This window comes from Eubalaena glacialis, chromosome 18 (genome assembly GCF_028564815.1).
Source record: "Eubalaena glacialis isolate mEubGla1 chromosome 18, mEubGla1.1.hap2.+ XY, whole genome shotgun sequence".
Lineage (NCBI taxonomy): Eukaryota > Metazoa > Chordata > Mammalia > Artiodactyla > Balaenidae > Eubalaena > Eubalaena glacialis.
In genome coordinates this window covers 35,680,518-35,752,606 of record NC_083733.1, presented here as the reverse complement: position 1 = coordinate 35,752,606, position 72,089 = coordinate 35,680,518, and the positions used below count along the sequence as shown (strand labels likewise).

The following is a 72,089-nucleotide window of genomic DNA, read 5'->3' as shown; positions in this document are numbered from 1 at the left end:
ATAGAAAGAACTCTTAAATTCAAATGAAAGTGAACAATCCAATCAAAAAATGGGCAAAAGTTCTTAACAGACACCGCATCAAAAAAGATATACAGATGGCAAATAAGCATATGAAAAGGTACTGGACATCATAGTCATTAGGGAACAGCAAATTCAAACAATGAGACAAGCAATGAGATAACACTACACACCTATTAGAATGGCCAAAATCCAAAACACTGACAACACCAAATGCTTGGAGAAACAAGAATTCGCATTCATTGCTGGTGGGAATGCAAAATGGTACAGTCACTTTGGAAGACAGTTTGTCTTCCTACAAAATGAAACATGCTCTTACCATAAGATATAGGCATCACACTCCTTGGTATTTAACCAAATGAACTGAAAACTTATGTCCACACAAAAACCTGCATGTGGATGTCTATAGCAGCTTTATTCTTAGTTGTCAAAACTTGTAATCAACTAAGATGTCCTTCAGTAGGTGAGCGGATACATAAACTGTGGTGCATCCAGACAGTGGAATATTATTAAGCTCTTAAAGAAATGAGCTATCAAGCAATGCAAAGACATGGAGGGGACTTAAAGGCCTACTACTATGTCAAAGAAGCCAATCTGAAAATGATTCCAACTATAATGACATTCTGGAAAAATGGAGACAGTAAAAGGATCTGTGGTTGAGGAGAGGGAAGGATGAATAGACAGAGCACAGAGGATTTTTAGGGCAGTGAAACTATTCTGTGTGATATATGTCATTATACATTTATCCAAACCCACAGAATGTCCAACACCAAGAAAGAACCCCAATGTAAACTGTGAACTTTGGGTGATGCTGTAGGTTCACTGATTGTAACAGAAGTGCCTCTCTGGTGGGGGTGTGGGTAGTAGGGAGATTGTATGTATGTAGGAAAAGGGAGTATGTGGGAAATCTCTGTACTTCCTGCTCAATTTTGCTGTGAACTTAAGCTGCTCTAAGAAAGCTTATTAATTAAAAGAAGAAGGAGGAAAAGAAGAAGGAGGGAGTGGGGAGAGGGAGAGGGAGCAGGAGGAGAGAACAGGCAGTATTCCTCCCATCTCAGGGCACTAGCAGCAGCCACCCTGGCTCCCGGGACTATCTGGGGTCCCCTCATTCATCCAACCAACACTGAATGAGACTGAAGTGCCCGCCCAGGGACAGAGATAAGTATGGATCAGCTCCAGTGCGGTGTGGCGGCTCTCAGTCCTAGCTGTACACTCTAGTCGCATGAAGAGCTTTCAAGCTGCCGACGCCCACACTCCCGAACAATTGGGTCAGAATCTCTGGGGGTGGGACCCGAGCATCAGTATTTAAAGTTCCTCAGGTGTAATGATACAAATGAACTTATTTATAGAACAGAGACAGGATCACAGACTTGGAAAAAGGTTACCAAAAGGGGAAAGGTGGGGTGAGGGATAAATCAGGAGTTTGGGATTAACATATACACACGACTATATATAAAATAGATAACCAACAAGGACCTACTGTATAGCAGAGGGAACTCTACTCAGTATTCTGTAATAACCTATATAGGAAAAGAATCTGAAAAAGAATGGATATATGTATATGTATAACTGAATCGTTTTGCTGTACACCTGCAACTAACACAACAAACATTGTAAATCAACTATATTCCAATACAAAATAAAAAATTAAATTTAAAAAAATAGAAAAAGAAGTAACAGGGGCCTGGACAGGAGACCAGTTTCCAGATGTGAGGAATAGAAGTCAGGAACAGAGCTTCATGATGTGCACGGAATAAAGTGGGTCCCATTTCCCCACTGCCAGCTCTCCCAAGGGGCAGGAGGGCAGGGCACAGCATCAGAGGGAAGCAGAGCACACGGTGGAAAAGTCACCGGAAAGCCAGCCAGACCTGGTGGTTGTGGATTGTCTGGCTGACAGCTCTTCCTGGAGGCCTGTCCTGACCTACAGGGGGTGCTGCTTTCTCCAGAGGAGGCACCTGGCCACCACAGTAGCCCAGCTGGGGTGCAGAGGGCTATGACTCAGTTGAGGCTCAGGGGTGGGCGTGAAGTTAGGAAAGGGTGTGCATTAGAGAGACTGCATGGCCTTTGGGGTCAGACAGGCCTGAGTTAAATCCCGACTGTGTGTTCCTGGGTGAAACACTTAATCCCCTGTGCCCGGGTTTCCCCCTTGGTGAAACGGGGATTCATAAGACATATGTGGTCATCACTTTGTCGATCATAAGACACATGGTAGGCACCTGATAAGTGGGGGGCTGTTATCTGGTCCCAGGAGAGAGTCTGAGTGTGCTGGCATTGCCCTGAAAACAAGGAGCACTTACAAGGTCCCCCAGTGGAAAGACCCCAGGGGCCCCAGGCAGCAGCACTGGGTGGGGGGTGACTTTTGGTTGAGGGTGGAGTGGGAGTCACATAGAGGTGACAAGGATGAACGAAAGGTCAAGAGGAGAGAGGAGCCTAGGGCTCTAAATGCCGAGGCTGTTCAGAACCCCAGAGCATGCTCAGGGCCCCGGGAATCAGTCCTAGCAGCTGAGGCCCGGCTAGGGGTCCAGAGCAGAACTCTAGCTCAGGGCCTGCCGTGCTGAAGACAGACCCTGCCCTGGGAGGGAAGCCCCGGCTCCTGGCTCTAGACTGAGCTGCCCCCATCTTGGGCAGGGAAATGGGGCGGGCCCTGCTGCCAAACTTCACCCAACCTCAGTGATGCCATGTGCTGGCCAGACTCGCGCCAGCTCGGAGCCCTGACAGCGACATGGAGCACCCCTCCCCAGCTCCCCGCCCCAGAGCCGTCCTTGGCTCCCGGCTGCATTCAGGTCTGCTGGGATCACTGAGGACTCCAGGGAAGGCAGCTTCATCTGGCATCCATGCAGGTGACTCGCAGGGGCAGCCAGGTGGCTGGTAAGAGCGTGTTGGGTTTTGGTTTGGATCGCATGCGGGAAGGCAAGAAAAGGCAGCCTTTGTTTGGGAGGCGGGCTCTCCCTGGGCGGTGGCTATCTGCCGCTTTGGGAGCCTCCGGAGAGGCTGTCTGTCGGGCCCTGCCCAGCAGGCCTGGGGGAGGGGTGCCCTCTGATGCCACTGCTGCTGCAATTGGCTCTCTTCACCCAAAATCTCAGAACAGCAGGGCTGGAGGGGCCCTCCAAGATCCGTTGGGCCAACCCTTCCCTCCACCGTTGGGGAAAACGAGGCCTCACCACGTGTCACCTATGGGCAATGCAGCAGGATGATGTACTTAAACACGTAACCTGGGGTCTACCCTCCACTGCTGTCAACACTGCAGGATGTCCAAGCATCCCCAGAAGGCGGATGTCAGGCGTGTGACTCACCTGAGGCCCAGGGGAGGAAATGAGTGGCCCGTCAGTTTTCCAAGCAGAACTCCTCAGAGAGGCTTTGTGGATGACCAGGGGGCTCGTTGGCAGGGCTGCGCTGGATGGCTGAGGTGGGGAGGGGATGGGCTGTGGGCTTTGAAGGAGGAAGAGGGAGGGGCCCAACACTGGAAGCTGGACTCCCAGAAGATGGCATTTTCCCCACGGTGGAGACACGGCTCCGGGAAGCAGCTGGCCCTCGGGTGGCCGTGGTGTTGGGCTGTCCTGCCTTTGGCGGTCTCAACCACACCCCGTGGCAGACCTGGGTTTAGAGACATCTGTCTTCAACTGGGCCTCACCATCCTAAACCAGGGGCCCCAGCACGGGACACCCCAGCTGAGCAGTCAGACCTTGCCCCCGTGGATCCAGATGGCAACGTTCTGGAGTATTCGCACAACTTCAGGCAGGGGAAGAAGCCCCAAGACGTGGTGGGTATCGGGTCTCTGCAACCCTGGCAAGTGGGGGCTCCAAAAGGATTTCATTTTATTTAGAAAGACCAAGAAATGTCATTGAGAAGTGCCTAAAAATACAGCATTCCTTTTACCTGGGGTGCCTCGGGTGGATTTGTACCTGTCATAGAGATTTTACAAGGTTCGTCAGCAGGTCAAGGGGTTTCTCAGGGCAGCTCTTAGCTCACATTGCCTCGAATCTCCTTCCGGGACACCTCTCCCTCTTTGCCTGGCACCACCCTGCCAGTCCCACCCGCCTTCTCTGGGGGCCTTTTTCATGCCCCTGAATGGGATTAGTCTTCGCTCCTCTGCCCCCAGGCAGGTGGTTCTCAGACCCAGGGGACACTGATGCTTCTGTCTCCATTCATCCACTCTTACCCCATCCAACCCATCTCCACGCAGAAGAAGATGAAGCATTTAGAACATCTGTTTGGGACTTCCCTGGTGGTGCAGTGGTTAAAACTCCGTGCTCCCAATGCAGGGGGCCTGGGTTCGATCCCTGGCCAGGGAACTAGATCCCATATGCGTGCAGCAACTAAGAGTTCGCATGCCACAATTAAGAGGAGACTGCCTGCCGCAACTAAGACCTGGCTCCACCAAATAAATAAATATTAAAAAAAAAAAAAAAGAACATCTATTTGGTCAGGTCACTTCCAGCTTCACAGTGCCCTCGGGCTCAAAACCTAAACCCACCCATGGCCCCAGAGCCCGGGGCTCTCTGGTCCCCCACCACCTTTCCAGCCTCACTTTCTGTTCCTGCATACCCTCATTCTAGCAGCACAAGGCTTCTCTTCGGTGCTCACACACACCCGACTCCTTCCCACCGCAGAGTAGCCCCTATGATCTGCCCTCTGCCTGGAATGCTCCTGGAACCTGGCTAACTCCAGAGCATCCTGCAAGGCTTGCTTCTGGGACTGTATTCACTATTTTCCAAAGATGGCTGCACCTATATACATTATGTATGTGTGTGTGTATATATATATATATATATATATATATATATATATATATATGTATATCTCCCATCTCTCAGGCTCTTACAAGACAGCATTGATGCTCCTCTTCCAAGAGGGAGAGTCTCTGTTTCCTACACTTGGGCCTGGCTCCATCCTTATAACTGCCTTGACCAATAGAAAATGTAGAAGTGACACTGTATGACTTCTGAAGCCCTTACAAAGCAACATGGCTTCCTTCCGGCTCTTTCTCTCTTGGGCTGCTTGCTCTTAGAACGTAGGTACCGTGTTGTGAGGAAGCCCGGGCCTCAGATGGAGGCCGCATGAGTGTCCTAACCGCCAAGACAGGCTCACATGGGAGTGAGTGAGCTTTCAGATGGTTCCAGCGCCCAGACTTCAAGTCGTCCAGCTGAGTCCCCAGGCATCATAGAGACGGGCCACCCACACTGGGTCCTTTCTTTCTACAGTTCTGATCCACAGAAACCGTGAGAGATAGGAAGAGATTATTGTTGTTGAAGCCACTGCATTTGGGGGTAACTTGTTATGTAGCAACAGATCCCTTGACCAACCCCCTGCTCCTGCCCTCCCTCTTGCCTTATGCGCACAGCACCCTATACGTTTCTTCTTTGCATCTATCCCCACTGTCATGTCTATTTGCAAGTTTATGTGAGTACTGTTTCATTTCCCCACTGGGACGTGAGCTCCATGAAGGCCAGAACCCTGTCTTGCTGTGTCTGTTTTCTCCCAGCTGTGAGCACCGTGCCCAGTTCTGGGTTCAAAACATGAGGCTCAAACGAAGCTGGTGAGAGGCAGGGGCCAGCCACCTCCAGCAACCTCAGGGCTGAGGCTCCAGCAACCTCAGGGCAGAATTCCAATGCTTCCAGGAATCTCTTGGGCACCGGCAGGTGACAGGGAGTGAGGAGGTGCACCGGGATGGCTGGGGACCTTGTGGGTGGCAGCAGACAGCTCCTGATGGCCACTGGAGCTGATGAACTTCAGACCCTGGTCCACTTGGCAGCTCTTCCTCCTGGCTGAGGATCCTTTGGTCTCTTCCCAGGCCATTGGACACAACTTGCTAATTCCTGCTGGGGCCTTGGTGGCCCCCACCACCCGGAGTGCTCTGTCCCGCTGCATGCTCCCAAGGTCCAGGGCTGTTAGAGCCTGTCAGACCCATCCCCACATGTGTCTCCTCCAGGAAGCCTCCCAGGATGGAACCCTTTATATTTTGGATCACCCTTGTCACCTGACACAGGAAGGCTCAGTTACCCGGTGGCGCCTGGTCAGCGCTAGGGGGAGGCTATGTAAAGTCCCCAGACCACCTCAAATGAATATAAGTTGACAAAGGCTCATGGGGTACACAACAGAACAAGCAAACGCCCCCAGCATCTTCCCTTGAGACCTTTTCCCACTCTCCTCTGTTGGACCTTTCCTCTACCCATCACCATGGCGACCTGCATCTCATGACAAGCAACAGAGACATCGCAGGAGGCACGGGAGTCACAGGCCTTCGCCTCCACCCATCCTTGGAGGTTTTCGCCCTGTCTCTTACCTCTGAGGTCTTCTCTACACATCGTGAACTGGTTGGATGCCTGCTTGGCACCTTGTTTGGGGTCAGGGAGAGCCCGCTGGGTGACCCTTCTCCTGCATAGTCCCTGTTTTCTTTCTTCTACTTTTCTAGCTTGATGAAGATGTTGGCGCCTTTACGAGCCCACAGGAAGAAACAAACTACGATTTATAGTTTGTGATTCTTGAAACAGCTTTCGTGTCCTTGGGACACTCTAGGAGTCATGGTCCCCACCCCATCCTGCCGCCAGCCACTGCCTGTTGGGAGGCCAGCTAATCCGTGTACTGTGTCCTGCCAAGACGGTGCTTATGCAGACATGACTGAATTCTGCGGACCAGCCTGGGAGGGAGGACTGTGGAGTGCTCTGAGAGCCCTGGGGGCTCTGGGCACGAATGAAACGACACGGCAGGGGGTTGCTGGGGGCACTGCGTCAGGGACTGATTGGGGATTAGCCAAGGGAGCGTAGAACTCAGCCCCTCTTTCATCTGGGGCCCAGCACCCTCCACCTAACTCTGCTTTTGTAGGACCCCTTTGCTCCTCCCTCCACAAATGCTGACGCTTGCTCGGCTCACAAGCCACTCTGTTCAGCTACTTGAGAGTCTCCCCATCTCCTGGTCTCTGGCACACAGAAGTGCTGGTGAATTTACTCCTCCCGGAGGCCCCTTGGTGCCAGTTGTTAGTGGTGACTCAGGGCCGCGCTGCCCATTTCCCCGGAGCGTCTTCTTAGAAAGGGATGGGCCGGCACTTCCCAGGTAGCTTTCTGCACCACCCCCGCCCTGGCAACTTCTAACACCTGTCTTGGTGGAATGGCTTCCCAGCCTTCTCAGATGGGGCTTCCGGGCAGCTGCAGCTTGCCTGAGCTTGCAGCCCAGCAGCAGCGAGGGCGTGGGAGGCGCCGGAGGGCCACGGGATCCCTGGCTTGCGGTGTGTCCCTCTCCAGGGAACCTCAGAACGTGGGCACAAAAGAGACTTAGCGCCTTGGTGGGCAGCAGAGGCGTCGAGGCACGGAGATGTGCCTTTCTGATGTGTCAGTCACGGCATCTGTATCATCCAGTGTCCCTCCCGTGGCCCCAGTGGGAGGTGGCAGTGGCTGGCCGTGCTCAGGGGTGGAAACTGAACTAGGGTGGGCACTGAGCCAGGACTGTGCATCCATAGGTTGGTCAGCCAATGACGAAGGGGCCTGGCGCAAAGAACTCTGACCCAACTCTGGTTGGGGTGGCGTTAGCCAAACCAATCAGATTTGGACCAGATTAGAGAATACCGAAGGACTGGGCAGTTGGGAGCAAGAGGAGACCAGAGATGCCGCCAGTGAGATCCCAGGGTCAAAGCTGCTGCTGTTCCCATGCCACCTTGGGCAGCTCTGGACCTCGAGTCCTAATGGGTCACAACGGTGCTTCCCTCCATCACTGCCTCCGCCCTGCCCCATGGCTCCTACCTTGGCCACTGTCTGACCAAATACACCAGTGTTCAGTGTTTTTGTTTTTTTCTCTGAGTTTTATGGTTTCACACTGAGACCTGTGATCCATTTTGGGTTAACTTTTGTATATGATGTGAGATATAGGTAGAGGTTTTATTTTTTGGCTAATGGATTTTCTACGTTGCATCATAAATTATCACAAACTTAGCAGCTTAAAATGAAACACATTTATTATGTCACAGTTTCTGTGGGTCAGGAGTCTGAGCACAGCTTAGCTGGGTCATCTTAGGGTCTCACTGGGCTGCAATCAGGGTGCTGGCTGGGCTATCTTCTCATCTGGAGGCTTGACTGGAAAGAATCTGCTTCCACGCTCATCCAAATTGTTGGTGGAATTCGTTTCTTTGCAGCTGTAGGACTGAGGGCCTTGGCTTCTTGCTGGTGACTTTCAGCTCCTAGAGGCCACCCAGTTCCTAGAGGTCTCCTGCAGTTCCTTGTCATGTGGGCTTTCTAAACACAGCTACTTGCACCATCCAGCCAGCAGGGAGAGCCTGTGGAGCAAGTCGCCACAGGATGGTGTCTCATACAACATAATGTAATCAGGGGAATGACATCCCTTGTCACTTTGCCATATTCCATTGGTTAGAAGCAAGTCACAAGTCCCACCCACACTCAAGAGGATGGGTTTACACAAGGGTGTGAACACCAGGAGGCAAGGGTCATGCGGGGCCACCTAAGAGTCCGTCTGTCACACGGACGTACCAGTTAATGAAAAGAACATCATTTCTTCATCGACTTGTCTTTGCACTTTTGTGAAAAATCAATTGACTATTATTTGTGTGATTCTATTTTTGGACACTCTTCTGTTCATTGATCTATGTGTCTATCCTTTGCCAGAAACATAAGGTCCTGATTCTGTAGCTTTCTACTAAATCTGGAAATCCGGTAGTACGATTCCTCCAACTTTGTTGTTCTTTTTCCAAGATTGTTTTTGGATATTCTAGGTTCTTTAGCTTTTCAACATAGGTTTTAGAATCAGTTTGAAAATTTTTACCAAAGAATCCTGCTGGAATTTTGATTGGAACTGCTCTGAATCTATAGAAGTGATTTTAAAATTTGAAGGTTTGAAAAGTGATTTGAGTTTGCATTGAAAAACTCCAGATTTCTAGGTTTTCTTGAAAAAAAAAAAAGGAAAAAGGGACCACATCAGGCCTGCAGTTCTGCAGAGCAACAATCTCCTGCGCTTGTCTTTCTAGATGGGCCCTGTGCTCAGTGCCCCCATGCTGACCTGACTCTTGTGCCCACGCTCTGCCCCTTTACCGGCACTGCTGCCTGCCTGGTCCCTTCGGCCCTGAGGTTTGTGATTCCTGCGTTAGGTTCTGGCTTTGGGGGCAGGATGCTCTCTCTCACACTCTTCATCTGGTTAATATCTTGCAGTAGTTCAGCGCTCAGCTCTGAACTCAGCGTTCCAGAGCGGCTTTTCTGCACCCGAGCGAGGGAAGGACTCCAGGCTGGTGATCTGGGAGCTCCCTGGGCTTCCCCTTGGTCGTCGGTCCAGGGGTGAGGTGCTTGTCGGTGTGATTCACATTGTTCAATGTCTCTCTTGCCCAGAGAGCTCCATGAGGGCAGCGGCCACGTGTTTTGGCCGTTGCTGTATCTCCAGTGCCTGCCACAGTGTCTGGCACAGGGGAGATGCTCGATGAACGTCCAATCCAAGGACAGATGAGCCCTTCTCCCGGGCTGTAGCCGATGAAACTTTAAGCTGCTTCTCCTGTCCCCGCTCCTTCCTCTCCCCCACCCTCTTTGTCGGTCTCCTCGCTTGATGACGTTGTGCCTGTGAAAATGGCCAACTAGGACCCTGGTGTCCCATGCCTGCAAACCTCTAACTTCTAACAAGACCTACAAGCGCCTCAGAGTGACAGCAGGTCTTGCTGGACTCCCAGCCTGTAGCCTCCTTGCCTGGCCTGAGGGTTTGGGCTGTTTTCTTTCTTTTCTTTTTTAGTTTTAATTCATTTATTTTTAAAAAGTAAGGCATCATTTACATACATTAAAATGCACAGATCCTAACTGTTCAGTCAGCGTTCTGACAATTGTATACGCCCGTATACCTACCCCTCAAAACAAGATAGAAGACAAGTTCCATCGCCCCACACAGTTCCCTCTGGGCCTCCCCTCGCCACTGCTTTCTGATTGCTGTTCCCATAGGGTAGTTTTGCCTGTGCTGGAACTTCCCATACACGATTCATGCAGCGTGTACTTTTCGTCCGGCTTTTCTCACTCAGTGTAACGACTGTGGGACTCACCCATACTGCTGCGTGCATCATCTGTACAGCCGGAATAGTATTGTCTGAGTGTCTGCTGAGTAATATTCCACCATATGGATGTTCCATGTTAGTTTATCCTTTCACCTCTTGGACACTTGGGTTGCTTCCTGTTTCGGCGATTAGAATAAGGCTGCTATAGATGTTCTTGTACAAGTCTTTGTGTGGACATATGTTTTCATTTTCTTCAGTAAATACCTAGGAATGGAATTGCTAGGCCATAGGGTAGATACTCATCTAACTTTATAAGAAATTTCTGCTTGTTTTCTAAGGAAGCCTCAATTTGTTCTTCCTGGTCTTGACCTCCTTTTCTCTGGATGAGAAAAAGAGATTCCAAGAATCAGCAAAGATTGGAGCTGTACAAGTTTTCAGAGGTCAGCCCCCGACCCCTCATCCTGAGATGGGGATCCAGGCCTGGGGAGGGGTGCAGTTTGTTCAAGGAACTCCTGTGAGACCTGGAAGAGCCAGAACTGGGACTGGTGGCTCCCAATAAATTTGCTTCTGGCTTCAGCCAGGTTGAGAGGGTGTCGTCTGTTCTTGCAACCAAGTTTCTTGACAGAAACATACGAGAGGAGTGCAATCTCCAGCCCCTGTGTACTACCCACATACACTCGCCCCAGAAGGAATGGGAGATGCCAGCCGGGTAAGGGACCCAGGCCACGGCTCCCCGAGGGCAGAGGCTACGCCACCTCGTTCACAGCTGTGTGCTCCCTGTGCCGCAAGTAGAAGCTGCTGAATGAAGAGAGGGTACAAGCGGCCAGAGGCTGATGTGCTGAGGGGCAGGGGGCCTTGCTGGGAGACTTCCTGGAAGAGTGGCCTTGGAGCTGATGCCTGGAGAACTATCCCTGCCAAATCTCTCAGTGCTCTTACGTCCGTGGGTCTGTCTCACAGGGGGCCAGTCCAGTAGCAGTGTGGGCACTCACTGGTTTTACATACTGGGACACTGACACCCCGACAGGGGAAGGAACGGGCCTGAGGGAGTTCACAGCAGAGCTGGGACCAGAACTGGCAGGGGGCAGTCCTTGACCTGAGAGGAGATGGGCTTGGGGGCGGCAGAGGTGGGGACTTCTGCCTTCACAGCCACCCAGATAGCAGCCTGCATGGGCCTGGAAGCGTGAGTTTCCGCTCTGGACAGCTGGTTGCAATTACCAAGTGCAGGAGGACAGGCAGGCAAGGGGGGCGCTGCCTCCAGAGAGGCGCTAGGGAAGGCAGGGCACTGAAAAAAGGCCCTGGAATGCAGGCCAGCTGGACGGCTCTTCCTCGAATGTTCCAGCTTTAAAAAAATGAAACTTCGCTACTTTTCTCTGGTCCGCCAATTGGGCATGTGATTCTGAAGACCTCATACAATTTTTAAAGATAAGAAAAAAGTGCTCTGTTTCTTGGAAAGTGATGGACAAGTGCTCCTCTGTAGATTTGCTCTCCGGAGGTGTCTCCTGGGTTCCCCTGGGCAGGGCTGGCTGGTAAAGCCCCGGGGCACACAGGGTCCCACCCAGCTCCAGGGCTCAGGTTGCACAGGAGTCCTGGAAGCCGGCCTTTCTGCTCTCTCTTTCTCTCCCCCACTCCCTTTTTGGAAGGGTCCTGGTCTGCTCTGTACAGAAGCAGGAGGGTGAAGCCTTCTTAAAGCCCACGGGAAGTCAAGGTCGTGGTTACCTTGGTGGGGTGGGGAGGGCACAGGGGGCTCCCGGAAGCTCATGTGTTGCATTTCTTTGTCTGGATACTGGTGACATGGTATGATGGGTTTGGGAACACTCAGTGAGCCGCCTATTTATGATGTGTGTGCTCTTCTATATGTCAACCACACTTCAAAAAAGTGGAAAAAAGGACAAAGGAACTAAGCCCGCTTAATTAATAAGGGGCAGACAGCAGGCATTATCTTGCCAAACGGGGGTGACCGAGCGTATGATAGGGGAAACTGAGGCCCAGAGGAGTTAAGGAGTTCATACGTTGTCATGATTAGGAACGAATCTCTGCCCCTAGAAAAGCCAACTCGCCCCTTTCCCAAAGAGGAGCCAGTGGGTCTCCCTGATACCAGGGAAAGCCCTGGAACTCTGCGGTCACAGGCGGCAGGACGGAATCACTCCTTGGTCCTGGCTCTTCAGGGAGGGGACAGATGGAGGGCCAGAGGTGTTGCTGCAGAGGAGACCCAGCTCAGTCTTGGGGAAGATCTAGTCGTGACCATTTGGTGACAGACCACTACATGCTGCTGACAGGTGGGCCTCCCAGGAGACACCCTGGGGAGCCCAGCAGGGATTCCTCAGGCAGTGCCCTCCCCCGCCACTCCCTCCACCCACTGCAGGAATGGAGCTGGGTTAGCTAGAAACTTAGGCCACGTTCCCATTCCAAGAGCCAGGGAGGGCGGGAGCGAGGGTTGTCTGCAAGGCGCAGGAACAGGCTTGGGAAGGGCTTTTCCAAAGAGCAGGGCGTGCACCCCGGCTGGCCCCCCGCGGGCCCCCAGTTCAGGGAAAGAAGGCAGAACACATCCCTTGGGATGCAGCAAACCCTCTTCCCTGACCTCTCCAGCCTCCGCTGTGGCCTTCCTCTCCATCTGCTGTTCCTCTGCCAGGAACGCTCTTCCATTCACAGCCCCACCCTCTCTTCGTGGCTGATCCCATTTACCCCATTTGCACTTCTGTCTCTGGTCTCCTCGCCCAAATAGGCTGTCAGTCCCCCACCGTTGCCCATCCCAGCAGAAACGCAGTTCTCAGAAGGGACTAGAGGTTGACATCAATGAATGGATGCACGGACACCCAGCTGTGGCTTCCTGAGTCATTCAGTGGAAGGACGGAGTGTGGACACCTGGGTTCAAGTCTTCACATCTGTAGGGTGGGGGAATCATTCTTGCCTGTCCCACTGGGCAGCTGTAGAGACTCATCCAAGGAGGAAGATGGTGGGCAGCTGTGGCTGGGACAGTGACGGACGCCTGGAAAGACCAATCAGATGAGGTCGGGGTTCAGTCTGGAGGGGGCTGTGGAGAAGGGAGGGGGTCAAGGCTCGTGTCGTCAAGTCACTTCCTGTTGCAAGGGTTCTCAGGGCCAGCCCCAGGCCGCAGACTTTCCTGGGGCTCACCACGACCGTGACGGGGGATGCAGAGCCCCAAGGGTGGGTTAGGTTGGGACAATCATTCCGATAAGCCTCAGATGGCAGCAGCAGATGGCTCCAAGCTGGTGGCAGGGGGCGGGGGGGCGTTGGGACATCTGAGGTAGGCAGCCCCTCTGCTGCCGCCAGCTCTGTGGCAGACGAGGGCCTCCTCCCACCAGCTGTGCCAGTACCATCTCAGCCAGTCACCCTCCAGTGTCCCCACTCAGCACGACCTCCATCTGCGTGCGATGCTCAGGATGGTCCTCAATGCCCACGTTCCTGGTCCGGGGCGAGAAAGCTGGAGGTGTCAGACGGCTGGAAACACTCTGAGAGGAGACACCGCATCTCCCAGGGAGGCAGTGTATGAGATCTGGACGCAAGGCTTGCCTCACCTAATGGCTGATGGTCGCTGGAGCCCAAGCCAGCCGGCCTCTGCCCTCTGAAATAGGAGGTCTCCGCGAGGCGGACTCCTCCACTCCTCAACGGCGTGCGCCGATCCTGCTGGGCTCCCAGGCCCCACCAGTGCCATGCAGGGCAGTGACTGGGGTCTGCAGGGCAAGCGACGGGCTGTGGGAAGACCCTGGTTTGGGGGTAAGAGGCCCGTGTGCTTGGTGGGCGGCAGGCGCTCCCTTCCCTCTGTCCTTGTTCAGAAATGTCCCAGGTAATTAGAGCCAGCTTCTGCCCAGAAGTGAGGACGCACAGCTGGGCTGGGGGTGGGGAGACCAAGCCACTTGTCCCAGGAGGGAGGGGCCCCCTGGCTGCCCAGCTCTGCACTCCTCCGCATCTGTGGGGCTTGGGATTTGGAAAACACTGAAGGTCAGATGAAGCCTTGAGGAAGAGCCCTTCCTGGAGCCACGTGTGGGACTGAAGGGGGGTGTCAGGAAAGGGAGGGACTCGCAGGTGCCAGGCCCTTGTCTTAGGATTTTACCCTGGTGGCAACAACTCTTCATAGGGTGTCAGTGTGTTGAGGGCACACCGGGATCCCTGGGGGTTCCAGACGCTGATCTCCCCAGTCTGGGGTGTGGCCTGGGCACGAGCATGTTTACAGCCCTTCCTCCAGATGACTCTGATGTGCGTCAGGATTGAAAGCCGCCAGCTGTGAGGGCAACATCCTCACTTCATTCACAGATGAGGGGACCAGCCTCGTCTGAGAGGTTGCGTAACTTCCTCTAGGTCACACAGCAGGAAGTGCCAGAGAAGGGCCCATGCCCTCATCGCCAGGGCGGGAGGAGCATGGGGCGCTTTGGAAAGGTCCCTTATGGCTGTTTCTCCCCTCCCCCAGCACTGTCCCAGGCACACAGCGGCGGCTTGGGGACAGGGGAGAGGGAGGCATCACAGAGGGGCTGGCAAGAGAGCACGCAGAGGATGCGGGTGCTGGGGCTCCAGCTCTACCCCTGCCACTCACCACTGGGCCTCAGTTTCCTTAGCCTTAAAATGGGAAGAAGCACCAGTGCCCTGCCCACCTTGGTGGGGAGGGGGCACGTGTTGTGCCCTCGGGAGGGTCTGGCAAGGGGAGAGGGACCCGCTGCCGTTGAGAGACCCTCTAGTCTGGGGAGGTCATGTGAGCAAAGCAGCTTCTGCAGCTCCTCGAGGCCAGCTGCGGGAGGCCCTCTCCTTCCTGCAGCCTTTTTTGGTGGCTGAAACCCTAGACTGATCCCGGAGCCAGACAGGCGGGCAGACAAGCGCATTCTTTTCAGGGGAGGCCCCCTCCCTCCTCTCTCTGGAAGCTGGGAGCGGGGAGGGCAGGGCCTGCCCAGGCCTGACCCCAGACTGGGTTTCAGGCTGTGGGGCGAGTAGGGCTCCCTGGGGACTTGTGGGGCAAGCGGTGGGAGGGAAAGCCCCAAAGGCTGGGAGTCGTGTGGGAGGAGGTGGCAGGGGGCTGATTCCAGCAGCTCCTGGGCTGCAGCTCCAGCACTGGCTGTGGGCACTTATGCCCAGTTTCTGGGCAAATCCCTGCGTGCCCAGCCTCAGTTTCCCCAATGACTGTCACCAGCCCTGGAACTACAGATGTCACAAGACTGGAACCTGAGCTGTAAAAAAGGCTGCTTTCGGTTTTCAAAAACCATCAAAGGTCACTTTACTGTTGTGCGTCCCCCTAAATGAAGAGGAAGGCGGGTATGACGTGCACACAGGCATACTCTGGACGGCGCTTCTGCAGTGCTGGTCAACTTAAAAAAAATAACGTGTTCCTGGCGTCCTCCCACAGGAACAGGGCTGGACACGGGCCCCACTACTCAGGAAGGTGGGAGGTGGGAGGCAGCTTCCTTCCACAGCCTCCCTCTGCCCAGCAGGCTGACAACCTTGACCCGGGTCACGAGCCCTCCATTCTGTTCCCTGGGTGGGGGAGGGGGTCCATCTCGGCCGCCATTCTGGCTGCTAAGTCGCCCTGGCAGAGCCTGCCTCTTGGGGAGGTGGAATGGCCTGCGGGAATTCAAATCCTGCATCCTGGACGCACGGGCTTTGAGAAGTGCAAGTCTCAGCATCCCCGGGCCTTGTCTCTTGGCCTGCAAGATGGAGACCTCAAAGGAGCGGCGTGAGGAGCAGGTGAGGCAGGGCCCGGGCTGGCGGGTGCCGTGTCAGCCAGGGGTCAGCTTTCCCGCGCATCCTGTGGCCAAGCAGCGGCTCCGCTGGTGTCCCTCTGGTTCCCTCTCTGCTGCGACACCAGCGGGCTCTCCAGGGAGCCGAGCCTGTGAAGAGGAGCGATGTCCTCTCCAGGTCACAGCAGGACCTCTCTGCGGCCCTGCCGAGGCTCTGGACCACACTCTGGGTGAGTCAGCAGGGACAGAGGAGAACATTCAGAATCCAGAAGACGAGATTGCTGAGCTTTTGGAGACAAGATCTCTACCTCTGGGATGATCTGTAAGGGTGTGAACAGTTCCGTAAGTGCCCACAGCGCTGCTGGGCAGAGCCGGTCACTGGGCGGGCTCTGTGCCAGGCAGCTCCTGGCCCGTTTCTTCCTCATGACAGCCCTGGGCTAGGAAGGAGGATCCCATCACCGCTGTCTTACCGGTGAGGACACGGAAGGGTACGGAAGGTCTGACTCTGAAGAAGCAGGCCTGGTCTCTGCCCAGCTAGGGAACGGAGCAAGGAAATTCACATCAGGGCATTTGTTAAGACACAACCTCAAGGGGATGGAGGGTTCCAGGGAGGAACCACCCTGCGTGAGGGTGTGGGTGGAGCCTCCTGAGGTTACTTGGAAACTGACTGGGGGGACACTCCTGCAGTGTTGATGCTCTGGTCTTTGGGATCTTCCTAACGATACGATGAGCTTCCCTCATTTAATCTGCCAAGTGTAAGGACAGTGATATGTATTTCACTCAAGACTCTTGATTTCAAAGGACGTAAACCCAACTTAAGGAAAAAGTGAAGTGTGTCAGGAAACAGGCACCTCGACATCTGAGGAAGGGCATGAGAGCCCTCAGGTTTCCATGACAACAGGAACCTGGAACTCAAGCCACCAGGAATCATGCTGTCATGCTTCTGCTTCTCTCCCACTATAGACCAGCTCCTCCCCCCACCCAGGGCAGGAAGCAGCCTCCAACAGACCTGGGTGTGACACTCCGTAGCCTCCCCTCCCACGACCAGAGGGGACAATTCCAAGGAGTGGTCCTGACTGGCCTTAGCTTGGCCAGGTGTCTGTCCCGGCCACCTGTGGGCAGGACATCAGAGCACACTGCTTGGCTCAGCCTGGGGTAGGTGCCCATCCCTGGACCAGGTGGTGTTAGAGCCTTGACGTGAAGGGAGAATGGAGAGTAGTGGGTTCCAGGGAGTGACTGCTGAGAATCTGATTTCCGAAGGCCTTGCTGGCTGCTAGATGCCGCCGTCAAGAAGGCACCATCCTCCAGTTCAATTGAGCAGACTTTATTCAGCACCTATTAAGTGCAAGGCACTGTGCTAGGTGCTGTGGGAAATACAGAGAGTGAACACAGACAGCCCTGCCCACGAGGAGCTCACAGTCTAGAAAAGGAGGTAAGACACGGTACACAATCAGCTGCGGTGACACCAGCCAGAGTGGCAAGCGCCGAAAGCAAGACACAAGTGCTATGGGGTCACAGAACACCATGAGGCTGCTTCTGTCAGAAGCTTTAGGCGAGGGTACAGAGGACGCAGGGCTGGGCCTTTGAGCGGGGAAGCCGTTTGGGAGAAAGGGCATTTCTAGCAGAGAAGAGATGCACTCAGAGGTGGGAGCCCACAGGTAACGGAGGAAATTGGGTGGCTGCAGTGAGTGGGCAGGTGGGCTATACAAAGTGGGCAGTCAGGTACAACTGGGAGGTGGACAGCCAAGGATACTAAGCTCAGGGAGGTCTGAACTTGACACTCTGGTCAAGAGAGCCACTGATCACTGAACAAGAAGAGGGGTGTGCAGAGATGTGTTCTTAGAAGATAAATCTAGCGGTTGTGGAGTCTGGGAGGGAGAGGGGAAAGCTGAGAGGCGGGCTAACTTGTCAGAGGCTGACGCCCACAGGGAGGCCATGAGAGCATGACTGGGGGGCAGTGGCCAAAAAGGGACAAGGGTGGACAAGGAGATCTTGTGGCGGGGGGGCAGGAAAGGAGAGCAAGGAACAGACGCAGGCCCAGGGTCTGGGGGGCAGTGGATGTGAGGATGTCCCAGGGCTTCTAGGTAGAGCTAGACATGAACTCGTGAAGGGCAGGGCTGGAGCTGGGACTGGAAGCCATTGCAAAGAGGGGCGGTGGGAGTCAGGGAAGTGTGCTGGCCCCTAAGGGTGAGGGCTTCTCAAAATGTGGTCCCTGGGCCACCTGCATGGGAACCATCCAGGGAGCTTGCTGAAGTTGCAGATTCCCAGGCTTTACTCCAGAGCTACTGCATAAACATCTCTGGGGGTAGTGCCCGGCAATCTGCATTTTTACTAATAGCTGCCCTCCCCACCATGAGTCCCATAGCTGGTCCAAGGTTTGAGAACCACCTGTTGAACTGGCCTTTAGGTAAAAGAAGGAAGAGGAATGAAGACTGTTTAGGAGTGAGGGAAATCTCAGAAAATAGGGAAATAAGGTCAACGATGTCATGCTACGATCACTGAATGCGGACACGGAGATTAAGGATTGGGAAAAGGCCTCTGAATTTGGCAATTGGGCGGTCGCCGATGACTTTCCCAGACTATTCCCACGTGGTGGGGTGGAGGCCAAGTTTGCAGACAGGGGAGTGAAGAGTGGCAAGGGTGGGGGGGGAAGTAGCAACAAACAGTTCCTTAGGGAAATCAGGTTATTTTAATCTCAAGGATCTGGAGTACGTGGGGAATAATGGAGAGGTAGATAATGCAGAAATGGAGTCTGAGTAACTAACCAAACAAACTACCGTTGGGAGATGAGAGGAGATGGGCCCAGGGACGGACGGACGGACGGAAGGAAGTACAGGTGGGGACGCGGAAGGGCTGGTGGGGAGGCGGAACTGGGGAGGGACCTCCAAAGGACGCAGCGTCTCAGGTGTGTGGGAGGCAGGCTGGGCCTGAGAGGGGGTGGTGCCGGGGCCCAGTGCCTGGGGGGAGGGGCACGGACCTGGCAGTGGCGGGGTACGCTCAGAGCCTCATGGGCTTCTATGCATGGATCATATTCCACACGTGCCACAATAAGCCTGGGCAATAAAGCAAAACCATCCCTCCTCTCACTGACACCAAAAGCTGCAACAGGCCCACAGAGTCCCTGGAGACACAGCCATGGCCCGCTACGCCTGCCAGAACAATGCTGACCCTTCATCCAGGATGGCTGAGAGGCCTTCTTACTGTTTTTCTAGCTGGCAGCCTACAGGGTCTCAAACACCGGCTACTTGACAGAAAGGTCAAACCAGTCTTTCTTCTCCCAGAGGCGGCAGCCTGGGGCCTGGGGAAGAATGCAGGCTCAGGAATCACTCAGCATCACCACCTACTTATTCTTTAACCCTGGACAACCTCTCTGAGCATCAGACACCAGTCTACTGAATGAGGGTGGCATCCTCTGCCCTGCCACCTACTTTATTCATTCCATGGAATGCCATGGAATACGGGATGCAGAGCCACCGCACACGACAGCCCCCTACAGCCCCAAGGAGTTACAGGAAGCACTGCCGCTGACACTCCCAAGGTAGTTTAGAACTCTTCCATGGGAGGTAGACCATCAAGAAATATTTTATAGCATCAACACTGAGCCTAGTATTAAGAGGAGCCTGAGAACAAGTAATGACTTTTTTTAATAATGGTTTGAAAATTGAATTTTAAAATATTAAATTTAACTAAACTTGATAGATTTCAGAAAGAACCATGAATTGTTTCATTTACCAAGGTAAGTAAGTAATGCTTTTCTGACACTCCTCCCACTCGGTCTTCTACGTTCTTCCTTCCTGCAGCCGAGAAAGTGGAAAGGGGCAGGTAGAGCTCTCAGAAACAATACGAAGACCACAGAGGCTTACACAATTCATAGGTCAAAGGTCAAGTCACTTCTACAGCCCAGAAAACTCCTGACCTCTAGGCCTAGCCAGCTCTACCTGGCATCAGTGGAGGCTCAGCCCCCTTCCAGGAAGACCTGTGGCTAAGTCCTGGCAATCAAGGTATGCCCTCTAGGTCCTTCTCTGAAACAGGAGAAGTGCTGGATTGGCAAGGCTGCTGGACAAAACCCTGACCCCAAAGGTCAGAGTCACTGCAAGACCCAGCCCTCACACCTCTGCTGTTGGTTTTAAAAACCATCAGTTGTGAAGGTGAGGCACAGGGGCTGGGACTAATGTCGCCTTCCGGCCTGCCTCGAGTCTTCTACCTCCACGTGCATAGCTGGGTGACTCGGGCAACCTGCCCCCTTGCTGACAAGCAGCTCCACAGTAGGAAGCATCTTAAAGGCATCCAAGAGAAAACATGATTGAAGTACGAGTTTGGCCACCTGGAGGACTCTGGACTCACCCCTCGAGGGATGCGGGGGTCAGACACACCTGGAGGGAGCATCGGGGGAGACACCTAGGTCTGCTCATGGCCAACTAAGTCCCTTCACCATGAAGAACAAACCGGCACCGAGTCCTCGGCAGCTGTTTCTGGGGACCGGGAGAGATGTGATCTACAAGGCAGACGTGAAACTGACCATGAGCAGTCTAGGGAGAGAACAGGTGTAAAATACGAAGCCCTTTGAAGGTCCAGAGAACAATAAAGATGTTAGGAATTAATTATCCAGAAAAAGAATTTCACTGACACAGAATTTAGGCAACACTGAAAACACAACACTAAGATATCAGTTCTGAGAAAGACTCACAGACAGGAAGGGCAGCTTAGGAGGACACTAGAGAGACAAACACAGGAAAAATAAATATGGGGCTCTGGGTCCCCACAGAAGCTACTAATGCTATTTACTGGCTTGGGTCATTCTTGAGAATAGAAAACCATTTTTTTGGCAAAGCTGCACAAACTTCACATGGGGGGGGGGTCTCCCAAGGTTGTGGACACGAAATTACTATAATGATGGGGCTCTTCACTAAACTTCCTCACATCCCACTAGTATCTTCAGAAGCTAATATGTGACTTCTAGAGTCAGTCAGGGTCTGGCTGGTGAGCATGTCTGAGCCCAGGACGAGGAATCCGGTCCACGGCTGTGGACTTGGGCGCCTCCAGACAGAGGGCACTCCGACCCTCAGTTCCCTCTTCTGCAGGGCGGGAGGGGAGGAAGGGCTGGACTGCGTGAGCTCTCAAGTTTCTTCCGGCCTGGATGTTCTGTGCATGTAACTTTGCCCTGGTCATTAACAACGGCTAGGCACAAGGTGCCATCTAGTGGCACCACTTGTTCACTCTCACAAATGGCTCCAATGAAAGACCCCAGAGGAGCAAAATTAACTCCTAGGTACTCTAATTCCAGGGGTGAGGGCAGAGGAGGCTGGGAGGGGTGAGCACACTTCACGTTAGCGGATGTGACATAGTCATCTCAAGAAAATATAAGAGGTCTTGCTTTCCCTAAGAAAGCAACTCTTTTTTTATTTAGAAAGGCTAATCATATCCATTTGTCAATATTTTCAGCGTTAAGGAAAATAGTTTAAAAAACATAAAAATGTTAAGTACACTCAAGAGTAACTGCTATTAAACAGTTCTGAACAGGCAGAAAATGTAGACTTTCCTTTTACAGAAAATGTTAAATCTGTAATAGCAGCATAGTTTATATATAGAAAAAAGCTGGTTTTGAAAACCCAGGTTTTTTTATACACAAAACATCTGTTTTTTTTCTATACACTACAACAGCATTTCCACTGGGAAACTGGCTTCTTCACATTATGTCACTTCCTGCTGCCATGTGCAGATACTAGCTTGAGTGCATCTTCAGCCCAGAGCCCCAGTTCCCGACGGCCTTCAGTCCAACACCATGGCGGAAAGCGCGTTCAGGTCTTTCATGTACGGATGAGCTGCCAAGATCTGGTCGATTTTCAGTCTTTGCTCTGAGTCAGGGAAGATCTTCAGAAGGGCTTCCCTTAGCTCGTTGGTTTCCGCAGAAGATCTCTGTGCTGGCATGGGCAGATTCTGCTGGATGCTGGGAAGGTTTGGCAAAAGTGGGAAGCGGGGCTGCTGAGGAAGCCAGTGGCTGGGTGGGGTGCCCTGAATCCGGGCTGGAGGCTGGTGGCTGGTGCTGGCTGCCTGGGTGCCAGGGACTCTGAAGCTGGGGTCAAACATGCCCACATTTGGCAGGGCACTGAGTAGGGGCTGCATATCTCTGTGAATGGAAGCAAGTCCTGGTGAGCTGGGTTATGAGATAAACAAGAAATCTGTCTAAACATCTGCTGCTGACATTAAGGCTCAAGGAGCTGCTCTCTGGCCTCTGAAGGCAAGATAGAAGACTGCAGCCAAGGCAGGGATGGCAGCTGTCCACAGAGGGGCCTGTGGGGATGCCAGTGACACCAATTCCCGACCAGTCATGACAGGGAATGCTAGCTCTTCATGAGCGACTCCACCTCCCTGGCCTGCTGCTGTGAGGACTGACCCTATCCAGCTGCTTGGCTCTAAACCAGGGTGTACCAGAATCACCTGGAAGCTTTCAAAAGAACTGGAAACAGGGCCCTACTCTCCTGCAGATTCTGATTCTCTGTGGAGCCTGGTTGATGGGGCTGAGAAAAAGGAACCCACTTTGGGCAGAGAGGCTGCCTCCCCAGCCCCCCTAGTCTGAGCGAGACGTTGGTGCCCACAACTTGAATGCACGTGAGTGTGTATACAGCGTCCGTACTGTTAAAAAGCCTCCCACTTGACTCTGCCTTGCAGCTGAGAAATGGGGCTGACTGAACACTTTTCCCAACTTCAAAAGCTCAGTCCCTCTGTGGGGGGAGCTATTACTAACTTCTTATTCAATTAGTTAACACTTTTGTGAAGAGCCATTAGGTGAGCAGGCAGGACTGACCCTGCTGCCAGGCTGCTGAGGCTGTAGAAGGAGCCTGAACTCTCCTTCCATTGTTTGACCCATGGGCCTTGATGCTTGCACACAGGCCTCAGGTCTTAAAGCCTAGCAGAGGATTTCCAAGTTCAGACTTCTGGAAGAAAAATGAGACATACGGACATCCAACAGGTGTTAAAAATGGCTGCCGTTCTCTTGGTGTCGGTAGAGAAGCAGGACCTTTGGGAACTAAGTCCTCATCTGTGTAATGAAACCCAAAGGCTCAAAAGAGAAATGATTCACAAGACCTGGGAGCTGAAATCATGCTGGTCTTGTGTGCAGAAGACAGCTCTGTGTGAACCACCCGTCCCCCCAAAGGATCCTGTTATAAATGGAAAGGATCAGCTATAGTCTCACTGCCTTAAAAAGCTGGGGGAGCTGTGCGTCTGATTCCTTTCAGTTTAGACCTCCATAGCATCCCTGTGCAAACATCTGCTGAGAAATACACAGAAATGTAGCCTGTTTTACTTTAAAAAAGGGAAAAGGTCTATCACTGGGGAATATGATCTGCCACTTAGGCACACAGGACACTTTAGTTAACAGCGTCCATTACTTGAGAATTTTGAAAACAGAAACAACCACTAGCAACATGTCTTTAAACACAAACAAACAAAAAACCCTAATCCACAACAAAGAAAACCTAAGCTATCAAATCAATTTCGGATAAATAAAGAATACTGGCTTCTCTATTAAGTGAGGTAGAAAGTAACACTTCCCCAGGCAGTGATTCCTGAATAGTAAATAAATTAATATAAGCATAAAATATTCAAAGCAAATGACTTGGGAAAATGAACTTAAAAAAGATATTCAGACACACACAATGAACCGAAGCAGCATTCACTAATAAGTGACCACTAGCAAAATCTGCTTTGTCTTCTTAGACCTACAGGAAATTTGGCTCCCCATCCTCTGCTGGGATTAAAACCAAAAGGACCACAAATGAAGATTTGGTCTTTGGGAGACATTCCACATATATTTCACCAGCACTAAATCTAAGGCTATTTTAAAAAATAAAATGCCATTTTTAATCTTTAGAGAGAGAGCACTGGCGCTGAAGCACAAAGAACTGAAACAAACTTGTAAATGCGAGACAATCTGGAAAAGGAAATACCTAAGGAAGACTTCCTTCCGAAGAAATTCTTCTAATCGAGGTCCACTTCTTCCCAGAGGATCATCAGGAACCATAAATATGTCCCCCACAAAGGTATACTGGAGCAATCTACAACATGGAGAACAATTACAATGCTGGAGAAAAAAATTAAAAGACTGCTTAACTGCCTAAAGCAAAAAACAAATACACCCCAGTTAAACCATTTTAATTTCTCTTTTGGATACCAATATTGGTCAATACAATAGAGTAAGAAACTTTTACCCTATTGGCTCTCACATTTCTTAGCAAGACTTTCAGATTTTTATCTGGGCCTGGGAAGCAGTTTCTTCTCCTGACTTTCAATGTAACTTTGAAAAATAAGACTGAAAGACTGTCTGAGGATACAACAGGTGCTGAGGATACAACAGGTGCTCAACCAAGGTTTAATTTTTGAATAAATGAGTCCATAAGCAAACCCACTGATGTTCTTTTAAAAAAGGGAAACAGTATATGAAGAAAGAATATTGAAGGTCAGTTGAGCATGATTTATCAAGTCTACAAAAATGTTTAAAAAAGAAAAAAGTCCAAATGACTGGTTTGCTGCTTGGACTTTGGTTTCTGCCTTGTTTTATGAATTCTGAAGGCAATGGGTTGGTGTGTGACTGAGTCTTGACTGCATTTAAACCTTCCATGCATACACAGATGAGTGTCCAATAAATACTGACAATGAGCCCAGGGCACAGATTCAACAGAAACACATACTAGAAGATTAATGGCTTGTTAACTGTACCCAGGTCAAAGACCAATTCTGAGTTCAGCTATCAACAACAGTTTTTTAACAGTCAAAATGCGTACAGTAATTAACTTTCACCTGGGCATCATTTTCTAAAATGATGAACCAAAGAATCATTTTCTAAAATCCTCCAATGATTCAACAAAATATAAATATCAGACAAGGGGCAACTGTGAAACCCCTAAAGAGGTAAGTATGTAGTTACACTAGTTATATACTAGTCATACTAGATATACAAGGCCTTGAGTTATGTTTTTTACATTTGTGGCATTTATGACTCATCCCTGGCACTACCATAAGACTATTGCTTTTTGTTAAGTAACTTGTCAGACGATGCTTGTTAATGGAAAGTCCTGGAAGCTTGTGTTCACTGATCTTAATGCAGTTGAACACATTCAGAGTGTCATTACAAACAAAAAACTTACAGTAGTGATTGCAAACTCCTGACTCTGTTATTTTGGATGATATTCAACATGTTTTCAATACAGATGACTAAACTTGGTAAAATGATGGTAAAATGCTCAAGAAAAGCATCAGATAGTAAAAAGTAGAAACACTCTCTCCTCTCCCAAAAGTGAAAACCCAATCAGCATATTGATTTTGGTCCTACCCTCTTGATGAACTCATAGTTGTCATTAAACCCCAACCTTCATATTTCATAATTGAGTAAAGTCAGGAGGCCCAATGCCTTGCTCAAGTATCCCTCGGCATCAGGGCAAGGTGAAGTTAGGTGGCCATTTCTGCTCCATCACAGTTAACAGAGAGTTAACTGTGCCACAAAGATGTGCCTCTTGCCTCCTGCCAGGGAAAACTGATCTCTAGGAGACACCTGTGGGCACCAGAGCGTGCTCACACATCACCTGCTGGAGCCACTGCTTTGTGCTGAGTCCTCCCACTTACTGAGATGGGCCAGCCATCCTGGGGACTGGGAGCGTAGTCTTACGATACTTTAGGTCCCCTACACTGCTTCCAAGGTGGACGCAAAACAAATCATAAACAACAGAAGACATCTCTGACCAAAGACAAAGAAGAAAATATTACCTTTTTGTAATTATTTCTCTCCAAGAGGCTGACTCAGTCACAAATTCTCTGAAGTTATCATTTGTTACAATTATGCCACCAGTTTTGTCCGCTAAGTGTAGTAGAAACCTATGGTAATATAAGAGTGGTTAAAACGGGCAAGCAGGCAGGCATCCCTGGCTCAGAGAAGCTGTGTTATAAGAAAACAAAAGGATTTCCTCTTCACAGGAAAATCACCAAAGAATTTAACCAAGGCTGGGAAGCAGAAAAGTTAAGCCCTTGTCAACTGAAGATCAATCTGAAATACTGAACATCTGAAATTACTAGAATAATTATAAATGAAGATCTGGTTTTCATACAATCTAACTCTTCTTCAAAATAATCTCAACCATAATTTATACATCTTTCTAGAGAAGTTGTATTATCAATAAAGGGTGGTAATAAGATAATGCATGAGGACTAGAGCAGAGAATGAATAAGAGCTGACAAGCCTGTGAAATCACTGTTAGGTTTTTAGTTGCTAAGCTACGGTACTTTGGTTCTAAGATTAGCTGCTTGACACAGTCAGCCTTGCAATTTTTTTTTAATGCCTAAATTCACATTTTCTGCTCTGACTTAAGAAGAGATGTCCAGAACTGCCATTCAGTTTAGTCCAAGTTATAGATCCACTCAAATGCAAATTATGAAAAGATACATGGTAATCAAAAAGTTTAAGAATTAAATATTAAGGAGAATTCTATTTCATTGTTGGAAATTATTCATGTTCAAGCCCTCTTAATGAGAGATTTGTGAGGATAATATGAGTTTTATCTCCTAGTCAGGATGACCGCATTTGCCTGAGGCAATGTAGACAAAGATAATGAAACAATAAAATAAGAGAATCACTACTAGAATTAAAGGTGCAAACAACTGCTTTTATTAATAGTAGTGAGTACTTAAAAGAAGATTAAAAAACAAGCCTCATCAGTTTCAGAAATTTTAGGAAACCTTGGTAAGTAAATATGATTTAGCATTTTGGATTTATTAATAAATATCTTAAATTATTTCTAACTGGCATGAACTGTAAGTGGTAATGTCTGCCCAGACGTATTAACAAAAATAGGTAGTAAGGGCTTCTGTGCATGTACTGTGAATCAGGACACATACTCACATCTGCTAAAAACCCAGAGAGCCATATAAATTAAGCAAAAGCCTAGCCTACACACTTGCATATGCATTCAATTTCTGCTGGTGTGAGAATGAAGCTGCAGCATTAGAGCATCTGAAGGTTCTTCACGAGCCTGGCGGTCCAACCTGCCTTTTCACCTGAGCACTCCAGGGTCCCTACCCAGTATCTTAGAGCTGGAGCAAGGGTGGGCCCTCCATCCCACTCTTCCAGTACCTTCTCACCTACGCCCCGGCCCAAAGGTGCCTCCTCCCACACTCTTCTTCAGGCCACCTCTGACTCTCCCCATCAGATCTGGTCTCTCATACCAGCCTGGTGAAGGGTAAGGGGCTGTCAGTGAGAAGGCCCTTTGGACGTTCTGCTGAATGTCCGCTGTCACCCCAAGTCCCCTTCCCCTGCTAAGCCCCTCTTTTCATCTCACCCATCTGACCATCACTCACTACCTTGGGTTACAAGCTAAGCACTGTCTTCAATGTGGGGGAGTACTGTGGTAGAAAGCCGAGGCTAAACCATTAGGGGGCTTAAGTGCTAGAGGCCAGAGTGAAAGAAAGAGGGTGAGGGCAGGAGAGGAAAGAACAGGCAGCCACTGTTTAGGTTCCCAGACACTTGTCACCTCAGCACCTGCTCTCTGAGCAATGTAACAACCTAAGAAATGCAGCTTATTCCTATAACACAAGGGGCAGCTGAGACCATGTTCTATTACGTGGAAGAAATACTGAGGGCTCAGGCATCACAATGACAGACTAAGTCACTGGCCAAGTATAACCAGGAGACAGAGAAATGTTTGAAAACCACTCTTGAGGCTGCCAGACTAAGACAAGACAAACATTACTTTCAGGAAGTATCAAAAAAGACTACAAACTCAGTATCTGCTTTTACTTATAGATTCTCAGTCATGTTTTATTAAAAATTCTAACTCAACAGCTTCTTTGGTAATCTCCCTAAACCATACAGCAAAGACCACTGAACGTATAACCTTAATGACCATAAACGTTAAAATTCTCAAACCCGAGTCAAGTGTGCCCACCGTCCGGTGGAGCAGGCGGTTGGCTCCTCACCACCCCACACCCGCTTTAGAAGGGAAACCAGCCTTTCATACCTGTCATCATGAGAAGCAATTCTTTCTCCAAAGACCATCCGTGCAGGAGTTAAAGATAATATTCCGAGCTCCTGGAGCTGGGTTAAGAAGTGCTGTTCTGTTCATGGAATAAGTTGAATACACATTCAGAAAAAGGCTATCTTCCCAGATATTTAAATAAATGAAAGCACTCCCAAATGTTTCACCTGGAGAGTTGTGGGAAACCTTTTTTCTATTGACTCAAGAAGACTCAATTTTACTAACTTACTGGGAAGGGGAAAAAAAAAAAAAAAAATCAAGCAAGACATATACTAAGACAAATGTAACATAAAAACTGACTTTAGCTATTTTTTAAACTTAAAACTGTTCAACTCATTTGCTTCTTAAATTAAGAAGAGTAAACCATAAACCTATATTTAATGGATCTTAAAAACTTTTTCACAGCCACATTACAAGCAGTAGAGGACAAAGAGAGTAAGGGCGAGAGTCCCTGGGAGGGAGGGCAGGGGTGGGAACAGGAAGAGTGATGGCAGTCGAAGCAGACAAACTGCTCTGTCCCGATCCCAAGAAAGGCCTGCTTGGTCCATATTCCGAGAGTTTGTCAAATCTCCCTCTGGTTGGCATCCTATCTAACCTCTCTCTGTTATCTGTACAAATATTTACTGATCTTCATGGGAGTGGGTTGTGACAGAGGATAAAGGAGGGCCAAAGCCACAAACGAGTAATGGGCAAAAAAGAAGCTAAAAGCTCAGAATCTAAGATCCCCACACCGACATTCCCTACAATGGTACTCACCACTGACTTAAGCTGAAATGCCCAAACATGGTGTCTTTATGATTCTAGAAATGCACAGCACATAAGGCTTACAAGACTCTTACAGGGATCTTACTGCAAAAATAACTGAAATGAGTGGATCTGCCTCATTTCTCAAGTACCTTCTGTTAGGACCAATACATTCCCCTGAGTGGGGCAAGCTGGGATACTTGGGAAATGTGGTTTTACCATTTCCACCTCAACAGTGACTAAGTTCTACTTCCTGTTGTAAATGTGTTGGGTGAGTCCTGTTCTCACGCTTCCTCCTCCCAATCTACCTTTTATTTCCAGGTAATCTGATGTGTTAAGCTGCCTGGCATAGCCCTTTCACTGGTCTTCCTATTACGACCCAAGAAACAAAAAAACTTTAAGCTTCTATGGAATATTTAAGGATCTATAATAAGTTCAAATCTTTTGTGTGTGGCCTGCAGGTCAGCCACGCAGTACCATACAATTAACATAAATGACTTATATTAAGCTATTAAACAGACTGTTAAAAAGACATTCTCTTTGAGGGTTCCGAATTTATCAAATGGCCATTTTCAAAAATACTGTTTAAAGAGGAAGAAACCCAGCCTACCAGAAAGACATATTTAATCAACTTTTTAGAAAGTCAAAGAAAATTTTTGTGATATATAATCAAGTCTAATATAACTTTCTATATAAACAGCTATTTAACTTTCCATCCTTCCCCCAAGTATTTCTTATGCTGTAACACTCTTCAACTGATTTTTTTTTACTGGGTGCAACGAATTTACAGTTTTGTTTTTCAAGCTGTGGCACATGACTCTATTCTAAGTAGTGTGTGTTGCAATTACAAGCCAACTCATTAAATACCTAATTAGTAATCTGGAAAAATCAGTTTGCCTCACCTGTGACATTAGGATCACGCCTTGTTCTCCACTGCGGGACAAATACAGTGATGTTTCTGTTGCCAAGCTTCCAAAAATATTCAACCGCAATCGCAATTCCACGACAAGAAAAGAACTTTTTCAGACCATGGCTATATGAGAAAAAGTAAAATTTATTTCAGTTTAAAGCATGTTTAAAGTATGTTAAGTTTCACCATGATAACTTTAATTTAATAATTAATTATTTAATTTAATAATTTCCTCTAATAGTCTGCTGCTCTGCAAAGCCAAGAGAGAACCCATGATAGGAGGTAGCACACATTGAGTGTGCTTTTGTGGTAGAAGGCAGTTTTAGCTTCAGGGCAATACTTGTTTATTACACCTTTTATTTTTGTTTTCAGAAAAAGAGCCCATTCTAGAGAGCCCTAGTCCACGGGCCTCTAAGAATGTTTTATGAATTTTATGAAGGAATTTGTTGCTGAAGCAGAAGCAGCTGTGATCAGAACTATTCCATGACATGGTCCTCACCACCACAACTTCCAAAGGCTTCGTGAATGCCTGTGGCTCCGGGAGGGCTGCATCCCCTTTCTGGAGAACTGTGAAAGTGACTCAGTTTATAGCTTCCAGGAAACAAGTTGAGGGCAAGGCTCAAATGAAACTACCTGGGGGCCATGGCCGTGATTTTGTTGAAGGAAGCAGAAAGCAGGCGGAAAATAAACACGGGACAGTACTGAACATGACTGAGTACACTTTTTCTGCAAAAGGCCAGGCACTGTCTGCTGCGCCACGGAACTGTCAACCGTTAGTAAAGGGGTGTAGCTAAATTCCATGTTTATAAAAACAGGTGGTGGCCAGATTTGGCCCCTAACTTGTAACCTCTGGTATAGAGGATTAAAAACTGTTCCCCACCTCAAAACCTGATAACAAATTTCAAAAGAAAAGAAGAAAAATATTTAAAATTTATTCTCCAGCAGTTAAGTAAAAGTAAAGGTTTTATTTAAAAAGTGTTTTTAAAAGTTTGACATTTTGCAGGTAGTAATCCGTTTGTCTACCCATGAGTATTAGAAAAAGGGAGAAATCCCTCTGATGTTACAGTTGAGATTAGCATAGTCTGTCCTCACTGCTTCAATGATCGCCTATGATGCAATGACAGTAAATTCTGCATTTTCAGTCCTGTCTTCTCACATCTCAAAACCACTTGGCAGGGCTTCCCTGGTGGCGCAGTGGTTGAGAGTCTGCCTGCCAATGCAGGGGACACGGGTTCAAGCCCTGGTCTGGGAGGATCCCACATGCCGCGGAGCAACTAGGCCCGTGAGCCACAACTACGGAGCCTGCGCGTCTGGAGCTTGTGCTCCGCAACAAGAGAGGCCGCGACAGTGAGAGGCCCGCGCACCGTGATGAAGAGTGGCCCCTGCTCGCCGCAACTAGAGAAAGCCCTCCCACAGAAACAAAGACCCAACACAGCCCAAAAAAATAAATAATAAATAAATAAAAATTAAAAAAAAACCACCTGGCAGGTACTTCCTTCACTTGGAGCTCTGCCTCCTCAGGCACAAAGTGTCCCACGTCACCCCCAGGCTCTGCTAATTCTAACCCACCTGCACTGACTCCAGTTAGACTGACCCTGAAATACAGCCACACAGTCTCTGATTCTGCTCAGGGCCTTCTACAGCACCATTCTTCTACACAAATCCAGTGCCTGGCTTCGAGGGCGCCTCCACACCTGACTAGTCAGATGGGATCTGGCCAAAGCATACCTTCTGCTTCCACCACCATCCGTCATCACACTCTGGATTTTGGCCAGGTGGTCTTGCCATTTGACTCTTCCTCGGTTCTGAGCTTTTTCTTATCTCTTAAACCTCCTCCCCGAATGCCCTCAGGACCCAAGGCCAGTCTCTCTTCTTCTATGAAGCTGTCTCCAGACACAGGCCCTCAACCATCCCTCTTCTTTTCTCTGACTTGCTATCTTGTACTGTGCACCAGAACCACAGAACTTAGGAATGCATTTAAAGTCATGTTAGAGATAAAAAGAATGAAACACCTCTTGAGAGACAGAGCCACTTGCCCAGCTTGCACCGTCAGAGGGTGGATGAGCCGGGATTAGACTGACGTTTCCTCACTCCTGGGCCAGTGCCCTTTCAACTACTCCCCAGTGGTACTGTCCCCAACTAGATCTACATTCTCATGGAGCAGGAATGGGCTGGACCTGTAAGAAACATCTAACGTCCAGAAGAGTGGCTCAGAAATGCCTCCTTTTAGAGGCTAAAGCCCACTCTCTTCTCAGTGAACCATAAGTAAGAGGCTGCACAGGCATCAGCTATACCCCAGAAAACGTATGCAAGTAAACAAACCCATTCTTGATGAAATAACTTAGCAGTGGTTTATTTATATAAAAGCATTTAAATATGTCAAGAATGTAGCAATATGACATTTATTACTGGGGCGGGGGGGGTAGTTTTTGTACAGGGGGTCTTACCCTTGAGATAAATGCACTAAAAAAGCTTATAAAGTGCCTTCTTAGTTTATTCATCAGACACAAATGTGTATGAACTCTTTTTCTCCTCTTTTCCTTAAATGCTTCTGTTGATGGAAACAGTAGAAACTGGGTGGAAATAAAGTTCCCAGTCCATTACCTTGGGTCACTAAGGAAAAGGAGGGAAATGACAGTAGATAAAATTATGCTGCCCTGGACCCCTCACAAGCTTAGAGGGGGAAAGTGAAGTTTCTAGAAACATTAGCACTAAAACAAATTTCCGAAGGGTTAGTAATCCTCAGTGATAAGACCAAATCATTTTTAATACCCTGAAAAATCTCTAGGGCTGTTTTAGGAATAAATAGCAGTTCAAAATTCTGGTAGAGAACAAATGGACTAATCCATAAAACAACAGAAACAAAATCAAGTGGAGCCAAATTACTGACCTTAAAATAATACGAAGTGTCCTTGACCTTGCCTACTTTTACTCTCACACCCTGGCCAGGCAAAAAATGTGCTGTCTCCTAGCCTCCCTGCAATCAAACCAGAGCAACTTGCTGACAGGTAAACTCAGACCAGTGGTCTTTTCTGACTCAGAGACAAAGGGTATACATACAGTAACACCTCTCTACGTCTGTGAAGGCCAAAGCTCTGGGGTTCCCAGATCCAAACATAGAATTAACAGATATTAAGCCTGAGAAGCCAGATGTGCAGGCTCTCAAGGGAGATTTAAACTCCTGTTTCCATAAACTTGGGAACAACTTATAATATCTGGTTGTTTTCCATATTGCAGCAGACAGTCAACTAGAAAGAAGGTCCAAAGCAGAGAGGAGATGGGTGATAAATACCTGATAAACACTCATGGCCGTCACAGAACCAAGACAGGGCAGTGTGGGAAAAGAGTGAGAAACCCTTTGAGTTACCCAGGAAAGAATAATCCCTTTCTATAGCTTCCACTTAATAAAAATAGCCATGGAACCCTGATATAGCAAGACTAGCATGAAAAATGTTTAAAATGTAGAGGGAAGTGAAGGGACAAACCTCATCTACATGGAAAATTATCTACACAGATAAGTCAGGTGCTCTTATGCTGAAGTTTCAGACTGACAGAGACCGAGTGTTATCTGGCCTCCATGGTGATGCCTAGCCATACACCACAAACAATTTCCATTTACTCATCGTTTGACTCACTCATGGTGACAAATGGGAAAAACCAAGTAGAGATATGCATAATCAGCAGCATTAAGTAGGGTATTTTGGAACTTCTCACGGTGTGTTATAAACTGCAGACACCACGCTGGACAGACAAATAAACAAGGCTTTGCAGAAACCCAGGGATGGGTGGGCCTGAATGGCTCTAAGGTGGGGTTCAAACCTATTGCTTAAGAACTCAAATTTCCTTTTTAACTACTTCCTCAACTAGCTGGGTCAAATTAGTGAGGTTTACTCAGCAGTGCCTGAGCAACTCAAGACTTATGTATCCAATGTTGCCAAGGCCTAAAAATTCAACCTCACCTTCTGTGGGAAGAGGCAGGGTGTGTGATGGCTCTAGAGAGTAATACCATGGGCCCAAATCTCATATCTGCATAATCTTGGACAAGATTTTTAGGCCATATCATATTATATACATTATAGATTAATTTTTACTTCACGAAACGGGTGTGAAGACAATATTTTAAAAGATAAAGTAGAACACCTGACACACAACAAGTGTTTGTTTTAAGATTCCAAATATTTGGGGGCTTCCCTGGTGGTGCAGTGGTTAAGAATCCACCTGCCAATGCAGGCGACACGGGTTCGAGCCCTGATCCGGGAAGATCCCACATACTGCGGAGCAACTAAGCCCATGCGGCACAACTACTGAGCCTGCACTCTAGAGCCCGCAAGCCACAACTACTGAGCCCGCGCGCCTGGAACCTGTGCTCCGCAACAAGAGAAGGCACCGCAATGAGAAGCCCGCGCACTGCAACTAAGAGTAGCTCCGGCTCGCCGCAACTAGAGAAAGCCCGTGCGCAGCAACAAAGACCCAACACAGCCAAAAATAAATAAAAATAAAATAAATAAATTTATAAAAAAAAAAAGACTCCAAGTATTTGTTGAAATGTAATCCAAATTGATTACTAGAATAGCAATTGGAATAGCAATATAAATGGGTGGTGAAAAATCATTTAAACAATCCTAATCTTTCTTAGTCTTTAATTCATTGATTCATTCAACCCATCGTCACTTAGTGGCTACTACGCGCCAGGCACCATGGACCTTGGGGGTAGTTCAGGGAACAGAACAGACACGCATCGCTTCTTTTATGGAATTTATAGTCTATAATTCACATATAATATTGAAGCAGTTGATTTAGAATAATGATTTTTTTCTGACTTAAAAAAATTAAGGTGAAATTCACATAACATAAAATAATCATTTTAAAGTGAACAATTCAATGGCATTTAGTACATTCACAATGTTGTGCAACCACCATTTATATCTTATTCCAAAACATTTCCATCACTCCAAAATAAAACCCTGTACCCATTAAACAGTTTCTTCCCAGAATAAGAGTTAATTTTAATTACTGATATTTTCAGATCAATCTACATCAAATTAAGTATAAGTCTTCTTAGGATAATACATCCTTTGTAAAAGAGTTGCTTTTAAGTTGAGACACCTGTGAATTCAAAGAAACTCGAAATCCTCTCTCAAATAATCAGCTTGTGGTTTCCCTTAGTGCACTAATTCGGCGGTTTTCAAAAGAAATGGTACTGTACTGAAGAGTGTTAGGAAATATGTGACACTGTTTTGGGGTGTCACAATGGCCGGGGGGCAGTACGGGCAAAGTAGGAGGGACTAGATAGATATGCAAAACACCCTGTCCTGGATAGCTAGTGCCACTCTAAATTCCAATAGCGACCCCTTTGAGAAATATACTAGTTACCACAAAAAGGTTTTTTAAAAGTGTCATTATCACTGCTCATTCTACCTTAATTTGCATTTCTTAGTCTTTGAACACCAATTTGGGAAATCTCTCCATACACAGAAAAATGAGAAAGGATTAATATTACTCATAATCGTGACCTAAATTTTATATCATCACTTGGCTCAAGAAATTGTAACAAGGAGGAACTACTGTGGGGCTTGGACTGTGAGTGACTGAAATTGCACTTTACATTTTTACTTAGATAATGCTGTGCAGCTGTGGGTCATTTGCTGGGTTTCCCCCAAAAGAACTGCCAAAAAACAAAGTGAAATGACAATAAACAGTATTATCTGGAAATGAAGACAAGTATATTATACATTTTTACTGCCTATATTCAAACTTTAACATATGAAATGCTGGCATTTTCTTCTTTTTTTGACAGCAAAGTACAGCACCATTCAAAAAAATAAAAATCAAAAGAATCCCTGTATTTTAAAAAATAGATACTAAAATATTTATAGATGGAAATGAAATATCTGAGAATTCCTTCAAAATGGGTGAAAGGCAGCAGGTGGGGGTATAGGTGAAACAATGTTTGAAATGATGAAACAAGACGGGCCATGTACGTGATGGGCACATTGGAATCCCAAATGAAACCAACACAGAATTCATCCTATTATCTTCTTGTGAATTTCTTTGAAAATTCTAACAAAAAAAATCAAAAAACAAAAAATAATGAATACATAATAAATGTGTATTTTAATAATAAAATTCACTTTATTTTTCAATTTTATCAAGTATTCCTGAAAAATCAGGGGATTAACTGATCTTTTAGAACTCCTAGGAAAGAGGTCACATAAATATTCAGCAATTCAGAAAAGTACAGCTGACCCTTGAACAACACAAGGTTTGAACTTCAAGGTCCACTTAAACGTGGATTATTTTTTCCAGTAGTAAATACTACAGTACTGTATGATCCGAGGACGCAGAACAGCTTTATGGAGGGCTGAATGGTAAAGTTATTTTGCCTGGGCAGAGGGCCGGTGCCCCCTAACCCCACATCATTAAAGGGCCAATTGTATTTCAACTACTTCATTCCATGTCCATCGTTAAAGGGCCAACTGTATTTCAACGACTTCATTCCATGTCCAGGTGCCCCTTTTCTTGAACTGCAGCTACTTAAATGTTAAACCTTGAAGACTTCTTCAAAATCAGTGGAATGACTGGTTTTGAAAACCGGAGGGAGACCACCTAGCAGTTGTTGAAATGGCGCGATAAAGATGTCCTTTAGGACAGGGCCAAAGGCTGTAGCAAGTGAAACTCAGGAGGCCGAAACCCGCCTGATGTCAAACAGCTGGTCCACAGTGAGGTGGAGACTCTCTGACCCCCAAACTCTCCTTAGTCACTATATCAAACCCCCCCTTACAGAACAAATCCAATCCCACACTGGAAGTATAAAATCAGAATGCTAAGAGGGTTCCAAGACAGGCTAAATAGAAACGATCATTTAACTCCTTTTACTAAAAACAAATATATAAACTTTTAGTAGGAGCAGAGGCCCATAAAGAAGCTCAAACTGAAGAATTTCCTTAGAAAGGAAATTGCTATCACTCTATCAACAAAAGTATAACAGAAGTACATCACACCTATTATCCCTGCACATCCATGGCTAAAGACCTGGCATGCTGTACATAAAAAGAAAAAATCTTTTCTGTCTTAAGCTTCATCCTCGTATTCAAAACCTAACGGTGTTCATGGCATTAAGAACCTAAGGATTTAAAAGTCTCTTTACTGCTTATCACTGGGAAATGCAATGTGAAAAGGCAAGTTTTCTATCATTCCTTGCTCTCAGAAATACAGGTTCAGCAGAGTGAAGAAAGTTTATACGATGCCAGAGGATGGAATAACAAAACTTTCCCAATCAGCTGTTTTCTTCTTTCTTTTTGTCAGGTAAGGCTATAGGTCAACTACACAGATGCACAGGATAGTTCCTACAAACACACGCAATTCTGAGACATGGCTAAGAGGCCTATTGAAAACTATAATTTGAAGAGAATGGACTTACGTAATTGCAACATTGCTCCCATCTATAACAATGTGCTTCAAATCCGTCCTCCCTGGTTCATTTTTTAATTCCAGCTTGTAGGGCACTTTCAGAGTATCTCGAAATCTTTGAACCCCAGTAACTGAGGAATCGATATGCTCAGAAGGTCCTGCTAACCTTGCATCAGTAACTGAAGGTAACAGCTGGGGCAGCGGCACTGGTGGAGAAAGGGGTGGACAATTTGGCTTAGACTGAGGAGAGGTACAACACCTCGAGCGGTTTTCAGAGGCAGACTTCATATTATTTGGAAGCAAGGGTTCTGCTTGCTGCTGCACACCATTTTCAGGAAAAACTGGAATTCTGGGCTGGTGACTTGAAGCTCCTCTTGAAACAAAATTGACAATTTCTTTGGGACTTGAAGGGGCTAGAGAGGGTAAAAGGCCATCAGTTTCAAGGTCTATATTACAAATGTAGTTCTGATTTGAACTCCAGATTTCTTGTTTCTGTTCTATTGGCACTGTTCTGAAAGTATTAATTTTGCAATTTGAGGTACATGGTTTCGATTCTACTTTGAATGGTAACTGAGAAAAATTTTCTACCATACTTTGCTGTGTGTGAGTCTGTGTTTTCTTTGGAGTGGAATCTGCTGTAAGCTCATTTATGCTGCTACAAACACCTTTATTTTTGGTTCTGTTGGTCTCTGGATACACAGTACCAGGTGGAAATTCTCTGTCTTCTTGGAATCTTTTATTTTCCTTTTCAATTTCCTCCAAGAGTAATAATGGTTCAGTAGATGGCCCATACTCCCTAATGACCTTTTCTACAATTTCTTGGGAATAGCCCATGGTTTTAAAAAAGTTTACAAGGATGTTGTATTCCATTTCCTCAGTAGTGTCTTTTACATCTGGACTTAAATTTTCGGCATCAGTAGAAGAATCAGATAGGTCAATGATTACACTTCCAGCTAATGTCTTACCATCATGTAAAAGCTCTTCCTCTTGAACATTTTCCAAAGAAAACTGTTTCTTGGTACGCCTTTCTTCAGAATCAGAAAACCTCCTTTTGTGACAAACTCTGTCTTTGGAAAGCGCCTCTTCATCTGGCGTTACACCATTTATTGGAACAAAAAGTACATCTTGTGAACTAGAAAAGACTGTGTCCATTTGTTTTGTAAGCTCAGAAACAGGAGTCCCAGCTTTATTTCTCGCCTCTTCCTGCAGAACAATTTCATCTCTGGAAATATTCAGCCCTGTGGCAGCATTCTGTGTAAACTCTGTTTGTTTAGAATCTCTAATTTCAATTACATCATCATCTCCTGTTTCAAATAGATTCTCCTCACCTTGGGTGAGTGCCAAAAGTTCTTTTTTCAAGGAAGTGGGTAAAATCAACAAGTCCATTGTGTAACTGTCTGCACGAGCTTCAACAAATTGTTTAAATTCCCTTTTTACCTCTGATTCTTTTTGGCTGTTGGGTAGGTTCTCATTATTCTCGAAGAGCTTTACAAACTGCTGAATGTGACTCCTAGCCATGACCACAGCTTCGGCACTTCCTCTGATGCCAAGAAGACCAATGTCGAGAATGCAGAGATCGGCACAGGTGTCCTGAATCAAGCTCTTCAGAAACAGGCTCTGTGCCCCAACAAAAATGCAGTGCATGGCCTTGGGGTAACATTCTCTTTCTTCTAGTTCGGGTTCACAGATTCCTTTAATATATTCCTGTAAAGAGAAAATAAGAAATTAGATCAATTTACAAAAGCTCCTTACAGCACATTACTATGTTACACATGAAATTACAAATATCAAGCTGCACAAAAGTCAAAAGCATGTTAATATCCTTGGAAAAAATACCACGTTTTAACTGAAATATTTAAAATAACACATATAAGTCACTTAATTGTTTTCAGAGGAACTAAAACTTTGCATCTAAGTCTAAAAAGTAGGTATTTGTAACATTTTCAGTAGTGTGTCTTGCAATGTGATCTCAGGAGTTTGCCCAGCTGCACAGTGGATAATGACAAGACTGGATTTATTTATGTCTATAAAGAACAAACATCTTTGCTTGCTACTAGTCATTTATTACTACTATGACATAATTAAGAGAGAAGATAATCAAATCAAATGATTTACTCCAGAACAAACCTTGACTTTTGTTTTGCTACTATTGTTTCCAGATGAAACAGACTGATTTTTTTGAAGGCATTTAAAAACAAGATCAGTTTAACAAAAAAGTTCTTCTAGCTGGCTGGAACAATGTATATACCCTATATACTTTTATGTCTGTTTTCCAAGAAAGACCAGACTATTTAAATGTAGATCTAAATATAAAGAACCATAGAATGCTGAATAGTACTGCCTTTCTCAGATATAAAGCTACGGTTTCCAGTGAAATTTGGTGTTGAAAGAGGCCTGAAGGAGGTAAAAAAGGGAACTGGGTTCTTAAGCAATTAGGCTGCCACTGGAGGCTGAAGTGTGAATCAAGTAAACGTGCAAAAAGCACTCACACCAACAGTGGAGCATACTTGTTAATAACCTGGGCACTGGAGCCAGTTCCTAGGCTCAAATTCCAGCCATGCAACTGGTGACCTTGCTCAAGTTACCTAACCCTTCTGAGCCCAGTTTCTGCAACAGTGAAAGAGAGAGAGGCTAGTGCAATCTCAGGTGTTTTGAGGAAATTCAAAGAAATAATAAATGTAAAGTTCTGACAATAGTGTCTCACACATGCTTACTAAATAATAAACACAGTTACTTCAAATTATCAGTGAGAGCTTTCTGGACAGACATCTGTAAGAAATGAGCCTGGCGATATCTGATCTATACGTTACACTAAAATCAGAATGGCGGATAGTAAGGATGATCCAAAGTCTTGGAAATAGAATAGACAAAATGCAAGAAACATTTAACAAGGACGTAGAAGAACTAAAGAGGAACCAAGAAACGATGACAAGCACAATAAATGAAATTAAAAATACTCTAGATGGGATCAATAGCAGAATAACTGAGGCAGAAGAACGGATAAGTGACCTGGAAGATAAAATGGTGGAAATAACTACTGCAGACCAGAATAAAGAAAAAAGAATGAAAAGAACTGAGGACAGTCTCAGAGACCTCTGGGACAACATTAAACGCACCAACATTCGAATTATAGGGGTCCCAGAAGAAGAAGAGAAAAAGAAAGGGACTGAGAAAATATTTGAAGAGATTATAGTTGAAAACTTCCCTAATATGGGAAAGGAAATAGTTAATCAAGTCCTGGAAGCACAGAGAGTCCCATACAGGATAAATCCAAGGAGAAACACACCAAGACACATATTAATCAAACTATCAAAAATTAAATATAAAGAAAACATATTAAAAGCAGCAAGGGAAAAACAACAGATAACACACAAGGGCATCCCCATAAGGTTAACAGCTGATCTTTCAGCAGAAACGCTGCAAGCCAGAAGGGAGTGGCAGGATATACTTAAAGTGATGAAGGAGAAAAACCTACAACCAAGATTACTCTACCCAGCAAGGATCTCATTCAGATTTGATGGAGAAATTAAAACCTTTACAGACAAGCAAAAGCTGAGAGAGTTCAGCACCACCAAACCAGCTTTACAACAAATGCTAAAGGAACTTCTCTAGGCAAGAAACACAAGAGAAGGAAAACACCTACAATAACAAACCCAAAACATTTAAGAAAATGGGAATAGGAACATACATATCGATAATTACCTTAAATGTAAATGGATTAAATGCTCCCACCAAAAGACACAGACTGGCTGAATGGATACAAAAACAAGACCCATATATATGCTGTCTACAAGAGACCCACTTCAGACCTAGAGACACATACAGACTGAAAGTGAGGGGATGGAAAAAGATATTCCATGCAAATGGAAATCAAAAGAAAGCTGGAGTAGCAATTCTCATATCAGACAAAATAGACTTTAAAATAAAGACAATTACAAGAGACAAAGACGGACACTATATAATGATCAAGGGATCGATCCAAGAGGAAGGTATAACAATTGTAAATATTTATGCACCCAACATAGGAGCACCTCAATACATAAGGCAAATACTAACAGCCATAAAAGGGGAAATCGACAGTAACACAATCATAGTAGGGGACTTTAACACCCCACTTTCACCAATGGACAGATCATCCAAAATGAAAATAAATAAGGAAACACAAGCTTTAAATGATACATTAAACAAGATGGACTTAATTGATATTTATAGGACATTCCACCCAAAAACAACAGAATACACATTTTTCTCAAGTGCTCATGGAACATTCTCCAGGATAGATCATATCTTGGGTCACAAATCAAGCCTTGGTAAATTTAAAAAAATTGAAATCGTATCAAGTATCTTTTCCGACCACAACGCTATGAGACTAGATATCAATTACAGGAAAAGATCTGTAAAAAATACAAACACATGGAGGCTACACAATACACTACTTAATAACGAAGTGATCACTGAAGAAATCAAAGGGGAAATCAAAAAATACCTAGAAACAAATGACAATGGAGACACGACGATCCAAAACCTATGGGATGCAGCAAAAGCAGTTCTAAGAGGGAAGTTTATAGCAATACAAGCCTACATCAAGAAACAGGAAACATCTCGAATAAACAACCTAACCTTGCACCTAAAGCAATTAGAGAAAGAAGAACAAAAAAACCCCAAAGCTAGCAGAAGGAAAGAAATCATAAAGATCAGATCAGAAATAAATGAAAAAGAAATGAAGGAAACAATAGCAAAAATCAATGAAACTAAAAGCTGGTTCTTTGAGAAGATAAACAAAATTGATAAACCATTAGCCAGACTCATCAAGAGAAAAAAGGAGAAGACTCAAATTAATAGAATTAGAAATGAAAAAGGAGAAGTAACCACTGACACTGCAGAAATACAAACGATCATAAGAGATTACTACAAGCAACTCTATGCTAATAAAATGGACAACCTGGAAGAAATGGACAGATTCTTAGAAATGCACAACCTGCCGAGACTGAACCAGGAAGAAATAGAAAATATGAACAGACCAATCACAAGCACTGAAATTGAAACTGTGATTAAAAATCTTCCAACACACAAAAGCCCAGGACCAGATGGCTTCACAGGCGAATTCTATCAAACATTTAGAGAAGAGCTAACACCTATCCTTCTCAAACTCTTCCAAAATATTGCAGAGGGAGGAACACTCCCCAACTCATTCTACGAGGCCACCATCACCCTGATACCAAAACCAGGCAAAGATGTCACAAAGAAAGAAAACTACAGGCCAATATCACTGATGAACATAGATGCAAAAATCCTCAACAAAATACTAGCAAACAGAATCCAACAGCACATTAAAAGGATCATACACCATGATCAAGTGGGGTTTATTCCAGGAATGCAAGGATTCTTCAATATACGCAAATCAATCAACGTGATACATCATATTAACAAATTGAAGGAGAAAAACCATATGATCATCTCAATAGATGCAGAGAAAGCTTTCGACAAAATTCAACACCCATTTATGATAAAAGTCCTGCAGAAAGTAGGCATAGAGGGAACTTTCCTCAACATAATAAAGGCCGTATATGACAAACCCACAGCCAACATTGTCCTCAATGGTGAAAAACTGAAACCATTTCCACTAAGATCAGGAACAAGACAAGGTTGCCCACTCTCACCACTATTATTCAACATAGTTTTGGAAGTGTTAGCCACAGCAATCAGAGACGAAAAAGAAATAAAAGGAATCCAAATCGGAAAAGAAGAAGTAAAGCTGTCACTGTTTGCAGATGACATGATACTATACATAGAGAATCCAAAAGATGCTACCAGAAAACTACTAGAGCTAATCAATGAATTTGGTAAAGTAGCAGGATACAAAATTAATGCACAGAAATCTCTTGCATTCCTGTATACTAATGATGAAAAATCTGAAAGTGAAATTAAGAAAACACTCCCGTTTACCATTGCAACAAAAAGAATAAAATACCTAGGAATAAACCTACCTAAGGAGACAAAAGACCTGTATGCAGAAAATTATAGGACACTGATGAAAGAAATTAAAGATGATACAAATAGATGGAGAGATATACCATGTTCTTGGATTGGAAGAATAAACATTGTGAAAATGACTCTGCTACCCAAAGCAATCTACAGATTCAATGCAATCCCTATCAAACTACCACTGGCATTTTTCACAGAACTAGAACAAAAAATTTCACAATTTGTATGGAAACACAAAAGACCCCGAATAGCCAAAGCAATCTTGAGAACGAAAAATGGAGCTGGAGGAATCAGGCTCCCTGACTTCAGACTATATTACAAAGCTACAGTAATCAAGACAGTTTGGTACTGGCACAAAAACAGAAATATAGATCAATGGAACAGGATAGAAAGCCCAGAGATAAGCCCACGCACATATGGTCACCTTATCTTTGATAAAGGAGGCAAGCATATACAGTGGAGAAAAGACAGCCTCTTCAATAAGTGGTGCTGGGAAAATTGGACAGGTACATGTAAAAGTATGAAATTAGAACACTCCCTAACACCATACACAAAAATAAACTCAAAATGGATTAAAGACCTAAGTGTAAGGCCAGACACTATCAAACTCTTAGAGGAAAACATAGGCAGAACACTGTATGACATAAGTCACAGCAAGATCCTTTTTGACCCAGGTCCTAGAGAAATGGAAATAAAAACACAAATAAACAAATGGGACCTAATGAAACTTAAAAGCTTTTGCACAGCAAAGGAAACCATAAACAAGACCAAAAGACAACCCTCAGAATGGGAGAAAATATTTGCAAATGAAGCAACGGACAAAGGATTAATCTCCAAGATTTACAAGCAGCTCATGCAGCTCAATAACAAAAAAACAAACAACCCAATCCAAAAATGGGCAGAAGACCTAAATAGACATTTCTCCAAAGAAGAGATACAGATTGCCAACAGACACATGAAAGAATGCTCAACATCATTAATCATTAGAGAAATGCAAATCAAAACTACAATGAGGTATCATCTCACACCGGTCAGAATGGCCATCATCAAAAAATCTAGAAACAATAAATGCTGGAGAGGGTGTGGAGAAAAGGGAACACTCTTGCACTGTTGGTGGGAATGTAAATTGATACAGCCACTATGGAGAACAGTATGGAGGTTCCTTAAAAAACTAAAAATAGAACTACCATATGACCCAGCAATCCCACTACTGGGCATATACCCTGAGAAAACCATAATTCAGAAAGAGTCATGTACCAAAATATTCATTGCAGCTCTGTTTACAATAGCCAGGACATGGAAGCAACCTAGGTGTCCATCATCGGATGAATGGATAAAGAAGATGTGGCACATATATACAATGGAATATTACTCAGCCATAAAAAGAAATGAAATGGAGGTGTTTGTAACGAGGTGGATGGAGTTAGAGTCTGTCATACAGAATGAAGTAAGTCAGAAAGAGAAAAAGAAATACAGTATGCTAACACATATATATGGAATCTAAGGGAAAAAAAAAAAAAAAAAAAGAGGTCATGAAGAACCTAGTGGCAAGATGGGAATAAAGACACAGACCTACTAGAGAATGGACTTGAGGATATGGGGAGGGGGAGGGGTGAGATGTGACAGGGTGAGAGAGTGTCATGGACATATATACACTACCAAATGTAAAATAGAGAACTAGTGGGAAGCAGCCGCATAGCACAGGGAGATCAGCTCGGTGCTTTGTGACCACCTAGAGGGGTGGGATAGGGAGGGTGGGAGGGAGGGAGATGCAAGAGGGAAGAGATATGGCAACATATGTATATGTGTAACTGATTCACTTTGTTGTAAAGCAGAAGCTAGCACACCATTGTAAAGCAATTATACTTCAATAAAGATGTTTAAAAAAAAAAAAAAAAAATCAGAATGGCGTTATCCAAAATGGTGCTATTTAAAAAAGTTCAACCTGTGCAACCGGTTACAATGAGGCTTTACAAACTTGCACCTACTATGTACACTTGCTGTTATAATGGCCACATGTCCTCCACTAGAATTTATATACAAATGTGTACATATTCCTTGTTTACACATTTCGAACTACAAGATTCCTACAAGGAGATGAAACACCAGAAATACAAGGAAAACATCAAGGGGAAAAGCTCAACCCACGCAGTATAATAATGTTCAGTCATGAGTTCTTTACTCTCTTATGTTCTTTTGGATAAACGTGGAATATCTATGGGCTTGGTGGTATGAATGAATCCTTTGTCAAGTAAGTGGCTTGCAAATATTTTCTCCTATAGTTTGTCTTTTCATCCTCTTTTGTGACAGAAAAAGTTTTTGATTTTAAGGAACCCATTTATTGGTTTTTTCTTCACCAAGACTTAGGTCCCAAAGATTTCTCGTGTGTTAGCATCTAAAAGTTTTGCATTTAAATCTATAATCCATTTTGAGTTCATTTTTGTTATCAAATGTGAGGCTTTGTTCGATGTTCATTTTTTGCTTATGGATATCCAGTTGCTCTAGCATCATTTCCTGAAAAGACTATCTTTTCTCTATTGAATTGCTTTTGCGTGTTTGTCAAAAATCAGTTGGCCAAACTTGTGTGGATCTGTATCTGGGTTTCCTACTCTGTCCCATCAACTTATGAATTTATCCCTTCACCAATACCATACAGTCTTGACTATTATAATTATCTAATGTCTTAAAACTGGACAATGACTGCTCCCACTTTATTCTTCTTTTAAAAATCATTTTTAGCAATTCTAGTTTCTTTGCCTTTCCATATCAAATTTTAGCATAATCTTATTTAGCAATTATGTTAAACTTGCACATTGATTTGAGGACAAATGACATCTGCTGACTCTTCTGATGCATGAACATGGTATGTCTCTCCATTTCTCCAGATCTTTGCTTTCTTTCATCACTGTTTTATAGTTTTGAGCATATACGTTTTGAGTCCTATACACGTTTTATGAGGTTTACGCCCAAGTATTTCATTTTTTTGAGCAACTGAACATGGCAGTGCGTTTTAATTTTGGTTCCTACGTGTTCATTGCTAATAAATAGAAATACAATTGATTTTTGTATATTGATCATATATACTGTGACCCTGCTGATCGTATTTCTAATTCTAGGATTTTTTTCTTCTAGATACCCTGGGATTTTCTATGCAATTATGTCATTTCCTTTTGTTTTTTTTTCTGATCTATATGCCTTTTACTTTCTTGCCTTATTGTACTGGTAGAACTTCCAGCACTGTGCTGAAAAGCAGTGGTGAGAGCTGACATGCTTACTTTTGTTCAGTCTTTGGAGAAAATATTCAATCTTTCACCATTAAGTTAAACTTTTTGTAGATATTCTTTATCAAATTAAGGAAGTTACCCTATATTCCTACTTTTCTAGGAGCATGAACATGAAACATGAGTGTTGAAACTTGTTAAATGCCTTACTAAATCAATTGATGTAATCATGTTATGATTTCACTTCTTCAGCCTGTTAGTATGATAGATTACATTAACTGATTTTTCAATATTTAACCAGCCTTCTATCCCTGGAATAATCACCACTTGGTCATGATGTATAATTTTTTTATACATTGATGGATTCTATTTGCTATATTTTGTACTGCCTTGTCTGGTTCTAGCATCGGGAAAATACTGATTACGAATGAATATAGGAGTGTTCTCTGCCCTTGTATTTTCTAAAAGAGATTGTGCAGAATTGGTGTTAACTCTTTTAAAAACACTTTGTAGACTTCTCCAGTGAAACAGCTTGGCTCAGCGATTTCTTTTACGAGAATTTTTTTTTTAATATTTATTTATTTGGCTGTGCCGAGTCTCAGTTGCAGCACATAGGGTCTTTATTGTCGCACGCAGGAGCTTCGTTGCGGCATGCGGGATCTAGTTTCCCCGACCAGGGATCGAACCCAGGCCCCCTGCATTGGGAGCGCAAAGTCTTAACCACTGGACCACCAGCGAAGTCCCTTTTATGAAAGTTTTATTTTTATTTTTTTAAACATCTTTATTGGAGTATAACTGCTTTACAATGTTGTGTTAGTTTCTGCTGTATAACAAAGTGAACCAGCTATATGTATACATATATCCCCATATCCCCTCCCTCTTGTGCCTCCCTCCCACCCTCCCTATCCCCCCCCCATCTAGGTGGTCACAAAACACCGAGCTGATCTCCCTGTGCTATGCAGCTGCTTCCCACTAGCCATCTATTTTACATTTGGTAGTGTATATATCTCAAAGCTACTCTCTCACTTTGTCCCAGCTTACCCTTCCCTCTCCCCGTGTCCTCAAGTTCATTCCCTACGTCTGTCCTGCCCCTAGGTTCTTCAGAACCATTTTTTTTTTAAAGATTCCATATATATGTGTTAGCATACAGTATTTGTTTTTCTCTTTCTGACTTACTTCACTCTGTGTGACAGACTCTAGGTCCATCCACCTCACTACAAATAACTCAATTTCATTTCTTTTTATGGCTGAGTAATATTCATTGTATATATGTGCCACATCTTCTTTATCCATTCATCTGTTGATGGACACTTAGGTTGCTTCCATGTCCTGGCTATTCTAAATAGTGCTGCAATGATCATTGTGATACATGACTCTTTTTGAATTATGGTTTTCTCAGGGTATATGCCCAGTAGTGGGACTGCTGGGTCATATGGTAGTTCTATTTTTAGTTTTTTAAGGAACCTCCATACCGTTCTCCAAAGTGGCCGTATCAATCTACATTACCCTCTCCAGCATTTATTGTTTGTACATTTTTTGATGATGGCCATTCTGACCGGTGTGAGGTGATACCTCATTGTGGTTTTGACTTGCCTTTCTCTAATGATTAGTGATGCTGAGCATCCTTTCATGTGTTTTTTGGCAATCTGTATGTCTTCTTTGAAGAAATGTCTATTTAGGTCTTCCGCCCATTTTTGGATTGGGTTGTTTGTTTTTTTGATATTGAGGTGCGTGAGCTGCTTGTATATTTTGGAGATTAATCCTTTGTCAGTTGCTTCGTTTGCAAACATTTTCTCCCATTCTAAGGGTTGCCTTTTTGTCTTATTTATGGTTTCTTTTGCTGTGCAAAAGCTTTTAAGTTTCATTAGGTCCCATTTGTTTATTTTTGTTTTTATTTCAATTTCTCTAGGAGGTGAGTCAAAAAGGATCTTGCTGTGATCTGAGAATTTTAAAATTATTAATTCAATTTCCCTAACAGCTGTCGGTCTATTCAAATTATCTATTTCATATTGGGTAAGTTATGGTAGTCTGCACTTTTTGAGGAATTGGCTAATTTCATCTAAGTTGTCAAATTTACGTGTGTTAAGTTGTAGGATTTCCTTATCTTTTTGATGTCTGCAGGGTCTGTAACTGATATCCTGATTATTAGTAATTTATGTCTTCTTCAGTGTTGCTGAAGTTTGTCAGTTTCACTGACTTTTTTCCCTAAAGAACAAGCTTGTTGTTTCATCGAGTTTATTATTTCTGTATTTTCAACTTCACTGATCTCTGCTCTTTATTTCCTTCCTTTTGCTTACTTTGAGTTTATTTTACTCATCTTTTTCTAGTTCCTAGAGGTGAAAGCTTAGATTATTGATTTGAGACTTTTCTTCTTTTTTAATGTAATATGTGTTATAAATTTCTCTTTCAGGGGACTTCCCTGGTGGCGCAATGGTTAGGAATCCGCCTGCCAATGCAGCGGACACGGGTTCAATCCCTGGTCCGGGAAGATCCCACATGCCACGGAGCAACTTAGCCCGTGCGCCACAACTACTGAGCCTGCGCTCTAGAGCCCCCGAGCCACAACTACTGAGCCTGCGTGCCACAACTACTGAAGCCCATGCGCCTAGAGCCCGTGCTCCGCAACAAAGAGAAGCCACCGCGATAAGAAGCCCACACACCAAAACGAAGAGTAGCCCCTGCTCACCGCAACTAGAGAAAAGCCCATGCGCAGCAACGAAGACCCAATGCAGCCAAAAATAAATAAATATATTTTTAAAATTTAAAAACATTTCTTTCAGCACTGCTTTAGCTACATCTCACAAATTTTGATATATATTATTTTCATTTTCCTTCAGCTCAATGTATTTTAAAATTTCTCTTCAAGTTATTTAATATTCAGAGGTCTGTTGTTGAGCTTCCAAGTATTTGGATATTTTCTTGTTATCTTTCTGTTACTGATTTCTAGTTTGATTCCTTTCTGGTCAGAGAACACACTCTATATGATTTCAGCTCTTTTGAATTTGTTGAGATTTGTTTTATGCCCAGGTTATGATCTATCGTGATATACATTCCGTGGGCATTGAAAAGAATGTGCATTCTGCTGTTGCTCGGCAGAGTGTTCTATAAACATCAATTAGAACCTGGTTGGTTGGTGGTGTTGAGTTCTCTTATATCCTTGCGGATTTTCTGTCTCATGGTTCTATCAACTGTTGAGAGAAACATGTTGAAGCCTCCAACTACTACTGTAGATATGTCAATTTCTCCTTTCAATTCTACCAGTTTTTGTTTTAACTATTTTGCAGCTCTATTATTAGGAATATACACATTTAACAATGTTATGTCTTCTCAGTAAATTGACCCTCTCTTCGCTCTGAAGGCTATTTTGTCTGACAGTAATATTGCCACTCCAGCTTCCTTTTGGTTAATGTTTACACAGTATATTTTCTCCTCCTTTTAATTTTAACTTACCTATATCATTATATTTGAAATAAGTCTCTTCAAGACACCATACAGTTTGGTTGTTTTTTAAATCCATTCTGATAATCTCTTTTAAATTGGTGTGTTTAGACTGTTTAATTTTAATGAAAGTATCAGTAAGTTTGGATTTAAGCTACCATTTGTTTGTTTTCTGCCTGTTCCCTATTTTTAATTCCTTTTTTCCCTATCTGGCCTTCTTGTGCATTATGCAAACATTTTTAAGTATTACAATGTAATTTACTGCATTTTTTACTGTATCTCTTTATGTAGTTTTTAAAGTAGTCATGCGATCAATTACATACTTAATTTTCACAGTCCACTTAAAATCAATAGTCTATCATTTCAATAGGAATGTATAAACCTTACCACCCATACTATTCATGTTTTTTATTTTCTATATCTTATGATGCTTTGACATCTTGGGAGGCCTTTCAGACCTGGGGAGAGACTTACCCGCCCAGCTAGCTAATTCCTAGGAGTTGTGGCCAGCCTGCTTAGAGCATGCCTTTCGAGTACAGTGCTGCGCCCCCACCCCTTCTCCTTATCTAATTCACAAATCAAGCCCTGTATCAAGCCAGGACCAGGTACCAAACAACTAAGGACAGCCCCTATGCCCCAAAGCCGGCAGGGATTATCCAAACTAGCCAATCCTAAACTGTTTACCCTACCCTGTTTACCCTGCTATGCCTTTCCCCTTACTCCTGCTTCTGCCTCCTGCCAAAAACCTGATGGCCCTGCAAGGTGAGGCATGCCCTCTTGTCTTGGGAAATGTTAAGTAATCAAAATCTTCTTTCAATGGCATTGACTTCTTCGTGCCATCACTCAGTCACCTCCATACCTTAAACTCCTGTGGGTATAAATTTTAGAACACCACCATCATATGGGTTCCTTTAGCCTCAGTCTCTACCCTCCCTGCTCTCTCTTGTATGTTACAGCTATCTCATCAATTCCATGTACATACATTTGAAATCCTATCAGATGATGTCATAAATTTTACTTTCAACCATTAACTCACTTTAAAGAACTCAACAGGAGAAAGTAATCTATTGTATTTACCCAGATATAGTATATCATTTCTGTCTGAAGAACTTCCTTTGGCAATTCTTTTCCAGCAGGCTACTGGCAATGATTTTAGTGTTTTCTTCAACCGAGAATGCTTTATCATGCTTTATTTCACTTTCATTTCACTTGACAGAAAATTCTTGGTTAACAGTTCTTTTCTTTCACCGCTTAAATAATATTGTGTCACTTCTCTGGTCTCCATGGTTTCTGATGAGAAATCTGTACTCATTGTAGTTGCTGTTCCCTGAACTGTGTTTTTGTCTTGATGCTTTCATGATTTTTAATGTGTCTTCAGTTTTCAGCAGTATGGTTATGACATGTTTGGTGTGGAATTCTTTGAGTTTATTATGCTTGAGTTCACAGCTTCTTGAATCATTATGTTTACATCTTCTGCCAAACTTGGGAAGTCTTCAGCTATTATTTCTCCAAATATTTTTTTTAGCACCACACTTTCTCCTCTACTCACCTTGTTCAGATTAGATAACTTCCATTGTTCTATTTTCAAGTTCATTGACTCCTCTGTCATCTCCATTTAAAAACTGAGTTCAGGGACTTCCCTGGTGGTCCAGTGGTAAATAATCCGCCTTCCAGTGCATGGGATGCGAGTTCGAGCCCCCGTCAGGGAACTAAGATCCCACATGCCGCAGGGCAACTAAGCCCTCACACCACAACTACTAAGCTCGCACGCCTTAACTAGAGAGCCTGCATGCTGCAAACTACAGAGCTCACGCACCACAAATACAGAGCCCACACACCCTAGAGCCTGCACGCCACAACTAGAGAAGAGAAAACCTGCACTCCACAACTAGAGAGAAGCCCGTGTGCCACAACAAAGAGCCCTCACGCTGCAACGAAAGATCCTGTGTGCTGCAACTAAGACCTGACACAGTCAAAAATTAATTAATTAATCTTTAAAAAAAATAAAAAAATAAAAACTGAGTTCATCCAGAGAGGTGTTATTTAGGTTATTGTAGTTTTTAGTTCTAACCTTTCCATTTGGTTCTTCTTTATGTCTTCTATTTCTTTGTTGAAACTTTCTATTTTTCTATTAGCTTTAAGAGTACTTGTGATTGCTTGTTGGACCATTTTTATAATACATGTTTTAAATTCTTTGTTAAATAATTCCAACACCTGTGTCATCTTGGCATTGGTGTCCACTGTTTTTTCTCATGAGATTTGATATTTTCCTCATTCTTCATATGCCAAGTAATTTTGTATTGTATCTATTTTGAATATTATGAGTTCTGTGTCTTGTTTAAACCCATGATGAATGTCAACATTTCTGTTCTAGCAGGTAATTGACCTAGCTAGATTCAGGCTGCAAGCTGTACCCAGTCTTCTGTGAGCTGTGGTCCCAATAACAGTTCAGTTTTTAAAGCCTCTGCAGTGCTATTTGTATCTGTCCCACATGTGCGATACCCAGTGGCCAATCTGGGACCTGGATGGTGGTTTTTCTATTGTTCTCAAAAGTCTTTGTTGTGCTGATAAGGAGTAGATCCATGCATGTGTGTAGCTTGGGGATTAACCTAGGAGATCACACACAACTTTTATGGAGTCATTTTCCTGAACTCCTCCCTCTCTGCCATCTTTCTAGTGTTTTCTGGTTCCCTGGGCTCTTCTTTTCAGTCTTCTAGTCAGAAAGATGGGGCTTTGGTTACCCCACTTTGCCTTACACTTCTGCAACTGTGCCTGGTCCATCCAAAGGACAGAGAGGGAGAGAAAGCAATGAGACTGGCCCCATCCTCCTGGAACCACAACCCCACCAATCAGAGAGGAAGGTTCTCCTCCTTCAGAATTTTGGCTCCTGCAAGCTCCCACTGCCACCATCATGGGACTGTTTGGAAACTGGTGTGCAATGGAATGAAGAAAAACGAAAACGGATTTTCGCACAGTATTACATACTCCATTTTCTGCCCCTTGAGTTAAAACTAGAGGGCTTCTCCAGGTGCTCCTTTTGTGCCCTAGTGCCCATTTCCACTTCCAGATTAGGCTGTACTGAGTTCAGGCTGAGGGATAACAATGGAAAAAATGATAAACTCACCACTGGTTTGGTGGTACTGTGAATTCTGGTTTTCTTTCCCAATCCGCCTGCTACTGTTTACTTTTCAGAGTCCTTAAATAGCTGTTCCATGCATTCTGTCCAGGTTTTAGCACTATATTCACAGGATTGGCAGGGTAGAGTCTATCTTACTCAGAACTGGAGCTGCTCCCTGCTGCCTGCTAATATGTAAATGATGCTGCCTATTTAGCGTAAGTAAGTGTATGGTTGAATTCACAGGAGTCAAATACTGCTGACTACTATGCAGCCACTGGATAAGAAAAAGTGGATTACATACACTCAGTGGAATGCCAGCAACAGTGAGCCAGCCTGGAAAGAAGAGGTTTCTTCTCCAGATAACAGACTTCCCAAAAAAAATATCCTCTCAAACAAGGGCTAATTCTCTAATTGATCCAAGGTAAAGGCCACTTATCAACAGATCCTGCCCAGACACAAGGCTTCCAACTGGCTTTTCAGATTTAGTATGAAACATTAAAAAAAAACCCATGTCAGAAGAAAGTCTGGCAAATATGAAGACAGAAACCAATAAAGTAGAACACAAAATAGAGAAAAACTGGAGGAAAGTAGGTAATGCAGGGTAGAAAACTTAAACAAAATTTTAATTACTGCTTTCAAACAGATATAAGATGATAATGAATTCATAAAACAGATATCAAAATGCTAAGAAAAAAAATAATCAGAATAAGAGCACTAGCAAATTACGAACATGATGGCCAAAACAGAGTCAATAGAAGAACTGAAAGACAAAGTGGAAGAAATCCCTCCAAAAGTATCAGAAAAAGAAAGAAATGAGAGAAAAGAAACTTTAAATGTCCATCTAGGATATCCTAAATCCAAATAACTGGCATTCCAAAAAGACAGAATGGCACTTAATAAAGAAATAACACAAATCATTTCCTGGAACTAAAATGCATAAGACCCCATGCATTAGTGAAAAAAGTTACATTAAGTCTTGTTTGGGAGCCAATGCACCCAGATCCCACCTTGAAAGGGTCCACAGAATATCCAAGCATGATTACTTCTTAAAGGCCCACTAGAGAAAAATCCTGTGGGCGGGGTGGGAATAGGGCACACATAAAAGAATGATAATCAGAATGTCAAATTCTCAGTAGCAAGTCTGGATAGTCGGGGAAAACAGGGTAGCAATGCATTCAAAATGCTAAGGGAAAATGATCTTCAATCTATAATTCTATAACAGCCACATTACATACCAAATATAAAGCAGAATAAAGACATTTCTAGCATGCCAAAGGCTGAGAAAATTACTCCCATGGATTCTTTTCTTGAGAAACTATTTTAAGATGAAGGCCACCAAAAATATGAGAGATAAAGTAATTAGTAAATTCCACCCAAGAGTGGCAAATAGAAGTCCACAGATTTTAGCCATGCAGCAGATAGGCTGAGCAACCAGCTGACTGGAGGAGGGAAGAGGACTCCAGGGGTGTTCGCCCAGAAAAAGAGGCTTAAAGAATAGTTAAGATATAAAGGAATATTTATATCTTAAGATGTAAAGGAATATTTGTAAAATATTAGGGATGTTTAAAGCAAATTTCGTAAGTAGGTGAGAAAAGGGCAGATAAAAATCCCAGGAAAAATTAAAAGCTATATCAGAAAGAGAACATAATGTAATATAATAAAGTACTTGGCCTTGCAACAAGTAGTATTTATATGTCATAATTATATAAACCTGTTTCTTGATTTAACTAAAAAAACAAAAAACAAACAAACAAACAAAAAACTATGTTGGTGTCTTAGTCTGTTTGGGCTACTGTAACAAAATACCAGACTGGGTGGCTTATAAACAACAGATATTTCTTTCAGCTCTGGAGGCTCGAAGTCCAAAATCAGGGTGCCAGCACGGTCGGGTGAGGGCCCTCTTCCAGACTGTGGACTTCTTGTTGTGTCCTCACATGGTGGAAGGGGCAATGGAGCTCTCTCAAGCCTCTTTTCTAAGGGTATTAATCTCATCCATGGGGGTTCTGTCCTCATGATCTAATCACTCCCCCAAAGGCCCCATTCTCCTAATACCATCACATTGGGCATGAGGATTTCAACATTCATTAATTTTGAGGAGACACAAATATTCAGACCATAGCAATTGAGAAAATGTGCCTAGTTTTTGCCTCATCATTTATCTTAAAGAAAGTGAATAATGCCTAATATTGATAAGAAATAGCAGTATATTATTTATAATTATTTAGGTAAACATCAGAACAAATAGCTAAAAACAATGAGAAATAGTTACTTTCAGGAAGCTGGGGTGGGGTAGAAGCAAAGGGACTGCTATTCTTAATAAAAACTCTCAGTAGTACTTGATTTGTTTTAACCATGTGCACATATTATTTTATTACATTCCCTACTTCCTAATTTTTTTTTTTTAATTTATTTTTATTTATTTATTTTTGGCTGCATTGGGTTTTCGTTGCTGCGCGCTGGTTTTCTCTAGTTGCAGTGAGCGGGGGCTACTCCTCGTTGCCGTGCGCGGGCTTCTCACTGCGGTGGCTTCTCTTGTTGCGGAGCATGGGCTCTAGGTGCGCGGGCTTCAGCAGTTGTGGCGCGCGGGCTTCAGCAGTTGTGGCTCGCGGGCTCTAGAGTGCAGGCTCAGTAGTTGTGGCACACGGGCTTAGTTGCTCCGCAGCATGTGGGATCTTCCCAGACCAAGGCCTGAACCCGTATCCCCTGCAATGGCAGGTGGATTCTTAACCTCTGCGCCACCAGGGAAGCCCCCCTACTTCCTAATTTTAATAAAAAAGTTTAAAAGTGGATGCATAACATGCTGTGATGCTGTATGACAAGATTATAGAGGGCCTCAGGAGAGCTCCTATTGTGTAAGCACTAGGAAGACTGGCAGAGAAATGCCCAATACAAGCACAGCTGTCTGACATTATCCCCCAAATAACCAAAACTATTAATGCAAGATTAACTGCAAAGATTTGAGGAAGAGCTGTGCTAGGAGTTTGTTATAGCTTCACATACCCAAAACTCCTTTTTGTTTGTGTGTGCCCTCAGAGGAATGAGTAATTATCCCTTGAGATTCAGATTCAATTTTTTCATTAACAATTTACTCTTGGGAAATTACTAATAGCAACAATTGATTTCTATACTCCAGTTTAGGAGTGAGCAATAAAGTATACAGGCATACAGTGTTACTACATTCTAGATATCTGGCCATCAGTTGTATTGGTAAGAAAGATTCTGTGGATCTAAGTAGTCATCATTTGCATTTGGCTGTATTTGGTACCTGAACATTTGAATGTTAGTCAAAAATTGTTTCCCTCCATCCTGCAGCATTCATATATTGTTTTACTTTACTCAGGATTTTAAGAAAAAAGCGGGGGGGGGAAGCATATAATATATACAACAGTAACTTCCCTTTCGTGTGGCAAAATGAATTTCTGTTATTCTACTTTCTACAAATTCAGCTCTTCTCAACTATATAACAATTCACGAATCAGAGAGAAGCTCCTGGCAACCCCTGCCATTCAGAACATAGCTAAAACCAGAAAGGATCAAAGTGGCTATTCAAGAGTCTGCAGGTTTGACCTGGGGAAAGGGTTCTTGGCACCACTCTTCACTATCTACCACCTCTTATTTATGGGCACACACCTGAGGGACTTTATCAGCTTGTCTCCCAGATCACATATGGTTTGAAGCAGCTGAATGAAAGTATAAAAGGAACAGCATAGGGTGCTACCGGCAGAGCACGCAACAGCAAATGATAATTGACAGCACAGGTGCAAAAATGAGGAAGACATAATGGTTAAAAAACATAGCAACTTGAGATCATCTATCATGAGTGTAGAACTGACAAACTCTCGCAGCTGCCGGGAGCATAGCTGCACCCTGGCACAAATGTAACAGAAGATACTCAAGTCGACCACAAATCAAGGAGGAAGGAGGAACTACACAGGCAAGGAGGCTCTTAATACATTACAGATAGATTTCTAAAACTGTTCGGACCAGTAGTTCTCTACTTTGGCTGCACACTTCAGGATTCTAAAGATTTCTTATAACTTAAGATACTCTTGCATAAATGGTGGTATGTGTTATCTCTAAGAGAAAAGAAAGTAGGAGGATTAATATGATTTTTAGACTCTGACATAAGGGTCCTACAGAACGTATATAAATTAGAAGCACCATAGTGCCTTAGATAAAACAAACTTTTAATATCATTACCTACATATCTGTAACAGGTCCATTTTAACCTGTTAAGATAACATGTCTCTATCTCTACCTACATTAATAATATTGCTATAAAATTAAAATAACCATTTTAGTCATTTTTCCAATGCATTTCCAACTTTTGCTTTCTGTTCCATCTTTCTCCTCAATCTTATTTCCATAATGCCGACCAAGTTCCTCCCCAGGAGGAGCGCCTTAACTGCTCCACAGGGACTTCCCTGCATGCTCACTGAGTCTACTTCTGGAGACAGACCAGGGGCCACACTCTACCCTAGACCTCATGCCCATTACATCTGTAAATCTCTGAAATTCTACAGCTTCCAAAACTTTCAGCTCTCCTGAGCAATTTACCTTCACTCTTACCCAAATAATGTCTTCAGATCCCCAACCTCATTTCTGTCAATTTTCTCACTCTTAGTAAAAGATGTTATTTTACCAGAGCCTGGAGGCCAACAGATATGAATTCCTTTGACTGCCTCTCTGTTTTCATCTAAAAATTCTACCTTTCACAAATTCTTTCTCCTTCCTTCTGCTTCAAAGCCATGCCATTTTCCCAGACCTTGATTCATCACTCCCCCTTTACCCACCTACCCCTGCCCCTCTGTCTACAAACATGCATGAGTCTTCCTGATCCTACAGAACACTTCCTTCAGCCCAACTGCCTATGCATGGAACCACTCGGTCTTTTCATCTTCACACTTTTTGAAAAAGTAGCCTAAACCCCTTCCCCTATCAACCCCTTGAAATCTGGATTCTGCCCCCATTCAAGCTGAAACCACTTTCCTGAATGACAACTAATGCCAAACCCAAAGGCCCTTTTCTCTGTACTCTCCTACTTGGGCTCTCTACTTACTTGGTAGGTAGCATGATATCTACCGTTGACCAACTTCTTGACAAGTTCTTTCCCCTCCACACTTCTGAGATACCACTAGCTGTCTTTACTTCCTATCTTTTTGACTATCCTCCCAAATCCTTTGCTGCCTTTTCCTACTGTACATTAAATGTAGCTATTCCGTGAGGTTCTGTCTTGGTCCTCTCCCTCAATTATACTCTAATAGGCTTTTCAAGTTCCAACCGTAACTTTTATTTCTCTGATGGTAACTCCAAATGTCCACCTCTAGCCTTTAATACTGTTAGGCTGCAGACTATCCCCTGGGCATTTCTACCTATCCCACAAGTGCCTCAAACTTTATAGGTCTGAATCAGAGCTCTCAGCTCTCCTCCACTCCATCTTTGGTCCAAGTTCCTTTCTATGAAACGTAGATGCCTAGATTCAAAGCTTTCTTTCCTCTTCCTTCACTTGCAATCCTTCACAAATCTAGTTGCATGTGAACACTACAACCAACACTAACCTCTTCTTTCTGTTGCCAGTCTTGTCTCACTCCACTGTCTTGTAACAGTATAAAAGCTATGCCAGAAAACACACCCTTCACTTCCTTACTCAAATACTTTCTAAAGCTCCTCACTGCAAAGGATTAATGTTCAAGATCCTCAGAATTATACTCAAAGTCTTTGTTGGTTTGGACTTCAGCATGTTTTCTTATTTTTGGAGCCTAATTTAACCCTTCCTTCAAGAATTGGCAAAAATGGGGTGGGAGGATGTTAATCTGTTTTCTACACACAACAGTATCTTATTATTTAAACAACAGCATTTATCATAACTCTACTAGACGGTGTGGGTACTGGCCTTGGTTTTAACCAGAGGTGTTTCTGCTCTTCCTGGGGGCACTAGCAATGTCAGGACACAATTCTGGTTGTCACAACTGAAGAGGTACATTACAGCCCCCTACAACCAAAGTATTAGCTGACCAAAATGTCAATAGTGCCACTGTTGAGAAAACCTGAATCAATCAATAAATGTCTAACAAATACATGTCAAAACAGGAATTAGGAAGTTTGGGAACACAGGCTGACATCCAGCCTAGTAGTATCAATGATGTGCGTAACATTGTTTAAGAGAGAGTGTGGCCAAATGACAAAAAAGTTGGGGAGGGTGTTCATTTTAATAGATTGCATAACATTAAGAAAAATTATCAAACACATCTAAATATGGCAAAAGGATGGCCTCTCACTCACAACGGAGCGCTCTCTTTCGCCCACCCAAAGATGACGTACTTCTCTGGGAAATGTACCTTTGTCTTACACACCATTTATTATTGATTAGGGCCTGGACTGTGATGCTACCTGTCAAAATGTAGATTTCTGTCCAGCAGAGATGCCAATTATCTCCATCTGGTAGAAACGATATCCCCAATGGTTATAACTTCACTGCTTTGTAAGATATTAGCCAGTTTATATCTACAAGCAATTTTATTCCATCATTCCTTTTTTTTTTTTTTTTTGGTGCAGATACTCAGAGCCTCAAATACTCAGATCCTCAAAAGCTCTTTGAAACACCTTTCCGTTCCTGTTGGTTCCCTCACTTATGAGATACTTGACTGTCTGAAAGTCATGTTTATAACTTTTAAAATAAATTTTCACTTTGGCAGTCTTGTAGGACCAATGGAGATAGCCAAGTGAGCTCACCTGCTTGGAGCTATTAAACTGAGTGGCTGGGCTTCCCTGGTGGCGCAGTGGTTGAGAGTCTGCCTGCCAGTGCAGGGGACACGGGTTCGAGCCCTGGTCTGGGAAGATCCCGCGTGCCGCGGAGCAACTAGGCCCGTGAGCCACAATTACTGAGCCTGCGCGTCTGGAGCCTGTGCTCCGCAACAAGAGAGGCCGCGATGGTGAGAGGCCCGCGCACCGCGATGAAGAGTGGCCCCCGCTTGCCACAACTAGAGAGAGCCCTCGCGCAGAAACGAAGACCCAACACGGCCATAAATAAATAAATAAATAAATAAATAAATAATTAAACTTAAAAAAAAAAAAAAAAAAAACTGAGTGGCCCAAGAAGGGTACCTCATTGGCTCTGGGAGCCCAAGCTTACCTAATTTTGGCTCCTAGAGTGAATCCCAAGCAGGAAGTGAATTTTACTAGTGCTGTTACCCTGTTGTTCTTTTCCCTTCTGATTTTGTGTTTTCACTTTATGGTTCTTCGCCACATATCCGTTTCCACACTGCCTCAGGGACCGAGTGGCTACAGACTACCAGGTCAGTCTCACACATGAATCTAGTCTGCAGGAATCTGAGTTTTACAGTCTGACCATGCGGGGATCTGTCACCAGATAACAGGCATCCACTTTCTGTGGCATGAGAGACTACAGGAAAATCTGGTTTTAGTCTTTTCTGTTCTTCTGTTTGTACAAGAACATGTCTCAGGATTACTGACAGAAGAACAGCCCTTATGAAATCTGGGCCAGTTTTGTGTTTTTGGATTACTTTCGACCTGTGGCTACAATTAGGGAACCAAAGCTGAAAGCTCTCTGTGTGTTTGTCTCTATAAATGAGAAAAAGCCTTTACTTCTTCATGGTGTGAATGTGAAATACATTCCTATCTCCAGGGGTTATTAATAAAGTAGATAATAAAGTTTCTTAAAGAATTTCTGTTCTAATTGGTTTATAGAGAACAAGCTTTTACATAAATCTATATTTCTAGAACTCCTAAAAAATAAAGAAACTAAACATCCGAACTTATAATGTGTTAGCTTTTTAAGGACAAAAGAGAAACAATGCAAAATGCACAGAAGCTGAAACTTCAAAGGCATCTGTATTTAGAATCCAAATTCATGTAACAAAAATAATCCTTAGGGAATTCCCTGGCGGTCCAGTGGTTAGGAAGCGGCGCATTCACTGCTGTGGCCCAGGTTCAATCCCTGGTCCCCTGGTTGGGGAACTAAGATCCTGCAGGCCGCAAGACATGGCAAAAAAAAAAAAAAAAAAAAAAAAAAAAAAAAAAAAAAAAATCCTTGGACAAATCAATCTGACTTGATAATTTTAATGCTAATTTAAAAATAGATGGCCTTTCTGTGATTTTATCAGTGCAGAGTACAATGCATCATAAGATTTTTATAACTCAAGAGTTTTCTTTCATGAAGAGCCTGATTATGAAAAATAAAAATTTATACATTAAACTAAATTGAATTATAACACTGCTACATTTTTTGATATCAGAAGTTATGTTGCTCAGTAGTTGTCAGCTTAAGCATAATTTCCAACATCCTTAGTTAACTTTAAGACCTTGGTTGGACCAACAGTAAATGGTTAACTAATGGACACTCTTTGGATACATGGCTAACTTCCAAGTGACAGACGCCAAGCATAAACCCACACATTACACATGTTTTCTTTTTAGTATAACCACAATGTCATTATTGCACCCAAGAAAATGAACAATAATTCCTTAGTATCATCTAATACCCAGTCTGTATTTAATGTCTTTTTCCAGTTGCTCTGTTCTAATTAATCTGATTCTTTTTCCCACCATAATTACACAATTCTTGCCTTGCTTAGTATGTCACATATAGAATTAGTATGCACTCTTTCGTGTATGGCTTTTTTCACTTGGCATACTATTTTTGAGATTCATCCACATTACTTCATGTCTCAGTAATTTGTTCTTTTCTATTGCTATGTAGTATACCACTCTGAATGTCTTTTACACCTAAACTATCTTTGATGTTTCGCAAAGGTCCCCAGGCAATCAATCACAAAGATTTGTCTTTCACCTTATAAGGATGCTAAAACTATTAATTTCATTGGGTTACTTTGAATTTCTTAAATCACAAACACTTATTAACTGTGTCAAATCAAAAGGGAAGCTTGGTCTACTTCTACTGAGTCTCTTTACTTTTCATGGCAATGTAGTTACTTGCACAGGATCATTAAGAATCTGTCCTCCCTTTTACTAGGACAAAATTAGACAAATTCATTGTGCACACAGACCATAATTAGAATGTCATATTTAAGAATAAATCTCACTTAATCAGGTATGGCAAGGTTACTATTAAAAAACAAGGATTGTAGTTCATGTATGGAACCAACTCAGGATACTGCTCTGGTACCTACTCTGTGGCATGCAGTATAAAGAAAGTCCCTTCCTGGCAGGAGAGAAATTTTAGCATATTTTGGGAATCTTGAGGCGAGAAGAATTCATCCAAATGTATAAATGCTACGGTGAAATATGTAAAGATGATTTTCTTGGTTTTTTTTTTGGAGATTTGTTTCCTAGCTTTAAAATAGAAGAGACAAAAGAGGCAACTAAAAACAAAAACAAATGAAAACCACCCAGCTACTGAAAAGGTAACCTAAGGTTCCTTAAGAAATTTCCAGAGAGGATAATTCTCTAGTCTTAGTAATTGCTAATACCTCCTGCCATACTCTATATACAATCAGGCTAGTCTACATGCATGTGTGTGTGTGTGTGTGTGTGTGATCAAGAGTAATCCTTGAGGCTATTTATAACTACAAGGGCACAATTAACACAAATTACAGAAACTCTGGAAGGAAGGTAAAAGAATAGCTGCATGCTCTCTCAGTGTCATACTAGAAAACTGTCTAGCAGGCCCGACCAAGGATTATTTCATAGCTAGGGCAGCACTGTCCAATAGAACCTTCTGTAATGACACATGTTCTATATCTGCACTGTCCAAATTGGTATCCAATAGCTACATATGGCCACTGAGCACGTGAAATACAACTGAGGAAATGAATATTTAATTTCATTGAATTTTAATTAAACAGCCACATGTGGTAGTGGCAACACACTGGACAGTTTGTTGTTTTTAAAAGGAATTGTTTTTACCTCTTAAAGGGTTGTAAAAAGCAAAAACAAAGAAGAATATGAGACAGAGACCCTGTATGGTTCATAAAGTCTGAAAATATTTATCACCTGGCTCTTTACAGAAAAAGTTCGCCCATGTTTGTATGCTCTAGGAGAATGTGTTTTTTGTTTGACATACTATCTATATTGAAAAAGGCCCAGAATCTGTGAAATTACACATTTAACTTGCATATTTTTGTCCAGTAAAGACACAGATGATTTCTGTGATAACCCCCTAAATTACTGTTTCATTATCCTGGAGGACATGAACAAGTTTTGTATCCAATCTAGCAGTCTTATTTCAACATTCTTTTTCAGTACCTATATTCATTTCCTGTACTGTTCCTTGAACCAGTTTTCCTATCCAGCTAGTTCCCTCAAAAATGAGTTATAAATAAATGCTTGACATGTGCTCACCTTGTATCTTTAGGAATTACATTTTAATTAAAAACAAAAAACAAAAAACAACCAAAAATAAAGTGCTCATTGAAAAAATTCCTATTTACAAAAACAAAACTAAAAAAATGGTGAGGATTCAAGGCATATTTTGAGAAGTAGATAATATGATGTGGCAGTCGTTCCTATTGTCTACCAATATCCATGTTCTGCTTCTTTAACAAACAGAACCCAGATTTTGTTCAGGGTAGCAATGTATCTAGTTAAAACTGAACATTTCCTAGCTCTCTTTCCTGAAAGTATTGGCCATATGACATAGTTCTGGCCAAAAAGAGATAAGGAAAAGTCTGCTGGGGTGTTGTAGAAAAGTGTTGTGGCTTCTTCCTTCCTTCTTGAAATAGAGACTTGATGGCTGGAGCTGCAGTAGGTATTCTGTGACCATGAGGGAAAGGCCAAAAGAACTGCAGAGACCTTCACCCTGACAGCTCCTAACCACTACTCTGCCTTGGACTGTTGTTTATCTTAAGACTTTTTATTGAGTGAAAGAAAACTAAACCATTTTGTATAATTTCTCTCACTGCAGCCAAATCCTGACCTATCTATCAGCCTAACTGTTAGAAATATATCATCTGCATTAACCTATTATAACAAAGTAATGACTTTATTATCTTAATTTTAAAAATACCAGGGTTAATAATGAAACATATTGTGAACTAAACATGTAGGTTCAAGAATGGATAAAGATCCCAGATGACTGGTAGATAGGGATTTTCGATGAAAAGGTGTCATAATCACAACTGACTTTTACATAGAAAATTCAGATGTGAATCCACACAGTTCTTATTCATCAATTAAAGTAAGTAATTCTGTCAGCACTAAGACTGAACAAAACTTTCTCTGAGTTCAAAGGAACGTCTTAGATTAACAATTAAAAGAAATAATTCAGTTTCTTTAAACAAAAGGATTTTCCTATGTTGTTTCCATATGACATAACTTATTTTTATAAAAAAACAGTTCTTTAATTAATTACTGTAAGGATTTCCCCCCTATAATTTTGTTTCTGAAATGCAAGACTTCTAACTTCATACAATTATATTAATTTAGTAAAAAGTCAACACAGAACAACATGTCCCTGATTTAATTAAAACCCTGTAATACTAGCTGGCAAACAAATAGGGAAGAGGAAACTACAGTCATGAGCAATCACTTTGACCCTAGTACAATCAGCGTGAGTATCCCTTATTTCAACATTCTGGTATAACCCCAAAATATTAACCATAAAAGAGACTGAACAAACCTCTGCTTCTTAAGAAGATGATTTTCACAACCATAGTGAGTTAAAAACTATCATTCTATAAAAAGCAAAAAGGCCTCCAACCTCCTTTCTGGTAAAATAAAAACAAAAAACTGTCACTACCCAGTATTACATCTATAAATTATTTCCTCCATGAACAAATCTACTGTTCAAGAATTCATTCATGAAACCAGGTACCAAGTTCTTCTAACGGAAAAGGAAATAAAACAATATAGGGTCCATCTTAACCCTCTGAAGCCAATGAAGTAACAGGCCACTTCTACTGGAACTGCGTTTTCTTTACCCTTATCTTTCTCCTCTCTTACTCCACAAATATGCAAGCAAAAACTCAGGTAAAGGACAATCATCAACTCTTCATAAGACCCTCTCTTCTTTTCCTCTCAAATTAAAAGCAGACTGGATGTTAGTCTACCTTACCACAGTTTCTCAGGTGTATTGTAATTTCAATGTTTAAGACTGATGAGTCCTCCAAATTACTCTCCTTATAAGTCCTCCAGATTGGTGTTCTTGGTAGGTCACTGGCTATGCTTCACGGTGGCTATTCACTGCCATGAAGTAATGCCTGAAATAACACCACCTGATGGGCAGCTGTAGGTAGCAAATTCAGTATCCTAAAGGTTCAGGGAGAAACCATACAACAAATAGCCATGCTGTTTACTTCCAATTACTCCTCTTTTGTTTGTTAACCTCCAGGACAGGCTCCTAGCTCACCAACTAACTCTAGCACCCAATTCCCTGCTATGGACCTCTATGATCTCAGCACTGCATTATCTCTAGATGCCTCACACGTCCATCCTTTAGCCTCTCACATCTCTAAGTTAAAAGGAACGCTTCCACTTCATCCATGACCACTGAGGTACCACCCCTTCGTTCTCAGAATTCCTCCAGATCCAAGATTCTGATCTATGAAATGCCTAACTACCACCTCTAGAATTCTCCAACACTTACTGAAACTGTCCTCTGCCTGCACGATTCCCTGAGTCTAGGAGGGGACACGGTCTAAGGTCCTGTCCCTTCCTTTATTCTTACAGTTCATTATGCCCTTCTGCCTTCACCTGCCTCCTCTCCCATCTGAACCTCTCAAGCTATTAGTTCACTAACAGTAGAAGGTAAGTCTTGCATATTTTTGGACTGTCCTAGCCCAAATAAGGCTGACCATTCAGAAACAGTTCCTGGGCCCCGTTTTGCCTTGCTCAATTGCACCTCAGATTCCTTTAGTCTTTATGTGCTGGCTTCACCAACATCCTGAGTGGGGGAAATCATCACCTACTTGAGAATTTCTGGATCACGTGATACTATAAATTCAAACCACCTAACCTTCCCTGGCCCTCACTTCAAGTCCACAGTCCTTTTTTGTTTTTTTCTAATGCACTTCCAACAGTTCCACTGTATCTGTGTTGACATATTGCACTGTCTTCAAGTTCTCACCCTCCCTCTCTGGGCATAAACTGGCATCCCACTTTACTAAGACAGTACCATAGGCCATTAAGGCCTTCAATTGCCCTCTTCACCAAATGGGAAAAAAAATGTGTATCCTCACTCATCTTGTCTCCTACTACCTAAAGCAGAGGTCCTAAAAAGGCAGTCCAAAAGCTGAATCTGGTCCACGGCCATGTTTTGTTTAGCATGTGTGGTTGCTTTCTATTTTTCTTTTTTTAGAATATGTACTTTAAAAAGAATGTATTAGTGCAAAACTTTTACTGAGATGTAATTCACAGCATACGTGGTTTTTAAAACATAAATTAGTTGTCTCTTAAAATAAAACAAAAAAACAAAACAAAACAGATTTCCCATTATGAAATGCAGACTTCTGGCTTCCCTTGGGTGAGAAGATCAGACATCACTAGGCCCATACTGTGTAACCAGCTGATGCTGAGCATGGGCATCTGCCCTCTCCCACAGGGCATGAGCACCTTGGTTCACCCATTCCTTCTGACCAAGCAGCCACTTCCCTATGCAGTCCCCCACCTAGTCCCAGTGGCTCTTGGATCTAAGGGAAGGATCTAACTCTTCCCACTCCCCAGGACTGAGATCTCTTCAGCCTCATCTCTCCTCACCCATTCCAGACTCCAAGGATCCCACCCCTGCTCTGAATCTTCGATTTCTTTGTGAATGAGGCAGCTCATAGTCAGTGCCTCCACTTCCTCTCTGACATTCAATCCTCAACTTCCTTTGTTTCCATGATGTCTGCCACCTTGGACTTCAGTCCCCTCCCACTGGGCCCCTATGGACAATGCCCGCTTTTGGTTTCCCTCTCACTTTCAGACATTGCTTCTCTAGCCCTTGTAGTAATGTCACATTGCTATAAAAGTTCTAAACACTTATCCCCAATTTCTATACTTATATCATCAGTAGCCAGCAATGGACCTGAGGATGGAGGCATTGAAATGTAAATCTGACAGCATCACTGGTGTTCTTACAACCTTCCATTACTCTCCGCTGCCTCCCTGCTTGGTAAAATCCATGTTCTTTAGCAGGTCGCACGTGCTTTGTGAGCTGGCACCTTCCCCCATTCCTGTCCTTCACTTGAGGAATCCATGAAAAAACGGGACTACTTCATATCCCTGTGATTTTGCACGTGCTCTTCCTTCTGGAAAACTCTCATTCATCCTCCAGCATCCCGTTGGGCAGAACAACCCTTCCTCTCCTACATTACTTGCACATACTTCAACTTTTAAATGTTGTTTCCAACTCTCTCTCCCCTACTAGGCTGTGGGTTCCTTGAGGTCCAGAGGCAACAGCTAGTGTACTTCCTGGCACAGAAGTTTTTTTTTTAAGTATCGGCTATCCGGTCCCACCAACCTACAGGTCAAACAACGTATCCACCATCCTTCCTGACACCAGGGCTTCAAACCTCTCCCTCAATCCCTACATCCACTCAGTTGCCAAGTCCCAGTGAAAACCGTGTCACCCCACCCATGTCCAGTTCTAAATTGGAACAATGTTCCTTCCACAGTTGGGTCTGCCTGTCTTCAAATACAGAGTTTCAAGCAAATCCTTCCTCTCCCAAATCCTCACTGACTCTCTACGGATAAGGCCCAGTGGCCTTAGCATAGCATTTGGGTCCCTGGAGGCGTCATCTCTCACAGGGCAGCAGGACTCTTCCTACCCAGACACTCAGTGTTGTTCTGGCTTCCAGGCCCTTGCCTGCAACCACCTCCACCTGGGAATCTTCCCAGATCTTCAAAGCCCAGCTCAAGTACTGCTTCCTCCAACAAATTTCCCCTTTGACAAAAGTGGTCACTCAAGAGCATGTGCCTTTTTTAAAAAAACAAAAACTTCCCAGGACATTATCGCTTTCTACCAGTAGCCCCATCTCACCTCCCTCCAGCTAATGGAGCCCTAACTAACTAAACCTCCACATTCTCCTCCACTCAAGCATTTGCTAAAGGGTAGCGAATTAACATTTTTAAAGGAGGAAAACAACAGGAACCACTTGATGGGACCCACAAAGCTGCTTGGAGACTCCACCAGCTAGTTTAAAAAAATCCTTACTCTAAATCTTCCTTCCCCCAAACCTTCTTCTCCTCCACAGCTTAACTTAAAATACTGTAGACGTTGAAGATTGTTCTCCTGTTCTTAATTTTTTTTTTTTTTTTTTTTTAGCCACACTACGGGACATGCGGGATCTTAGTTCCCTGACCAGGGATCGAAGCCGTGCCCCCTGCAGTGGACGCACAGAGTCCTAACCACTGGACCGCCAGGGAATTCCCTTCTGTTCTTTTTTTAATTTATTTATTTAATTTATTTTTTTTTGTCTCTGTTGGGTCTTCGTTGCTGCGTGCGGGCTTTCTCTAGTTGCGGCGACCGGGGGCTACTCTTTGTTGCAGTGCGCAGGCTTCTCACTGAGGTGGCTTCTATTGTTGCGGAGCACGGGCTCTAGGCGCACGGGCTTTGGTAGTTGTGGCTTGTGGGCTCTAGAGCGCAGGCTCAGTAGTTGTGGTGCACGGGCTTAGTTGCTGCGAGGCATGTGGGATCTTCCCGGACCATGGCTCGAACACGTGTCCCATGCATTGGCAGGCGGATTCCTAACCACTGCACCACCTGGGAAGCCCCTTCCCTCTGTTCTTAATTTTTAAAAATCAAGTTAATGGTTTTCTCTTCCTTAAAAGAATGTAAAACAAACTCTAAAATGAATTAACAAGAACAAAAAGCCCTTGAGTATGGCATTCAACTTTTTCCCATAAGTCTCAAAGGGGAAAAAAAGGATTTCTTATAAGTGGGAAGGTTGGATTATGAGTAGCACACATCAAAAAGATAAACAGGTGACAGATACTACCAAGATACTGTAAGACACACCTTTTCCAATTAGCTTATGCTGAACTGCATGGCAGGGACAAGCAAGGCAATTGGAGTTGGGAGGGTCCAGCAGGGTTTTTCTGTAGAGCAAAAGAAGCACTTTCCATGCTTGCAGTGAGCCTTGAGTAAAGCTGAACTGGGATCAGGCAGAGTACACAATAAAAGCAGTGAGACTAGTCAGGCTACAGTGGAGATTTAAGCTGAGAGCTGCTAAGGCAGAGAATTAGGAAAATAAAGTGGGGTTGAATAAATAAGTGTTTTGTAAATCAGAAAAGTTTAGAGTGAATGAGATAGGCAACAGGAGGCTCTACTAGATCCCAGGGCAGGAGAATGACTTTTTGTGGGAGGATTAGTCTAATGCAAGTTGTACTGGGGAGGGAGGGAAGGCAATGAAATAAGGGAGAGGGCACATACCAAGAAAGAAGGTTTTAACTGCTGCAAAAATAATGGAAAAGGAAGGAATGAATGCATGTAAGAGACTTTCAGAAGCCATAATAGGACTTAGTCATGTCAAACTTTTTAGCCCTGGGGAGTGGGAAGAAATTGGGTAGCTGGGGAGAAAACAAGGAGGGGACTGGGAAGGAGTTAGACCAGACAACTGGTTCAAAAAAATCAAGAACAGGAAAGCAAACTTGATTCAACATCTGCAGTGCTTTAAGTTAAGCTGTGGAGCAGAATCATACAGTTAAGTGTCCTATCTCCGCTAAGCACGTTAAAAGCAAGCATACAGGCTTTTTTTTTTAATCTAAGAAAGTCAAGAGTTACAGCTAATCAGATTCTTCAAGGGCACTGTGAAATTTCTGAAGTACGATGCCAAAAATGGACCCCCACCCCCACTGCTCATCATTTGGGAGATAGGTATCAAGAGCAAGGTCTCTGGAAACAAACTCCCTCGCTCTGAATCCTGGCTCTCCCACTTAGTCGATGGGAAAACTTGGAGGAACTTGGCTCCCCGGGAGGGGGAAGATGTACTCTTGGAGTATTTGGGCTTGGGGAGGGAAGGGAGTAGCTGAAGGTGCCCGAAGTAAGTCTAAGTGTGAAATGCTGATTTAGAGAGAAGGTGAGTCACCTCTTCGAAAGTTTCAGTTTCCCCAGCTGTTAAAAACAGGAAGATAATAAAATCTACCTCACCGGATTTTTTAAGGACTGAATTCGATAATCCTTCCGAAGTACTGAACATAACGTCTGATGTGCTACAACCGTTCGATAAATGTTAGTGGTACACAAAATCAATACAAGGAATAATGCTATTTTTAACACTATTATTAATCATCCCTATCTCTTCTTGATATTCTCCGAGTATTGTACTACTGTGATGGTTCTGTCAGATTCTCAGAGGGGTCTGACATCCCCCAGAGGTTCAGAATCCCTGGAGCGGAGACCTGGGAAGAGATAAGTGGCTGAGGTGGTAGGCCAGGAGGCTGCGGGCCCAGCCGTCAGGCCCTGCGCACCAGCCCGCGGGCTTGGGGGGGAAAGATAACAACAGGCAACACTCTTCAGCGCGTTCACTCCGTGCCTGCCAGCCACTGCGCTCTGCGCTCTACGCACATCACCTACTCCAATCCTCGCGACAGCCTTCCGAGTCAGCTGCTTTCGTCAGCGCCACTTTACAAATGGGGAAACTGAGGCGCCCGGGATGAAACCGCTAGCCCAAGGTCACATGGCTCTAGAGCGGAGGCTCGGGAGACCGCGCTCTCACCACCGCGCCTGGCTCGGTCCGCGCAGGAAGGGCAGGGAAGAAGGGGGTGGGGACGCCCAGGGACCCCGATCGACAGAAGGCCGCGGGGGCCGGGCCGGGGAAGGCGATCGCGCGGGGGCGGCGGCCGGACTCACCTTGGCGCTGTGCACCGCCTCCTGCGCCCCGCGGAGCTGCAGCCAGATGCGCGCAGGGAGCGGTTCCTCAGCCCCGAGCGCGCCAAGCACGGCCAGGCTCACACCGAACAGGCCCTCGATGCGGCCGCGGCTCCGTTCCAGCAGCGCCGCCTTCTCGGCGGGCGCCGTGAACTCGTCCAGCACCGCCCGGGCCGCCATGGCGGGCGCGGCCTCCCGCGGCGGCGCCGGGGGCCGGCGGCGGCGACGCCCCCTCAGCGTGCTGCCCCTGTACCCGAGCCCGTCAGGCGGCGTCGGCCCTCCAGGCCGCCTTGCCCCGGCCCGAGCCCTGCCGCCTGGCCGGAGACCCAGCTACACCATCCCGCCGCGGCAGCCGCAGCTGGGCAACTGCGGGTAAAAAGCCCCTTCGCCGCCGCCGCCGCCGCCGCCGCCGCCGCCGCCGCGGGCCGGGCCCCGCCGCCGCGCATGCGCCCCGCCCTCCGCCGTCATTGAGAGTCACCACCCCCTGGGGGGGGCGCGGAGGCGACGAAAGTGTACGTCACGCACAGTCGCCATGTTTGTTGAGGGCCCGACGATGGCTCTGGAGGGGGGCCTGGGTGGTCTTTGGTCAGGCCACGACGCTTTTGCGTGGCCTGGTGGATGATGAATTTATGGTTTTACAGATGGGGAAATTGAGGCTCCGAGCCAGTAGGCGGGACTGACCCAGTGTCACACAAGGGATTTGGTTTGCTTTCAGACATTTTGAAGCCCAATATAGCACTCTAGCAAACTGAGTTATCCAGCTTCTCATTTATTGATAGATTTTTTTTCTCTTCCTCCCTCGATCCCTCCTCCACCTCTCTCTGTCTCTGTCTCTCTCTGTCTCTCTCTCTCTCTCTCTCCCTTTCCTTTGCTTTCCGTTGTTTTTTCAGTAAAAATGGTAATAGGAAGAGAAGAAAATGGGAATAATGTGTGTGGAGAATTGAAAAGCAAAGAAATGATTAAGGAAAGGTCACGAGAGTGTTTTCTTCTGGGAAGGGAGGAGGAGAATGTGTTATAGAAGAGGTACAAGAAGTGCGGGACTAGGGGCTCCTCCGTGATTTTAGTGGGGTACTTGGGCAAGTACACCCTAAGCCCTCTCCAGGTCTGTTTTCCCATCTGTAAATTCAAGGGTTGCTCTAGTTATCTCCGAAGTCTTTTCCAGATATTACGTTCTCTGAGTCCATGAAAACGGATTGTGGAAGGTAAAGTGGTTTCCTTTCTCTGGGCTAAATATTGTGGGTATAGTAGATAGTTAGGGACCATGGGCATATTACTTAACTTGTCTAAGTCGTAATTTCTCATCTGGAAATGTGGGTAACAATAATACTTCCTACTGTGAAAATTAAGATAGTACCTGGACACAGTAAATGATCATTAAATATTAGCTATTATTATTATTAAATCAGCAATATATTTAAGGCTCCATTTTCACAGAAAAGCTTTGTGTGGATTATGCAACCATACTGAACTTATGGGCCTGGGAGCCCCCTCCTGCTGTATAGATTCCCCCTTGAGGAGAAAGAAGGGGAACTAAAGATGTTGCAGTTGGAAAGGCCAAGTGGGAATGGTCTTGGTAAGAGGGATTACCCAAGGTAAAACCTCTCAAGGATCTGGGCTGCTGGGGTTTTCCATATGCCTCAGAAATTCAGACAGGTGTGGTCCCCTGGTGCCCTACCAAAGGATGACTCAGCACAGGGAAGATAACCACTAGGCTCACAGACTGACAACTTCCTGCTTCCCTGGGCTTTTCCCTGGGTGTCCACACAGCCAGCAGCCTTCCTCCATCAGGTAGATGACCTGAGATTAGCTG

At 44.4% G+C, this 72,089-nt stretch overlaps 1 protein-coding gene across 1 annotated transcript; it reads right to left on the bottom strand.

The window, feature by feature from the left end:
* Window positions 1–16,974: 16,974 nt before the first annotated feature.
* N4BP1 (NEDD4 binding protein 1) lies at window positions 16,975–70,708 on the bottom strand. Its single transcript, XM_061172879.1, has 7 exons — window positions 70,262–70,708; window positions 36,764–38,457; window positions 29,336–29,466; window positions 27,672–27,768; window positions 25,429–25,536; window positions 23,616–23,723; window positions 16,975–21,793 (listed from the first exon to the last, which is right to left on the bottom strand). Exons 1-7 carry the CDS (start codon window positions 70,457–70,459, stop codon window positions 21,436–21,438), a joined length of 2,694 nt encoding a protein of 897 aa, XP_061028862.1. The 5' UTR covers window positions 70,460–70,708; the 3' UTR covers window positions 16,975–21,435.
* Window positions 70,709–72,089: the final 1,381 nt, after the last annotated feature.

Excerpts from the sequence above, each read along its gene's own strand:
- N4BP1 (XM_061172879.1), bottom strand. The coding sequence starts at position 70,459 with ATGGCGGCCCGGGCGGTGCTGGACGAGTTCACGGCGCCCGCCGAGAAG. Across the intron at positions 29,467-36,763 it reads GGGAGCAATGTTGCAATTAC|CCATGGTCTGAAAAAGTTCT; the intron begins GTAAGTCCATTC and ends TTTCTCATATAG. Across the intron at positions 25,537-27,671 it reads ATTGCTTCTCATGATGACAG|GTTTCTACTACACTTAGCGG; the intron begins GTATGAAAGGCT and ends ATATTACCATAG.